This window comes from Thunnus thynnus, chromosome 2, assembly GCF_963924715.1.
Source record: "Thunnus thynnus chromosome 2, fThuThy2.1, whole genome shotgun sequence".
NCBI classification, from domain to species: domain Eukaryota; kingdom Metazoa; phylum Chordata; class Actinopteri; order Scombriformes; family Scombridae; genus Thunnus; species Thunnus thynnus.
This window is the reverse complement of record NC_089518.1, coordinates 38,765,483-38,837,571: the sequence shown is the minus strand read 5'-3', so window position 1 is coordinate 38,837,571 and position 72,089 is coordinate 38,765,483. Positions and strand designations below refer to the sequence as shown.

Below are 72,089 nucleotides of genomic sequence, written 5' to 3'. Positions count from 1 at the left end.
GATTAAACTTTGTCCTCGATTCAACCTTCATTGGATAAATATTGTGTGACTTTAATGAGATGTAGCTGCTTGATGCTTCAGGCCTCAAACTGACTAAAATGAGCAATATTTCCATTCAGTCCTCATTTCTACACCGTAAAAACAGCTAAATTATAGATTTTTTTTTAAGTAACCCAATATTTACATTAACTTCGGCTTTTTAAATATCAGTGCAGAAAATAAATCATTAAAAGCAAATGATTAAACTTTGCCAACACATTACAAACACATTCATCATTCCAGGTCAAATCCAAAGCTGACTGAGCTTTTCCATCTCTGCTCCCAAACTGTGGAACAGTTTGCCTTCACTGTCAGATCTTCTATCATCACTTTTAAATCCAAGCTAAAGACCTTCATAGAATCACTGTAAGTACCCTTAAATTTTAATAGTGTGATAAAATTGTTAACTTTGTCTGTTACAGTTCCTTATGTATCACTTTGTTTTTGTTATTTAACTGTATTTTTCATTGTTCTATAAAGCACTTTGGTCTGTTTTAAATGTGCTCTATAAATAAAATTGACTTGACTTGATGTTACCCCCAAAATGCACAAGAACCATTCTGTTCATACTGAAATCATGTTCAAACACTGAATACATTTTTCAGTAAACAGATCATGTTATTAAAAGAGACATTATCCACAGTCTAACCCTGAGTGTCTGAGGTTAATGTGGTTAAAGATAATTGGACTTATGATTCAGATTTTGTTCTGATATGATTAGTTTTTCCTATGAAAACTTTATATGGTTGTAATTCATGACATAAAATGGAGAAATGAAAATTAGCTAGTTTAATAGGTAATTCATCTACAAAATAGTTACATTTAAGACAAAATTAAATTCCACAACATTACTAAACAAATATTTGGGATATTTTTTCCACATGCTACTTTTGTTATTTAGAACATTGATAACCCAATTAATTTTAAACTATTGTTAAGTGTTTCATAATCTAAGACCTCCAGGCCTTTATTATATTTGCTGTCATACAAAATATCTCTTTTTAAGTAATGAGGTTTATTCTGTGAATTAAATATTCTATAAATTTCAGTTGGCATATCAAAAGAAAGTGATGCATACAGACCTGGAAAGACCTTCAGCCTTTGATAAACGAATTCTTCCTTGTAATGATAAATCTCTAGATAACCATGTATTAAATCTTCCTTTGGTTTGGTTAATAATTGACTCAAAATTCAATTTTGCATGTATTTTTTCATCTTCACAAGGTGTAATCCCCAAATATGAGACAATATCTTTTACCTCTATGTCATGTAAATGAGACAAATTACAAACTTTTAGAGGGAAAAGAAAACAGATTTTTTGGCATTAATCTTCAAACCAGATACAACAGAGAAATGTTCAAAACTCTGTATGTTTTGGGAATTTTATCTTTGTTCCTTAAAATAATGACTAATCATCTTACAACTTCTAAAGGACACCAGTAATTTTGTCCAGACTATTTGTCTTTGCAGAATAAGCATGAATTCACTTATTTTCACAACTTTCTTGTTTTTTCCACTGCAAACCAAACATGGACATGCATTGATAATAAAATTATTATTTTCATAAAATGCAAGTGTACCAATAATTTCGGTCACGTCAGTTTCTCTCTGACCTTTTATAACCAAACGTCCCATCAAGGTCACTCAGGTCCGCTGACCAGTTGCTGCTGGTTGTCCCAGTTGCAGCCATTTTTAATCTCTTCTTAAAATACATCTTTATTCCTGGGCTTTTAACTCAGCATGACAGTTGACTTTCTTTGTCTAAATGTGCGTCATCAATAAATTTGACTTGACTAACACGCCTGGTTATGGATCCAGGCATCATGTAATTGGTTTATGACATTTAAATACAGAATACAACAATCAGATGTTTTTTTTTTGTTTTGTTTTGTTTTTTTTTTTGTACGTATTGAATCCGCAGTAGAGCAATTAAATTACGGGTCGCTTGTGTTTATTTCGCTCACAATTGATCGCGTCACTGTGCGTAAAAGAGCTGACTGGTCAATAGAGTGAGAGACATGATGCACAAAGCTTTGTCCCTCTAACACATCAGGCCGCAACATCATCTGATCTCATTAATCTTTATTTTAAGGGTGTTTGTCCTGGAGTGAAAACATTATGATGCTGAAGTCCTTCCGCAGCCTGTTGACGGCTCTTTATTTAAAATTGTGTGGCTGTGTTTCCTTCTCTTTGTTAGGTTTGTTATAAATATATTGTTTTTGAGATGTTAGTGGCGGATATTACATTTGTTCCTGCTGCAATTAATTATACAGGAAATACATAAAGCAAACTAAAATCTAATGTACCGTCAGCGCAGCTGACTTTATCTTCTGTCAGTGATGCTGTAACAGCACATGTTCAGGGTGTTTTCATGTATCATGGTTCATGGGTTGCCTCTCTTTTATGTGATTATTGTGTGTGGATTCGGTATCATATCAACTATTCTCACCGGTCCGTGCAGTGTTGCCCACCAGAGCCTTTCTGTAACCGAAACCGACAATCCAATTCGTTCTCACCCACTCCAAGCCGTGATTGGTCAGCTGTGCTGCTTTAACTTCTCTCTCTATCTCTCTTTTTACATTCCTGACACAACCTGAGAAACAACAAACTCTCTCCAATCCAACTCAACTTTCTCAGCTGCACGGATTTACATTTACAGGTGAGTCAAATAAGAGCAAAAATATAATAAAAATTAGAACTATTCTGATTGAATATGTTTACTTATGTTCCAGTAGTATCTTTGAATCTATTTTATAACAATATTCAACTCAACTCAACTTTATTTATATTGTACTATACACACAACACAGTTGATCCAAAGTACTTTACAGCACACAGAGGAAAACAAAACAAAATAAAGACAAAAACACAATAGAGGCAAAGAGAAAAGTAAAAATGAAAGAGTGAAGAAAAAAATTAATAATAATAATAATAATAATAATAATAATAATAATAATAATAATAATAATAATAATAACAACAATAATAATTAAAGCTGCAAGCAGCGTTGAACGGGCCTTCGCACCCTTGCGCACGTCGGGGCGCGGTGCAGTCCAAGGGCTTCTGTCACGGGCATGTAGACGTCTCCAGACCTGGGCTGACAGGTCTGATTTTACAAACATGTGAAATTTGGTGCAGACTGGAGCATGTACAATAAAGTTATAGCAACTTCCTCTGTCATGGCGAAACATCAAATCTCAACGGTGTGAGGATGAGAATTTTCTGCAGGGTGAGACATGTCTGTCTTGCTCACACCTGTGTCATCAAAATCATGCAAGTTTTGTGCCCATTCACTTTCATTTCAATTAGTAAATTGAAAACTTTTGACGAGTTTGTGTGTAAAAGAAATTCACTTCCTAATTTTCATCGTCTGTTTTTAGAAAAGGAAAGACTTTTAACCCACATGACCTGGTCAAAGTTTGATTGACATGTGTACTGTCAGGTGTGTAGAGACAATAAGTAACTGCAGCTGGACACAGAAAAATACTCATATTTGAATGGAGAGTGTGAGCGAACCCACACCTTTTTAACATTTACTGCTTCCACATAGTTTTAGATACAAACTTCATTTGAACTTTAAATGAGTCACGAGACTTTGACCTACAAATCTTGAATTTACATGTGTTTTCTATCCTTTACTGTTCAGGGCATAGCACAGTCCAAGGTCCAACCTTCTGTCGCAACCATGTAGATGTTGTCAGACCTGAGCTGACAGGTCTGACTTTACAAACATGTAAAGTTTGGTGCAGATTGGAGCATGTACAATAAACTTTTTTACTTATTTACTTAAGTAAAGACTTTTGACCCACATGACCTGGTCAAAGTTTGATTGACATGTGTACTGTCAGGTGTGTAGAGACAATAAGTAACTGCAGCTGGACACAGAAAAATACTCATATATTTGAATGGAGAGTGTGAGCGAACTACTAGGTGCTTGGGCCCCAATAAAACTGCAGTACAGAGCTACAAATTTTAGTTTGATTTTATTTTTCTGCAGCATTTTATCACTTAACTGTCACTCTCACTCCATTTTTTCCCTTCCCCTCATAGGTCATCCCTACTACTGAATTATACATTCAGTAGACTCATAATTATTGTAAAATAAATGATAACACCAAACTTCATACAAAGTTTGTATATAATGTACTGTATGTATATAGACCTTTCTGCTGTATCCTTCAAAAACGAGCTACATTTAACCGTGACACCCATCCCCCCACTTTCTTCCCTCCTTCTCCCTCTCAGCTGGAGAGAAGGATTTCAGAATACTCTTCTTGTGAAATATCCTCATAAATCCCATGACTATGGCCAAATCCTACATTAAAAATCACATTTTTTGTAGGAAATTTCGTCGCAAATCAATTGATACAGGTTTGAAAGTGGTCAAACATATAGTTTAGATATCAGAACCATTTGTTTGACACAAAGTCCATGCCTAGAGATTGCCTCCCCATAGGTTTACATTGTAAGGTGTGATGTGGCACTACAAATTTCAGGGCTTACAATATCTAAACCGTTCGAGTTATAACAAAGTTTTTAATAACTTTTGTTCAGCACAGTGTCATAAGTCATGTATTCAAGTTTGAAGCCGATACCATTAACGCCCTAGGAGGAGATAGAGTTTCTTGGGGGTCCAAAATTGGTGCAAAGTCGTACTTTGATGGGCATATTGCGGACTTCCTGTTGTATTTAGGTCAGGGGTGTCTGCATATCATTTGTAGGTCTTGATGAGACGAATAATTGAGTTGGTTCGATCTCTCTACGACATTCCTATAGGCCGTGGTGGCCATTTTAGATACATAGGTGGCCCTATAGAGCACATTTTGGCACTTTGGGGTTTAATTTTTACATTTTATCAAATTTTTCACCAGACCTGATGTGTGTGCCAAATTTGGTGAGTTTTTGAACATGTTTAGGGGGTCAAATTTAGGTCTGAAGTGGCGAGATAATAAAGAAAGAAAGAAAGAAAGAAAGAAAGAAACAGAACAGATACAAGAGGGTCTTCTCCCCTTTGGGGCTCAGGCCCTAATAATGGTCACACAAAGCACACAAAGACAACACAGACATACAAAGACTTCAGCAGAAAACCCTGAGCTGGTTAAGTTAGTCACAGTTGAAGCTGTAACGAGTAACAGTGAGTTTTAAATTGTCTCTTGAAAATCTGAATCAAAGGGGAGAATTCATAGTTTTGGGGCGGCGATGGAGAAAGCCCTGTCCCCAGAACACGTAGTCCTGGATCTGTGGACAGACTGAAGATCTCAGCTCTCTGACAGTGTGTTATGGGGACAGGAGTTCTTTGATGTCAGAACGGCAGAGACCATTTAACCCTTTAGGTTTAGAATTATAGCTGACAGGGAATCAGAGCAGGGAAGCAAGGATGGAGAGATGTGGTCTCTTTTTTGACCTTGTTAAATCTCTTGCTGTAGTGTTCTGAACTATCTGGAGACGCGATAAAGAACACTGAGTGATCCAAACATATAAAGAGTTACAGTAATCAAGGCAGGAGGAATACTGAGTCTTATACACACTGACAGTTATTGGTGGCTGTAAATATTTTCTCTCTCTATCTGGTGTCCAGCAGGAAAACTTATGAAATCAACAATATTTACATATTCAGAGATTCTGGATTTTTGATGAGGGAGAAGAAGGAGATGATGTTTTAAAGATTTGATGAGTTAATTGAACTTTTTGTACAAAAAACTGATTTTGAACTGAAATTGTTATTCCAAGCAGAGTATTTTTATATATCCTAAAACATGACTGGAGGAGATTCTTCTGTCTCCACTGGTTTATTTTACTTGCTGTCTCTCAGTGGTTCAATTGTCAAACTGGTAGTGAGTGAAAAATAAAATAACAGTGATATTTATATGGTGAAAGTGTCACTGGCCTGATCGCCAATACAGTTGGGTTTAAATATAATGGTTTATTTTTTAGGAGTGTTGTTTAGTTTTAGCAGAAGTAAGAAATGTTACTGATGTAAACAGAGTTTACAGAATTTTTAATGGTGTATGTACAGTGTGTGTTGCATATTTTTTGGTTTACATCTAGATTACAGATTATGCATTTATACCCTATTTTTCTTTATTATAGTATATTATATTATATACATTATATGATTTCTTAATTGGTTAACTCTTAATTGCTTGATTAATTCCTTAATTCCCTCAGTGATGACCCTACACATTTATTGTTACTTTATGTCTGTTTTCTTTATTTTGCAGCTTGATGGCAGGACGGAGGCAGAGGTGGAGGACGATGAAGGTCCTGATCCTCTTCAGCCTCCTCAGCCTCACCGAAGAGTTTGGTAAGAGACTTTTAGTAGATGAAATGGGCAATTTTGTTCCATTGAGGGTCAGAAGTACAGACTTTTAGATCTTTCAGCCTGTAAAAAAAAACCAAAGTGTTAGTGAAAGACGGGAACATGAAATACTTCAGTCCTCAGGGAGTGTTGATCCCCCTGGTTTAAATTTGACCAAATACCTCATTCTCCCAATAATATATACAGTATGTTGTTACCTTCTTTTCCTCTAACGTCCATTACAGTAACATCTACATCTGCCTCTGATGTGCTTTCAATGTGTCTATATGCTCTGTGCTGTAGTATCACTCTCGGGGGATTTTAAAGTTTTCTAAGTCTAAGTCGTTTCGTTACGTATGTGCTCTAGTGATGTCTAATGACAATAAATTGTATTTAATTGAACGTTGCAGAGGTGAAAGAGGATGAGCTCAGCCCTGACATTGCTGCACTGCACCACCTCAAAGGACTGTCTGAGCAGATGTTTCATGAAAACCTCCAGATCCCCTCAAAACCCAGGTATCTCAATGCAACACTGGTTACTTACTTTAACTGCACAAGCACAATGACAAGCACAGAGTTGTAGGTGTTGGACACACAGACAGTGTGGGCGTCTCCATGTGCACCTGCTATTTTGGTTCATGTATGTGCAGCAGTGCAAAGTGCAGAAGGGCTGAGTGAAGGTGAATATAGATCAGTGGGTGTGGTGATTATTAAATACTCTCTCAGTCAGTCACATCACTGCTCTCATAGCTCTGAGACAGCTGAGTCAATCACAGCTAAACATGATCACCACAAATCTGCAGCCAAAGACAGATGGAGTATGATTTCCCATCACGTTAGCCCTAGCATGTTGCTGCTGTTGCTAGGTACGCTATCCTCCAAAAATGGCGGTGCTGCCCCTATTTGGGGCCTGATTGAACCTAGTCGCACATCTGATTACTGTAATGTACTTTGAAAGTAAATGTGAAAGAAATGTGTATTAAAGAGGAATGTGTTTAATCAAGGGGCACATTTGAGCATGAAGCCAGAGTTAGAAGATCCGCCAATAGGTAAGGTCCTGTTCACTTATTTACATTTTTTATTTAATTTGTGTTTACCAAATAATTAAAAATGAGAGAATGAATATTTGTGCTGATTTACTCAGTGTCTTTCAGACATTTTTAAAGCATATGGTTGCAGTCAGTGAATAAGGAAGAAATTCTGTGCCATCTTTGATATAATATGGGTTGTATTGATGCAAAATTGAAATTACCTCATTTCTAAATAATTTTGTTGTTACTTTACACCACCTGACAGTGATTTTTGTCCCTGCCTGCCTTTCTACCTGTGATTTTGTATTTTCAGCTTTTTGTGACAAATTTTACATCTGAGTGACTTAAATGTTCCGGTTCCCTTTGATAACAATCTGGAACATGACACATGGCATATTTATTATACATAGTAAACAGTATTTAGACCTGGAGCCTGTGGCCATCAAACTTTTCAGCTGCTTCCCTGGAGTGTTAGAAACTCTGAGTCAATAGACTGGCCCTTGGACTTATTTCACTTATTATTTTCTGCTTTGTAGTCTTCCTAGTTACATATTTTCACAGTCTTATACTTCAACAGTTTTATGACAAACTGCGACTTTCTTGACTTGCAAAATTATCTTTTAAATTGACAAACATCATATGTGTAATTCATCGCACAATTCAAACACGATCAAAACATTATATGTCTCTCGTCATTGACTACCGTACATGTTTTTTTCACAATAAGGTCCCAAGTTATTTTCCAGTTTGTTCTTTTTATGCTAGCACTGAGGTCAGATTACCTTTTTCATGTGATTTTATTGAATGATAGTTAGGATTGAGGATAATTACTGTGTTACCTCTGTAATATTAACATGTCAAGAATCCATTAGGTTGGACCACAACCCAATGAGCTTGCTGGATGGATTTCAGGGGTGTGACCACTTCACAACTTGTGTCATTAAAACAAAGCAGGTTGGTGCATTTGAGAGGAAATGGAAAGAACTGAGTTTGGATGAGTTGAAATCAGATTAGAGCCAAAAACATTCTCTGTTTCATCAGTCAAAACATCAAAATTCAACTTCATAAATTGAGAACTGAATATTTACTCATTTTAAAACTTGTTATGTAAAGTTGATTTTAAGGCAGCTGTGTGTGATTGTTAGATGAGCTATAATTGGCATAGTTCATCAATATTCATTGATTCATAACATATCTTAATACTGGAATAAAATATTTGCAGTTTGGGCTTGTATAGGAATTCATCACCTACTTACTTATATAAACTTACCAATGCCAATTACCAGTGTTGGGAAACTACTTTAAAACTGTAGTTTACCAAACTACTAGCTACTTCACAATGAAAAGTAGTTAAACTACATCTTAACTACTCTCAAAAAATGTAGCTTGTCAAACTAAAACTACTTTCAGAAAGTACTACATCCAAACTACATCACAGGAAATTATCACAATCTGAGTCTGGAGTCTCATATTGTTAACGGAGGTACCGCTGAACTGACAATGAGTGAAGTGCAAGTGTGTTTGATTTAGGGACTGAGGAAGGCCAATCCTGACTTAGGCAGCCTGGGAATGTGTTTTAAGGAGAGGAGAGGGAGCAGTTGTTGAGGTGGTATCAGGAAAACGCTAAATCTGTAGGGAAATTTATAGTATTCAATCACAAACCACAGGTGATTTTCATTAATGACAACCATGGCCAATGAACTTTGGCATTGTGCCAAATTTTATGGCAAAAAACATCATGAGAATACTATGAACATGTAGTTTGTAATTAACTACCTAAACTACATGACCCAAAGTAGTTCACTGCTGAAAAAGCTACTGAGATTTGAATGTAGTTAAATTACCACCCAACTACAGCAAATTGTAGTTAAACCAGTAATTGAACTATGTGTAGTTAACTACTCCCCAACACTAGATTGTATATCCAGTGAAATTTCCAGCTTTGTTTCTATGTTTCTGTTATTACAGTCATTGTCAAGGGATTGACCATTTATGGCAAATAGTTATGCTCTGCTCTTTGAGGGAGATCTTAAAGAATCCGAGCAGCAATGACAATTCTGCTGAGAGATAATCCCCCAAGTAAACATACATGAACATTAAATCACAGTTAGATCAACAGTATCAAAAAACCCTCAAGTTTGAGGGGGTTGTGGAGGGAGCAAATGTTGTTGGCATGTTGGTCAGGTTATAATGTCCACCCTGCACACCAGCATAAATATGATTGGACGTTACTATCCACACATCTGTAAAATATTAGCCAATGATTGTAAGGCTTATATGAAACAACTGATGCCAATCAGCCAACAGAAACATGGCATCTGTGCTCTGCCTGAACTAACGCTCTGCTTCTTTTTCCAGGATTTTGACACCTTCTTGGCAGACATTGATGAACAAAAGATACAAGATTGGCTGCTAAGCGCTTCGGAGATCTCACACAGTTACAGCAAAAAAATTCTGATCATGACTGACAACGAAAAGTCAACTAATGACAGAGTCCAACAGGAATACAACATGGATCCTCATTACTCAGTAATAGTCAGTAAAGAATGCCTGTACAATGTCTCATGTGTACCGGAGACAGACAGCTACACTGTAGTGAAAATATTTGGAAGTGTTTCAGAAGATGGACAGACTGTGTCTGGCCTCTCTGGCTCATCACTTGCAGAGCTGATGCTGAAATCATCACTGGAAGCAGCACCAGTTTTCTCCCTTGATGGAAACACAACCACAGACTTCCAACATAACTTCATTCGTGTTTTTACAGTCCATGAAATAAAAGCAGTCTTAGAAACAAACCAGGAGAATCACCAGATTTATCGGGCCATGAGTCAACCTGATTCAGTTTCCAGCTACCGAATACCACAAAGACCAGTTGATCATACCACACAGTATGACCATCAGCAGATCCTCATTATGAAAGATGATCCTGTGGCCAGAAAAGCTGCCACTTATCTTTATGAGAAGCACCCGTCGATTAGCTCAGTCTACGTTCTTGATGAAAACCAGAGACCAAAACTGATTCACGGAGCCTCTGTGCCTCTGTCAGAGGACAGCAGACTGGTGCTGGTAGGTCATGGCGGGAGAGACAACTCAGGAGAGATGAGACTGGCAGGATACACAGCCCAAGACGTGGCCAAAATCATTCAACAAACCTTCAGGATCGACAATAAAATCAAAACAACAAGTGTGGCGGCCTGCGATGTTGGATCAGATAAAGCTTTTGTTGAAACCCTGCTGAAGGAACTCCATAACACCGCCCACATCGAGACAGAGCTGCACCTGAGAGACGCTGTGCTCCAGGTCAGACACACTGGAGAGAAAATCACCCAAGAAATCACTCCAGACGGGCTGCAGTGGAGGCATAAAGATGACAGTAAGAAAGTCATCGCAACTCTCAACAGAAACGGAGATGTAATTATTAGAAATGAGCCTGGCAGTAAAGGGGAAGCAGTTTTTACCAATGAAAGAAACTTTATGATGAACAAAACTCCAAAGAAACGGTTTCTGACCTACAGAGACAGCTGGCCAGATCAGCCAAGGAGATTTATAAACCAGGAAGTTTTCAAAGAATCTGCCTGTGACGAACTTGAGGCATTATCTTGGGGACTGTTTCATTCAGACCAACCACCTCCCAAGAAAATCAACATCGACGATCTGAAACAAAAAAAAAGGAGAGTATTTGATAGGAAAAAGATATTGGAACAATAATAAAAAACAACCTGAAATAATGTGGACAGAGAATGAGCCGGACCTAAAGGATGTTCCTTCCAAGTGTTATGAAATTAAATCTGGAGAAGATGTTAGAAATGTCATCCGTCACTATGCAAAGACTGGAGAAACTGAGCCCACACACCTGATGGTCAATAACTGGATATATGTTGTTGATCCGCAAAGTCTGTATGTGTATCCAGTTGGAAAACAGCTTGACAACAATCAACAAGAAAATCTGGAAAAAATCAGTGAAGTTGAGAACTGCATCACTGCACAGACAGGCAAAGGAAAAGAAAAATACAAACACATGCGAGCACAAATTCTCGATAAAAATATAAACAACCCAAAAGAAAACTATGTTCAGTTTGTGAAAGATGTTTTTCTTGGAGAGCACACAACAAGCTTACCACTATCCACTGAGGCCTGGTACACCACATATTTTACTGCATCAGTTATATCTGAATCTGCTAGAAATTTCCGGACATTCCCTCTGGTTCTTATGGCCCTGCACATGTCCCAAAGCACAGACAACAATATTCGAGATAAAGGACTAAATTTTTTTTTTAAAGACCATCCAATGGCAAGAGGAGATAGTTGGATTGACCCAAGCAGGCGTGGATTTAGTGGCTCAGCAACACCTGAAGGTTCTAGCAAATTAAAAAACAAATTCAAACGTAGAAACAAGGGACAGTTAATGGATGACCTCAAAAAACTCATAGAACTGGAATCCGACATGTTCACACAGTGGCAGGAGGAGTATACTGATAAAATTGATGTGCAGTCTAAAATGGCTGACATAGCAGCACAATACAAGATATTTGACAACAATTCAGACAAAAAAAAAACCTTCTTAAAAGATTGCAATCATTTCAAAGAAAAAATTGAGCATCATCAAGATCACTTCATATCATCTGGAGACGGAGCAGCATCAGGGACATTAGGAGGCTATGATGACGGCTACGTAACATTGCGAGACGTGAATTCAGCCTCAGAGTTTGAGAATTCTTTCAAACTACAATCCTATTTCTCCAGGGTATCCGCATCATTTGCTGAACAAATCCACAGCCAACTGAAGGCAAAATATGGTGAAAGTCTGGCAGGGCTGCACCTCCAGGAGGACAGTGCCAGAATGGAGAACGGACAGTTTATATGTCAGCTTGTGTCCGAAGGTGCTGATTCTAAACCTGTTGAGTTTAGGGTTGAATTATCTCCAGAGAGTCAAAATTATAATGAAAAAATGCTGAAGAACATTGACACAGCAGTTCATGACCTGGAGAAGCACAGTTCAATGTCCTCCCATCACGTCGACAAGTATGTAGAACGCACAGGGACTGCTGTTGGGGCGCTCGGTTTAATGCTGGGGTTGAAAGGAGCTGTTCGTGCTTTTGAACAGGGAGACATTAAACATGGTGTGATTGGGTCTCTGCAAACAGCTCATGGAGTGGCAGCTATGACAACTTCTGTCGTTGCAAGACATGCTCTGTCCTCAGAGACCAGAATCACCAAAGCTGCAGCAACAGTGATGAAAATCCCTGTAATGAAGGGAACTATGCAAGTTATACCAGCTGTGGGAATTGGATTTGGGATATACAATTTTGCAGAAGATTTAAAAAGAGGTGATGCACTGGGATACATTGATGCTGCCCTAGATGTTGGTATGATTGCTTTAGATGTTGTTGAAATTGCTCAGCCTGAACTGGCACCATTTATTGTACCTATAAATCTGGCTCTATCAGTAGTCCGGATGTTCATTGATGATGTTTACATGGGTATCCAGAATGAACTAAACAGCCTCCCAAAGGATGCTGGAGTTCTTGAAAAACTGTGGGCTGTCTTTGATGGCTTTGGGAAGGGAGTTGAACATTTTACAATTCATGTGGCAAGTATATTTTACGATTGGCGTTATGATGAAATTGAGGAGGGACACAGACTTGTTGACCAGATATCAGACTATCACAGATATTACAGAGTTATTAAGGAACAGGATGGAACGACTGCCATTGATTTTAGTGGTGGTGACTCTTCTTTGAATGGAGGCGGTATTTACTTCTGCCTCGCTGATCAGGGTCAGTCTGAGTTCTGCATGGATTATTTTGTATCTAGTGATGAGAGTTTTCAGAAGAGATGTTGGAACATTGATACACAAGGAAGCAAAGATATAATTCTTGGCCTGGGAGAGTCACATAGATTACAGTATAAGACTCTACAGAAAAAAGTACTCATGTTCATACCAGCTGGCTCTGTGGATGTGGTTTCAGGTTATGAAGCTCTATCCTATTCGAGATATGGGACATACAAAGGGAACAGAGATTCTAATCATTTTTTTGCAGTACAGACAGCACAGGACCAACATATGATTGAAGTCATGTTAAGTTACTATTACAAGCTTTATGGTGAACCAGGTGATGACATATTCTTCCTCGGTCCACAGAGAAGTTATGTTGAAGGCTCTGGTGGAAAAGACACATATATTATTCCTGAAAACGAAGGGAAAACCATAATTAACAACCACGATCCCTCCAAGGCACTTGACACTCTTCATTTCAGTGTTGATTACAGTCACATTTCTGTGTCTAAATCTGAGAATGATGTTGTGTTAATGTATGAGGGCAGCCATACTGTGACCATACAAAACTGGTTTTTAGGGGAAATGTATCGTCATATGAACATGATGTCAGGAGACGGAGTCTTGTTTGAGATTTCCTCCACTGTGGTTTCTTCTGTTCAGCTGGTGGCCAGAGGAATTAACAAGATGTTTAAGACACATGGTGAAACAGTGAACACATCACAGCCACTTTTACGTACAGTTACAAACATTTTAGGGTCTCGATATGATGACGTGCTTATTGGAAATGGAGAGAAGAATCTGATAGATGGAGGAGGAGGTCAAGATTGTTTGATTGGTGGTGAAGGAGAGGACATATATGTGGTAAAACCCTTAAAACAATCTTCAGTATTGATTGAAAATTACTCCAGAGACAATACAACAGATCTGGCTATAATAGAAGCAAATCTTGACACGTTTAAAGTCAGGGTGGAAGGTAACAATATTGTTCTGAATGCTCTCCATTATGATACAGCCGTCCATGTGACTTTAGTGAACTGGTTCAGATCACCAGCAGACAGACACTTGTTTGTCATCACAAAAGATCTGGTCACTTTCACAATCTCAGATAACAAGGCTGACTGCCTGCAGAATGATCCTTTCACCAAGTGCATAAGAAGTCTCAGCATTGACTACAGCAACTCCCCATCTGCTCTGGTGGTGGACCTTCAGGAGGACGAGGCTCTCCACAGCGTGACGGAGGTCCACGGGTCAGAGTTTAATGATGTCATCAGAGGGAACAAAGAAAACAATATATTCACTCCAGGAAGAGGAAATGATTTCATTCAGGGTAGAGAAGGAGATGACTGGTATGTCATCACACCAGGCCAAGGAGTGAAAACCATCAACAATCAATCGCCAGATCAAGCTATGGATGTTCTCTTCCTGAAAGAACAATATCAGCACATAGCATGTGCTTGTGAAGGACAGAACATCAACATTTTGGTGTATGGAAGAAAAGATGTTATTTTACAGAACTGGTTTGAGTCAAAGAGTTATCAGCACCTGCAGATCAGAACCAGTGATGGAATAACAGCTGGACTGATGTCCAACCTCAGCAGCTGCAGCGAGTCTTTGATGTTTCCCTTAACTGTTGATTACAGAAACCAGAATCCTGAACCACTTCACTCACTCCAAATACATCTTCAGAAACAGTCAATTATTATAATTGAAATAGAATTTAATTTTGATGAGTGTTTCAGGTATAGAAGCAAACATCCGTCAGAGAGACTCTTCTGCGACTTCCAAGGCAAAATGATGATGATGAATAATTCTGATTCAGTGAAAGAAATGTACGGCTCCTCAGGTTTTGACATCATGGTTGGGAACAGCAAGGAAAATGTGCTTGATCCTTACACTGGGGGTGTGCTGATGTTTGGAGGTGAAGGAAAAGACACTTACATCATCAAACGTGGATATGGAAACAACATAATGATTGATAACTTTGCAGAAGATCAGAACACTGATACTGTGTTAGTTGATATAGATTTCCTCGATGGCAGCCAAGTTGCACTGGACTCATCAACAGATGATCTGAATGTGACGATTACAACAATGGGGGAACAATTAACATTCAGTCTTCTAAACTACAATAATGGCTACCAACATCAGCACATAGACTTTCAGAGTTCTGACGGAGTGCATTTTAAATTGAAATCACTAAACTCAACTGGAGATGTCCCCCTCTTTAAGATTGAAGCTTTCAAAGTGACTCTGAAACAATCACAGATTGACTGTCATTTGGATCTCAACTCTCACAGAAATTTGTCAAAGGTCCATACAGTGCAAGGCTGTCCGTCCCAGTCCAGTGACATACTAGGTAATGATCAGAGCAATGCTCTGATTGGTGGCTGGAAGGATGACACCTTGGATGGAGGTGAAGGAGATGACACACTGATTGGAGGGAATGGAGCTGACATCCTGATTGGTGGCTTGGGAGATGACACTCTTTATGGCGAGGATGGAAATGACACTATGATGGGAAACTCTGGCTGGGACGTCTTCATTCCTGGACCAGGGGCGGATCTAGTGGATGGAGGTCCTGGCAGAGACACCGTTCTGTACCAGGGTGATCATGAGAAGGGTGAAGGGGTTTATGTTAACCTGTTGACTGGACAGGGCCACTACGCTGATGCTGAGGGGGACGTGTTGAAGGACGTAGAGACTGTGATCGGCACCATCTACTCTGATATCTTGGTGTCTGGTTATGAAAGTTCCCTTCTCAAAGGTTTGGACGGCAGCGACATCTTGGTGTAGACTGGTGGAGATTACCTGGTCGGGGGTGATGGAAGTGACATTTATATGTTGGCTTTCCACCATGACACAGTCACCATTGACAACTGTGCAAAGGACAACGCCACAGATGTTTTGTATTTAGGATCAGGGTCACCTCTGGCATTTGACTGCCAAATTTCACCAGACAGAGTTCTCCTGACTTTTTTCGGACTAAACCAAACTATTGCAAAGATTGCACTGCAACACTGGATCAGTGATGAAAATGAATGTGGTCACCTGACGTTGGTTTTCAAAAAGATGGTGCTGTCAGTGGACACGCTGCTGCAAGATTGTCTGTTAAGACAGAAGGAATCAATTCGGCTGATCAGTCATCAGTTGAGGAATCTGTTTTATTCTTCTCATCAGCTTGTTCATGTTACAGAATTGTGGAACATCACAGTTTGAGTTCATTTTGAGCAGATTAAAGTCAGCATTGTATCTGTCTAACCAATAATAAACATCTCTATTTCAGTAATCAAAATCAAAATTATTTTAATTGATAATTTGTGGTTGTGATTGTACTGTGATCATGTTAATTTACTCTTGTCATGTCTTACCAATGAAGGCAAACAGTTAACACTCTGACAAAACTGTCCTCATGATAAGTTAAAATAAAATATGTAGTGCTCAGCCTATAAACTACTATCTGTTCTAGGTGTTGAAGCCTCTTGAAATCAGTTTTAAGGCAGAATTCAGTAAGACTTCCTAGTAAGAAGATCAGGCATGTTTCATCAACAGTTCACACCATGACATGAACATTGTTGCCTTCCAACTAGTGAGCAACTGCACTACTTGGCACAAAGAAACAGAACCATGTAAGATGGGAGAATGATTTGCTGAATGCTTGCTAAATGCTGTGCTTAAAGAGCGATTAGCTTTTTGATTTACAAATTACTCAAATGTGAAGGAAATTCCTGTTATAATCATGTTTTTGTATATAATTATGCTTTTGCTAGTATGAATAGATGTGTATTATATATCCACCATGATATTATAATGTTTAAATTGTTGGGAAACTGATAAATACAAGAGAACTCATTATAAAAGAGTTTAGCCTGGAGGAGGGTTAAAACCTCTTCCTGTGTACATGTTTTCAGGGAATATTAATAATCTGAACAATAACAGATATGTGTGTTTAGGAGTTTAAGGAGTAAGTGCATGTGGCAAATGTTTGAGATGTTGTGACATACAAAGGATGAGAGAAGATGTGTCTTAAGCCAAGAAAATGTCATGACCAAGTAAAGAAAGATCAAATAACACCTTGAGCGAAATCGTGCATCCTGTTGTCGGCTGCAGTTAAAGGACCTGTGTGTAAGGTTTAGTGGCATCTAGCGGTGCATATTGCAACCAACTGAATATCTCTCCCTTCACCCTCCCATTCCAAGCATTTAGGAGAATCTACGTTAGCTGCGAAAGGCTCTGTCTAGAGCCAGAGTTTGGTTTGTCCATTCTGGGCTACTGTAGAAACATGGCGGTGCAACATGGCGGGCTCTGTGTAAGAGGAACCACTCCCTCTGTAGATATAAAGGGCTCAGTGTAAGGTAACGAAATCACTACGATACTTATTTTCATGGGATTATACACTAATTAATAGATACTTATATTCCATTTCTGCCAAGTACGTTCCACTAGATGACACTAAATTCTACACACTGGTCCTTTAATGTGTGTTATCTCAAAGTACTATAAGAACTAAGGAGAGACTGCCTCTCCTCAGTCATATCTGTGTAATGCTGATGATGGCTTTTGCTTGCAAGCAATAAAGATCGACTGAGAATCTGAATATTGTGTCATCTGGTATTTGAGTATCAACTCTCATCTCCACTAGACAGGAACTGATTTTTCAGTTTCCACGACACTTGTTTCCAGGAGCAGCCATGTAGGTCTGTAAGACTGCAGATAGACCCTTCTCAAAAAATGAATGAGATTTTTACAAACAGTGAATTACGATCAAATGTCAATCAGCTGTAGGAAGTGTTGAAAATTAACTAAACACATTTACTCAAGTACTGTATTTAAGTACAATTTTGAGGTACTTGTACTTTACTTGAGTATTTCCATGTGATGCTACTTTCTACATCTCAGAGGGAAATATTGTACTTTCTACTCCACTACATTTATTTGACAGCTTTAGTTACTTTTCAGATGAAGATTTGACACAATGGATAATATAACAAGCTTTTAAAATACAACACATTGTTAAAGATGAAACCAGTGGTTTCCAACCTTTTTGTCTTTTGACGTCTTACAAAAAGCAGTGTGTAGTCGGGGTCACATTTCACATGTCTATGAGTTGTTAACAGCTCCACCAAATAGTGATTTTTCCCTCTAAACTTCTCACATGCTTTCATTTCAATAAATGTTCAAATGATATTTCAGCAAAAATCAAAGATTAGAGAAAAAGTCCAAAAACTGAAAACAGATTTGTGTATCAGAACTTTGTTTTTTCTTCTTTCCTCTCCCATTAATCATCTCACCACCCCTCAGATTTATCTGCTGACCCTTTGGAGGGGCCCGACCCCTACGTTGGGAACCACAGGACTAAACTAGCTAACTGTATATAAAGTAGTGTAAACTAGCTCCACCTCCAGCAGCTACAACAGTAACATGCTGCTCTAACACTGATGCTTCACTATTAATAATATAATGATGTCATATATAATAATATATCAGTCAGAGGGACCAAACCACTACTTTTACTGCAATACTTTAACTACATCAAGCTCATAATACTTATGTACTTTTACTGCAATACTTTAACTACATCAAGCTCATAATACTTATGTACTTTTACTGCAATACTTTAACTACACTGTAAAAAAAAAATCATAAAAAAATGGTAAAAAGTCTGGCAGCAAAACTTGCCAAACACTTACCGTCAAATAACAGTAAAAAACTTTTAGTTATTCTACAGAGATTTATTTTAAAAATTCGGATACTACATTTTTACAGTCCAACCATTATCAAATAAAAAGAAAATCTCAATATAAAACATTGCTAGAATGTTAAACAAATGTATAAATCTGCACAAAAAATGAAAAAGATTGCAGAACTACCTTAAAATTACCTAATTTAAATGAAGACTCTTGTTTTCATACAGTAATCTTGAAAACAAGATGTCCTTGTTGGCATGTTGCTTCGGGTAGCAGTGAGATGATGAAATATGATACAAGAAGTCCAGTTTGAGGGATAGATCCATGCGTTTGGAGACTATTCAGATTCCAAAACACTGCATAGCACTTTATAATACTGCAAGTCAGTATTTTACAACCCTGGCAAGTTTGTAAAGTCTGGAAACATGACCGCAAACATTTTTATATATATAATTCTCAAACACTGGCTTGGGCAACTATGGTTGTTTAAAAAAAATAGAACCATCATAATTATATTATTTTTTGGAAATTACATTAGTCCAACCGTTATACTGTTTTGTGCTTGATGTTTGTGTGATGTATAGTTATTTGTGTAATGATTATTGCTTTTTCATTTTCAGTCTAGGAACAAAATGTTGTGAACAAAAGAGTGTCAGATGGATATGTTGGATAGTTTCTTGTAATTACTGTCAAATACTATTTATATACAGTAAATCTCATACATTAATTGGAAAAGTCTGTAGATCTATTGGATAGTTGCTTGTAATTACTTTCAGATAATGTTTATATAAGGTAATGATTATTAAAATTATGTTTTTGTAAGCCATTTTTGCATGATCCTATTTTTTTGTACAATATCAAACCAATATTTTTACCAGGAACTGTAAATAGATGAGATAATCACATACAATTAAATCCTAAAGCTCTCAAGATACCATTAATGGGTATTAAAGGAGGATAATTTGAATATAATTTTACATCATTTTTTTGTGTTTTACATTCAGAAATGTATGCTTTGATGGGGCAGTGTTAAGGATAAATTGGATAATTCTTTGAATTTACAAAAGAATACTGTACAAAACAAGCCATTATTTAAATTAGGTAATTTTAAGGTATTTCTGCAATGTTTTTCATTTTTTTGTGCACATTTATACATTTATTTAGCATTTTAGCAATATTTTATATATATTTTTTTATTTTACAACAGTTGGACTGTTAAAATGCAGATAATATCTACAGTAAATATCTGTATTTTAAAAAAAAATTATTTGTAGAATAACTAAAGGTTATTTGATGGTATGTGTTTGTTTGTTTGTTTTTTTAAACTTTTTTTACTTTTTTAAAACTTTTTTTTTTACATTAAATTTAAAGTAAAAAAACAGTAAGTTGCCTTAATTTTACATTCAGTAATAGTAAAAATCCAGTTAAAAAACTATAATATTCCATTATATTAAATTACAGATTTACACTTAATGTAGAAAAAACAACAAAAACTGTAAAATGATACAGTAAATTTCTGTGAAATAACTTTTTTTTTTTTTTTTTTTTACAGTGTACATACAGCTCATAATACTTATGTACTTTTACTGTAGTAGGATTTTTCATGCAGGACTTTTACTTGTAGTGGAGTATTTTTACATTGCTGTATTGGTACTTTTACTGCCGTAAATGATCTGAATACTTCTTGTCAGTCCTTGTTTAGTTACAGTCTTTTGATAGACATGATGTCATTATGAGTTATATTTGATGCCCTAACAGGATATTATCTTAATAAATGACACTAAAAAGCTCTTTCTATTGTAGTTTTAGAAGGGAGAGGTAAATAAAACGAATAGAAATAAAGGAAGTAAAAAGATTGAGATCATTTAACAAAACAACTTGAGTGCAGACTATGCAGACTCGTCACCATCCCAGTGAACTTTATCTGAAAAAAGGTAAATAAGGATATTTGTTCAGCTTGTGTAAAGGGACCAGAAATACCATCAGAAACAATATTCACTGTTCTATTTCTTTAAAATTACTCTAGTTGTACTTTTAAATCATGTGCATCGTTTTTTTTATTGCGTATAGACTATAAATTCAAATTTACATCATACTGTAAAACACATTTCCCCCATAGTCAAACACCTGATAACTCAAGTCTCCTTACAGTGCACCGTTGCTGCTCAAACATGTAGTTTGTCTTACATGTCTGTTCTATTTCTCTTGGCGTGTTGCCTCAGGCGAGGAAATGGTTCACTGGTGACTCACCTGAATAATGCAGGTACAGGACTCGGACTGCTGAATTAGTTCACACATGAATCAACCTCTTTAGGGTTGATACTTATGATTGTGTTTCCTCAGTAAGTTTATACATATTCAAAGAATCTAGTGAAATATGTCGTCATAGTGAGCCTTAAATCTTTGAAACATTTGTGCAGGTTTAACTAAAGTTACCCTCCAGACAAGTTTTAACATGTATATAAAATACTCTACCTTGAATAATAATTTCTGTCTGAGATGGTTTTTCCACAAAAAAAAGTTGTTTAAAAAGTTCATTACCTTCTCCCTCATTAAAAAATCCAATATCTACGAATATGTGAATATATCTCATCTTCGAAGTTTTCCTGCTGGACACCAGACATCTCCTCTTTCACTGTAAAGTTCATTCTCAGTGTTTGTGAACTGGAGGCTTCAAGTTTCCACATCACACTTGTGTGAATTGAATACTGGACCACGATTGGCTCCAAACTAGTTGTGATGTCACAGATCACGCTCGTAGGCCCGCCCCTTTAAAATTGGATTTTAAATAAGCTCAGAGAAACTTTCCAATTACAGCAGATGAATGTTAAAACAGCCTTCTGGTGTCAAACTCTGCACATACATCATTCTGCGCAGTGGAGCTCAAACACTGAGCTGTAGGAACAAGAAGAAAAACACATTTTCGAGTGGAGGGAGATTTTAAACCTAAGATCCAGTGACTGCATTTGGGAGGATTTCTACAGGACACAGCAACAATTTTTTAAAAATGTTTTTCTGTGTTTTTTTTAAATTCTATAATTTTCTGCATTGTTATAATATATAAATAAATTACTAAAACATTATTTATTCATTCATTTTTTAAGCAACATTGACATTGTTAAAGGTGTCAGATTAGAAATCTTTATTATTCAGTTTTGGAGCACCCCTACATTTACAGCAATGGTTTAACCTGAGTGTTCAACAGCCAATGGTTCGGCCTGTTCAGAAAGGTAAACCAATTGTCAACATGTTGTTTGCGTGTAGTTGATGTGTGAAAAATTAGACATGTAAACTACATGCAAAGTGTAGCTTGAGATGTTAATTTTATGCATTTCTGGCAATTCTGGCTTTCCATACCACCGCAACGATGTGTTCAGACCTCCAAACAGCCAAAATACTGACGATATAGCCGTAAGCTAGCTAGCAACGGACGCACCAAAGATGTATATTAAGAGCTGGATACGACGCTGCTGCTCAACCTTGCTTCCAATTTTGCCTAGTGGTCAAAAAAGCCAGAAAAGCATTTTCCATGGATGTATAATAAGAGCTGGATCAGGCGCCGCCACTCAGCCTTGCAGCCAATCTTTCCCAGTGGCCACTCATGGTATTGCAGCGAAAAATTCCCCCTGCGGCCCAAAAAAGCAATTTCCCCATAGACCACTGTTGTAAAAGAAACACCTGTAAAACTGTTGACAGGACACCTCGAACTGCAAACACCGTCAATTATGACTCTTTCTGTTATGAATTGTTAATCAAAAGGAGGTTTTATATTTGTAAAACTTTCCTCAAGCTGAGAAAAGCGATTTTAAAATCTGTGATGTCTTCACAATGTAAAGTCTAAGGGCCAAGCAGGAAGTTGTAGGGTGGGGGGAGACATTACTGAGTATATTCAGTAGGCTGCAAACCCCCAAAACTAGAAACTTAAACTGAACAGGCGTCACTTTCCAGCTCTTATAATACATCTGTGAGATGCACCGACCGTGTCTGCTGGAGTGTTTCTGTGTTTGTGTTCAGTTCTTTCTGTTATTTCCCTCCATTCTCTCATGTTTTCACATCTACTCGCGTATGTCCATTGACTTTGTATGTAATCACCTCGCAATGCTTTATATTCTATCTGAAGACGCAGTAACACTCACCAGGACAATTTTCTTCTTAAGTTTTACATTATACATTTGAAGGGAGTTAAAATACCAAATCCAAATGAATAAAACTTCAAAATAAACTACATTTTACTGAAATATACCACAACAGGCTCCAGATGACAAATGTATTTGACTGCGTCTGAGGACGATTGATTTGCTTGAATTAAACCAACAAAAAGGTGAGAAAATGAGCATTTTATTCGTCTTTTCCTCCAAACAGACAGTGAAGTTGACAAAATGTGAAACATAAAGACGTTCACCTTCCTCCATCACTTCACACGTTTTCCCCCCTTCCAACTCTGAATTGAACTGTTTCTGGGTTTAAACCTTGAGACTTTGAAATGAAACAGCGATGAGTTCCTTTCTCTTTAGTAAACTACATGATGAGTGTCCGAGGTCACCTTAAATCTTCAACAATAAACCCTTTAAAAAAAACAACAACACAAAACTAGCTTGAGTGTCAGTTCAGGGTTTGATCTAAACAATCAATCCACCCAAAACAAGAAGCTTTAAAAAAAAAAAAAAAGACATGAAAATAAAAACAGGTCATCTCTTCGTCCTCGTCTATTTCTTCTTCTTCTTGCTCTTCTTGCCTCCCTCTCCCTGCTGAGAGCTGGTGTCTCCTCCTCCGCTCTTCTGGGTCCGAGTCTTTAGTTTCGGGATCATCTCTGCGACGTAAAACATCACGTCTTTACCTGCAGGAACAAAAACAGATTCATGTTTAGTTCATGCATTTACATGAACTTCAGTAACCTCGTTACAGTCGGCGGTCCGGTGAGATGATTTATTAAAACGTTGAACATGTAAACGTGTAACTGAGTTTCTGATTTTTACAATCAATTAAAACATCAGCAGGACAAAAGATTTCAGACTAATCAGTAACCATAGAAACCGTACTGGTACTGATGATGTAAAGAAGAACATTTTGTGTTGAGTCGAAGAGAAGAGATGTGATTTTTTTTCCCCACATCTTACTGGAGCTGAAACAATCAGTCGATCAAACTGTTTTTATAAATCAATGAATTGTTCTTTTTTCAGGCAAAAATGCCAAAAACAACAGTTTCTGCAGCTTCACTGAGTTAAATTGAAGACATTTTAACACCACATAGACGGAAATTTAACACTTGTTTCATAGTCACAGTATGAAAGATATCAATAAAAACCATTAAAATCATTTGATAAGTAACATTTCTGCCTCTGGCATCAAAGAAAACTACATTTAAGACCTTTGTGAATCAAACTGAAGTCTTTTAAATACTTTCTTTTCCAGACCTGCAGCTTCCTGGTTTGAGTCTCCGGTTTTATTAACGTCTGAACAGGAGATATTATTGGCTGCTGGAGGAGACTGTTTGACCAATCGGGAGCTAGATGCTGCCGCTCCTTTGACCTCGTTAAATCCTCCGAGACGCCGACGTTCAATCAGACCTCGTTAACATAAATAGCCTCCAAATGTCCTTTTTTGGAAATCCGCCTGAAACTTCTTTGTTTTTTTTTCTACAATATTTTTAGGCAGACTGCGTTTTGAAATCTTTACTGTCTGCTCTTCTCTGTCTATCTGGAACTTTATGCAGATAATCACGGAGGTTCAGGAGCTGCAGACGTTTTCATTTCAGTTTAAATAAAGTGAGGATGAGACGAAAAGGTTCAGCAGACGTTCACATCATCTCTTCATAGTTCTTGTTTTCAAAAAGGTGACTTTTTATTGAGTTTTAGTCAAAATGTTCACACACACACACACACACACACACACGCACACACACACACACACATGCACACACACACCCACGCACGCACGCACACACAAACACACACACACACACCCACACGCACGCACACACGCGCACACACATGCGCACACACACAAACACACACACACGCACATACACGCACACACACAAACATGCGCACACACGCGCACACACACACACGCACATACACGCACACACACAAACACAAACACACACACACGCAAAGGCGTACACACAAACACACACACACACACACACACACACACACACACACACACACACACACACACACACACACAGAGAGCAGAGTGTGTGTAGGACTTACGGGAGCTGAATTTCTCCAGACAGAAGCTGCCGTCAGCTTCCTTTATCTGAACTCTGACCCGACCTCTGAACTCCCTGTTCCACTCCCTGGGATGCATTTTGTTCTGTAAAAAAAAACAAACAAACAAACAAACAAACAAACACACAGTATGATGTCATTATATGATGATATGAAGAGAGTGTGTGTGATATTTGCTGTGTCGTTCTGATCCTGCAGGAAGTTTTGTCCGACTTTATCCAGAGTTTGATCAAACTCGTCATCATGTGATCAAGCTCAGCTCATTTTAGGCACAAGTATCAAACTCTCTCCTACATGTGTAACGAGGTCACACACCCAGAATAAAGAACTATGATGACAATGTCTGTACTACAAGAAATATAACTTTAAGTATAAGGCTTTAGGCTGTGATCTATATTTTTCTTCTTGTAAACAAATCTCATGTTTGGATCCAAACCCAGAGAGAAGTTCTGTGTAAGTCGGACGCTACTGAGCATGTGCAGGAACACGCTTCTGTTGTGGTTGTTGTTTTTTTTTTTATTATTGTTATTTTATTCTACTTTTTTGTGTGTGTTTTAACAGATGTGAGTGTGTCTGTGTGTAATATAATAATAATAATAATAATAATAATAATAATAATAATAACAATAATAATAATAATAATAACAATAATAATAATAACAATAACAATAATAATAATAATAATAGATTTTGAATCAAGGTGCTGCAGGTTTAACCTCCACGTAGACGTTCATCCCTGCAGCCGTCAGGACGTCTCTCATCTCAGCGCAGGACGGATTCTCCACAGCCTGCAGAGACACACCGACACCGTTAACTCACAACATTTCTATTAAAAAAAACACATTTTAAAAAAAATCCACCTGCGGAGAGATAATCCATAAAGTTTTAATATTAAACAGTTTCCTCCTGCAGCTCGTCAGAACGGCTGTGAGATAAAAAAAAAACTATTTCAGAAAACCTTTCAAAAGACTGAATCATCAAACGTCGACAGCTTTCAAACTATTCAGGAGGAAAACTGTCAGCTGTGTGTCATTCTGTACAAACTACAGTGATTTAAGAGATTCACTTTCAATGAAATGACTCAATAACAGCCTCAAATATTCTGGCGAACAGATGACTGACGGTTGGAAAACTTTGTCTGAAGAAGGCAACATGTAGCATTTATTATATAGTGAAACGTCTTCATGGTGTCTTGTACGCTGCTGCAGCTGGAGGACGGTTGTATGTCGGGCTGCAACTGACCGTTATCGTCGTTATCGATTATTTTCTTGACTCGTCGATTAAACGTTGCGTCTAGAAAAATGTCAGAAAATAGAATAAAAATACTTGTTGTCGTTTCTTAAAGCTCGCGGCGACGTTTTCAAACGTCTCAAAGTGTTTGATCAACAGCTGAAAATCCAAAAGATTCAGTTTACTGTTAAATTCTCACATTTGAGAAGTTGCAACGACTGAATATTTGCTACTTTTGCTTCAAAAAAAAAAAAAAAGACTAAAACGATTACTCGACTATCAAAAAGTTGCCGATTCATTTTCTATCCATCTATTAATCGACTCATCGTTGCAGCTCTGTTCGTGTGCATCAGACAATAATAAAAACTTCATTTTCGCAGAGCTGTGACAGTTCATCGATTATTTGATTGACAGAAAAGTCATCGGCGACTATTTTGATCGTCGTTTAAATCAAACATGGCTGCAGGTTCCTTCTCTTGAATATCTCTTTGATTGTTGGTCACAGAAAACAAAACATGTGATGTCAGGAGCTTTATTTCATCAGACATTACTGCTGCTGCTCTAGAGATCATATTTAGCTTTATTATTTTCATTATTGGCTAATCTGTCGTATAAAACAACAGAAAAGTGACTCTGATTCATCTTAAATGATGATTCTTTTAACTTAAAGTGTCTTTGAGTGTCTTGAAAAGCACTCTAGGAATAAAATGTATTATTATTAAATGTATTATTTGTCAGATTCATCATGATGGAGCATCAGTCAACAACAGGAAGCTGCTATGAAGGTAGAAAATAAATGCAGGTGGAATAAAGCGTCACCTTCTCTGAAGGGATCCTTCGTCCTTCAGCCAGCGTCTTCTTACTGTTGATGTAAACCGGATAGAGGCAGATGAACCTGAAACACATCACGGAGAGATGATCAGCGACCAGCAGCTCATAAACACACTTCACTATTCTGTGTGTGTAAAGCTGGAGTTTGATTTATTTATTTATTAGACCCCAAAGTCCTGCTCGTGCACACAAGACAGACAGACGATCTCACAGGAAGTCGGCGGCTCAGAACGACGACTTTCTTGATCGATCGATCGATCGTTTAGTCTAATAAACTTCCGTCAGTTTCCTTCGCAAACATCTGATTGAAAGAACGTTCAGGATTTGATCTGAAACGTTCAAAAACGGTTAAGATATGAAACTTTTGTTCAGCGGTGACGACGACTGAAACGTGTCATCGTATCAAAAATAATGATTCTCAGCAGGTTAAAGAGAAAGAGGAGATTCTTCTTCTTCTGTTATTTGATTTATTTTACCATCAGAATCATTCTGCTGCATGATTGCAGACTGTTTTAAAGTCTTCATGCTGGTTAACTGTTAGTTTTCATATTGATTTTAAAATGATTTTCTCCTCAAAGCAGAAAAAAAAACCTTCAGTGATGCTGCTGAAAATATGAATATGTAATGTTTTACAATCTTATGGTTTTATTCTTATTATTTACCTCATTTATTTATTTTATACTATTTTTAATAACATTTAACTCTTTTATTATATACATTTACTTTGTGTAGTACTTTATAATCTGTTTTGATTGTTATTTTATCTTTTCTCATTGTCTTATTCAATGAACTCTTTTAAAGCTCTTTGCTGTATTTATCATCCTGTATTTGTAAAGCACTTTGACTCATATGAAAGCTGCTGTATAAATAAAGTTTGATTAATTTATTATGATCAGTGAACCTGCGACACAACATATGAAGAGACGAGTCCGTTAATCCACAAACGTTTCTTTTAAAAGTATTTGTGTCTCGTATGAAGCGACAGGAAACAGAATTAAGACACTGAACTGAAAGAATTAAGAGATGGAAGGAAACGACCGATCCATCAGTTATATAATGATGATGATGATGATGAAATATGTTCTTGCATCACAGCAGCTCCATTTACAACATCACAGAAAAGACAAGAGAGAAACAAACATTTAAAAGTCTGTAAATCAGATTTCTTTTGAAACACATTATACATGTTAGAAAATGTGGCGTTTGAGCTTTTTAAACTGTTTTCTGTGTTCAGGATGTTTTGGGGCGGAGCCTGAGATGACGTAGAGAGCTGTCAGTGGACACGCCCCCAGCGTCTCAGAGCAGAATAATGAGTAGTTTTCTACGACTTTGAAACTTCATTTTAATCATTAATCATTCAAATTTAACTGAGTGCTTAATAACACATTTGTGTGTGGTTTGACAAACTAAGAAAAAAAATATTTTTTGTAGCTTTACACAGACTTTAACATGACATTACAATCACAGAAGATAATATTCAAGGCCCTACAGCGTAGATTTGATCTGGCATTAAGCTCCATATTTCATTTTAGGATTAATTAGTGAACAGAAGAGCGTTTCAGTCTGACTTTATTGATCCGTGGAACCATGTATCTCCAGTTTGAAGGTAAAAATTCTCTGTATTCACTGTTCAGGACATGTTTGAGGGTCAGAGACAAGGTTGTTATGATTATGTTTCCTTTATATTCATCTCATTCTCCTCTATTTAATATCTAAAATTGAATCTGTAGTGTTTTATATGTAAGATTTCTTTATTTCTGCTACGCACCACAACACCAAGACAAATTCCTTGTATGTGATCCGATTATCTACCTAGCAATAAATCTGATTCTGACATATATACCATAAATATATAAATATATAAAGATTGAGAAGTTACTCTAACATTTATACTTTAGCTAATCTATGTTCATAACACCGTGATTTTCAGTAGATTTAGTCTCTCGTCGCCTGTACCCTTAAAATACTAGATAACCCTTGACTGTATATAAATACCTATAAATATAACATAAATATTGATATGCAGTGAATCTGTGTAACTCAGAGGAGACTTTTACACGTCATGCTACAGAGCTAATCTGCTGCTGCTGTCATACGGAGACACCATCGGGCCAAACTTCATGTAAAAACTCCGCCATTTAAAAAATTGCTTTGGTTACAGCAAAAATATTTCGTAAAATGTGACTTTATATATGACTGACACTGTACGTTACTTTTAAAGTGGGAAACTGATGAGCAGGTTTAACAGTTTTACTCGTTTCACCGATCAGGTCGCTTCTCCCACAGTCAGACTTCACTGCACCGTCAACGGCTGTCGGAGCCATGAACACACAGAAATAGATTTTCTGTTTAATTGAGAGCTGAGAACCGAATAACACACCCGCTGAACTGAAGATTGGCCCTGAGAGATCAATACAATTGTTTTTGGATCCGTTAATAAGCATGTTGTGTTTGCTAATACTCAAGTTATCCTTAAATTTACATTTATTCTAACGGAGTACGTGAACGGCTCGTTAGCTTTAGCTTCCTCATGCTAGCCTTTACGGGAACTCACCTCTCTTTATCGGCGGGGTTTTGACTTAGATGCGCCATTGTCGGCTGGTCGTGTTGTGTTGTTCGTCTGACTCCAGCGGACCGAGTCCCGGCTGGATGTACCGAACTAACGACACGGTTTGATTTGTACCGTAAAACGCGCAGCCAATATGGCCGCTACATGCACGTTCACTGACTGTTGACAACCAGCCGGGGCGCTTGATTCTAGACACCGAGTGCGCCGGTGAGGACAAAACAAGGTTAGACGGAGGCGCACCGCCCAGCCGGGGCGATTGAAAATAATTATCAAACCAATCTTCTTCTTCTTCTTTGGGGTTTCACGGCAGTTAGCATCCTTTCAGTTGCTTTACTGCCTCCCTCTGGATTTAATCATCCAATGTTGTCCGATTCTATACTTGAAGATAGTCCAGTTGCTCCAAAAAATCTAAAATATCACTTTTTTCCTTTCAAAGATCTTTAACTCTCCTTATATCTCCTGCATGAAACCAAACCGTCCTCCACTGTTTCCTGACACTGATAACAATGGCCAGCTGGGTGTTTTCCTGTGATAAAAACTGTATTATTCAGGTTACTGTGACCAATTTTTAAATCTACTTATAATTACTTGCTCTTTCCTGTTGATTCCATGATTCCTTACCGCTCCTACTTTATTTTGTATTTCATGTAAGTGTCTTCCTTTTGTTGCACTATCCCAACATTGTTGCCGTTGTTTGATCATTTCAAACTATGCTTTTCCCCCCTCTGATTTTGAAAGTTTAATATTAATATCCACATATTCTCTCCTGACCACTTCCTTTGCTAACTTGTCTGCTTTCTCGTTTCCCAGGATTCCTGAGTGTGTTGGTGCCCACATGACCTTTATGGTTTCCCCCCTGAATTAGTAAACAACAGCTCATGTACTACATCTTACTGCCTGATGCTGTTTTAATGCTTGACAGTGCTGACAGAGAGTCACTACAGATGAGTATTTTACTTGACGTCACTTCTTCTTCCTACTTTAATGCTGACAGAACTGCAAATCAAACCAACCACTGAAGAGTTTCATACTTATACATTTTTAAAATCGCGACACACAGACTGCACTTTTACCAAGTACTGTACTTAAGTGCAATTTTGAGGAACTTGTACTTTACGCAACTACATTTCAGAGGGAAATATTGTACTTTCTACCCCATTACATTTATTTGACAGTTTTAGTTACTTTTCAGATGAAGATTTTCCATAAAATAACATAACTGATGAGATTATAAATTACCCTGCATCGTTAAATATTAAACCAGTGGTTCACAAACTGTTTGGCTTGTGACCCTTTATAAAAAAATATCAGTGTGTATTTGTGTTTCTTTGTCACGTTTCAGATGTCTATGAGTTGTTAGCAGTTCCACTAAAGAGACATTTCCCCTCACATGGTTTCAAATAAATAACTGTTTCAGGCCCAAAGAGGGAAAAACTCTCCAATATTTCACAAAAATGCAAAGATGAAAGAAAAGTTCCTGAATTAACCCATATTTATGTAGCAGAACTTTGTTTTTTCTTCTGTCCTACCTGATCTATCTCATGACCCCTCAGATTTATCTTGTGAGCCTCATAAAGCAGTTACAACATGCTGCTTATACATCAGTATTAATAATATACTTTGTTAAATGTATTCAATAGTCACAGCCCTATTTTCTGCAAAAGAATACTGTTACTTTAGTACTTTAATTTAGCTGGTAATACTTGTTTGGAGCCAGGCCAGTCTTGGTCCAGTATGCAACTTGCACAAGTGTGTTGTGGAAACTTGAAGCCTCTGGTGCACAAACACTGAGAATGGACTTTAGTAATTAAATATATTTCACATATACACAAACACACACACACACACACACACACACACACACACACATATATATATATATATATATATATATATATATATATATATACATATAAACTAAAAACTCATGTAACAGTTCTTGTTGCTCATCTTGCGACCTCGCAGATTTATTTTGCGTCCCGTTAGTGGGCCCGGGACCTTATGTTGGCAGCCGCTTTAACAGGCTGCAGCTCACATTCTGTCCACGCGGTGTCGCTGCTGCGCAGTCGCGGCGCTGCTGAAATGCCCGGATGTTATTGTGGCTAACTCTTTTAGCATATCGGCTAGCCCCTGCGACGCCGCTGCTTTCTGCCGCTACGGTCTGTCGCATCGGGGACTTTCGACCCTTCTGACTCCCCCGGGCGATATACACTGATTTTTAACATCTGTAACTTAACATCGGTGATTTATCATGATAGAAGTTGACTGAGAGGCTCGTTAATTTTAGGTGTTATCATTGATTTTGCAGCCGGTTTGGCGGGACCGGAGCGGGTTAACAATACTTAGAGCTAAAGGCTAACTCAGCTAGCGTTGAAACAGGCCAGTTTTTTTTTTCAGGTAGCTAACACAGCTAGCACAGCGAGCTACCGCAGCTGTCATGGAAGACAAATCTTTCACTAAAGAATTAGACCAATGGATCGAACAGCTAAACGAGTGTAAGCAGCTATCGGAAAACCAAGTCAGGACACTCTGCGAGAAGGTAAGCGGGTTTTATTCTGACTCCATTGGCCTCGCTTTCAATGTGGCCTAGATTGCGAAAGCGGCTCCGACTAATTCCTGGAATTTAGTAACGGCTAGGTGGCTATTTTCACCCCGACTTAGACCAGTCATCCCGGGGCTGCTGACGCCCCACAGCTCTATAGAAATTAAATTTTTTATGAAAGAACCCGATATTTTCGACAGGGGGGTTCATCTAAGCAGTACTCGACCAATTAAAAAGGATCAGAAACGGGCGGTTCTCCGACAGTCGTCGTCTCAGGACGCTCGGGCCTTAGAATCGCATCTTTTACATCATGTCCAGCAAGTAGTCGGAGCCTATTTTACTGATTGTTCGCTTATTATCAGCCACATTTAGCGTACAGACCTGGACTCAGACGATATTTAATACTGGAGATTTTATTATTATATTAGCGTTGAAACATGAACATTCGTCAATGATTGATTGCTCATGTTATGATTTGCACCGCGCCCTGTCTTTATCGATCAACCTGCATAAACCCATGAAGCCTCCCGTTCAGACGTCACTTCAGGTCTGTTGCACCAGTTAAGAATAACTGGTTTGGTAGCTTTTCTGCATCATCGACCTTTTTCATGTTGTCAAAACACGTTTTATAGCCATAGCCTCAAATTATATTTCCGAGCAGCAGCCGAATGCATGCCCTCTCCTGAATGTGAGGATGAATTATTTTAGCTCTTAGTGACTCTAATGAATCAAAGACACTCAAAACCTCAATTAAACCACTGAAAGTGCTCAGTTGAGCAGCGATGCATCAACTAACAATTGGTACCAGCTACGGATGTACCGGGATCAAATCTTCATGCTACGGTTATACTAGGTTTAATAGCACGGCAAACAGTATTATCACGATAATCAATTAAGTTTCCCCTTAAATCCCTCTGTTTGTGCTAACATGTAGTTCAATGACTCGATGATCACCTGTGATTCTGTCCACTGGACAGCTGTCTGTATGTTTCAGCTTTGTTGGACTCTTTCACCACATCAACACCAGTTTAAATACTGTAAAACAAAAGCTGTTGTTTGAAGTTTCAGACTTAAGTGAAAGATTTTAAATGCAGCTCAGTGTCTGTGTCTCTCAGCTTCTACGTATCCGTTCACAATTTTTTAAAAGCTAGTAGTTAAAGCTCCACACACTGTTTGACTGGTAGAAAGCTTCTTTCCTGTGGCTGAACAATGTAAAGAGAGCTGCTCTGTGTTCAGGATGTCCTCTTAAAATAACGATAATCACAGTAATGACGGTCATGGAAATGGTTGGTGGTATTGATGCCGGCAGCATGTTTCAGTGTGGTGTGTAGTTTAAAACGGTACACTGGCACATCTCTAGTACCGGATTATATAAGCATTTCAAGAGCACTAGACGTGTAAAAAAATGGTAAGTTTTATTGTAGAAATACTTTAATTTATGAAACGTTTAATAATAATAATAGTAGTAATAATAAGTGGTCATCACTACTCAGCAGAGGCCTAAGTGATGCCTTAAAATTGCTAATTATGTCTGACCACCTGTTTAAAACAACTTGTGCTAATACAGAGTTGAAGTGCTGCCCGTTTTCCAGAAGAGCCTGTTGTGGTCGGACAGTTGTGGGCAGCGGTCGGCAACATGGATAAAACAGTCTATTGTGGTTTATGTTATTGAAATCGCAATATGAGTATATGTTGTTATTTAGTGTATTATCTGATAAATCATCTTAGACACTGTTGATGGATAAAACAACCAGGTTTGAAAGTCTGTGTGAGTGTTTTTTTAATCCAGAGACTGAAATACATCAACAATGAAGTTACATCATCACATTAATCCCCAAAAACTCCCCCCAAAAAAATCATATAAAAATCCAATGTTGCCATGAAACGATCACATTCATTCATCACTGAATGAGTTTTATTGCTTTTCTATCATTAGAAACTGAATATCTTTTGGATTTTGGACTGTTGATAAAAGTATCGAAGGCGTCGTCTTAAGTTCTGGGAAATTGTGATGGACGTTTTTTCTATTTTCAGACGTTTTATAGACAAAGCAATTATAAAAATTTAATCTATTTTGGGGGGAAAAACATTAGTTGCAGCTCTACAGTGAAAGCTAGAAGAACAGGTCGGTTGAATTAGCGCTGAACTGTTTTTCACGGAGGGAACTTTTAGTAGATTAAAAAACACCAGAAAGCTTTAGCCGGCAAATAAAATGAGTTTGTGACGCTGATACAGGAAGACTCGTTGTCATTTTCAACCCAGAGAGGAGTTGGTTCCCATCAGCCCCGGAGCTCAACAGCGAGCATAAGATCAGGAAATCAAAAGAAATGTGTAAGAAGCTCACAATGGTCACAAGCAGCATCAGAAACACTTTTTTTTTTTAATCAGCGAACAGAAAGACACAATGAAGTGATTCTTGTCATTTTCATGAGCGACTCATTTCAAACACTACGGTGTCCTGCGAGGTCACGCGGGCTCAAAATAACCCACCCGGTCCGTCACGGAGGCTAAATGCGGACGCGTATGACACAAGTTACTGTTTGTGTGTGTGCCCCCCCCCCCCCCCCCCCACGTCTGAAGAGTTTTTATTTAACCTTCCGTCTGCTCACATGATCACTTGGAGAGACGTGGTTTTTATAGATATAAGCCTCTTTAAAAAAAGATCACTAATGAAATGAAAACTTCTCTCTCCTCTTCTGCAGGCCAAGGAGATCCTGACCAAGGAGTCCAACGTCCAGGAGGTGAGAGTTCCCACAATGCTTCAGTCTGTGCTCAACATCAACCCCAATTGATTTCCAGCACATAGTCAGATCCCGAGCGACAGATTATCCCAATACAGAGCAGGAAAGAACGGAATGAAAATCAGGAAAGCGGGACCTAAAACTGCAAAACATTAGGTGTATTTAGTGGATTATTTGATTGTCAGAAAATGGATCAGTAATTAAGATAATCAATTAGCGTTGAAGGTTATTTATCATGTAAGTTTCCTGATTCATGTTGTAAACAAAACCACATGCTCTAGTAACATGTGGAGGCTCATTTCACACATTTAAAATGGATTAATAACAATGAATTGATCATAAATGTTTGTCGGAGCTCTGCAGTGTTTTTATAGTCACAGCACAGAAAGCAAAACAGTGAAAATGAACTTTTTAAATACGAGGAAACGACAAATAAGCGCGTCTGTGATCCGCTCGGCTGAGATCATTTAGCGTTGTCGTCTCCAAACAAATAAACAGTCAACAAGTAGAGAAGCAGAAGACGACGACAACAACAGTTCAGACTGAAGGTGGTGAAACGTAGAAGATGAAGATTGTTTCTGAAACTAACCAGGATGATAACTGGTTAGCAGTGAACTCAAGCTGCTGCTTTTGAATCAAAGTTTCTTCTATTTCTAAACAACGTGTGTGTTTTAATATTCAAAGAACAAAAAGCAAATGTTACGCTGATTCTCGGTGTCTTTGCCTTCGGCGTGTTTGCAGTCTGAACAGTATCGCACCTTGTTTACAGAACAAACGGAGTCTCAGCTGAGCCGCGGGGTCACACTCGTCCTCTCTTAAACACATTCACAACACAGACGTTTACAGCTCTCGTGTCTTTTAGCGCCATCGTGTCGGTTTTCACACGTTGAACTAACGAATCAGTGTTTTAGTCGTGTTTAAGGACGTCGTCTCTAATGAGGAAATGATAAATCATTTGAGGAAGCTGCCTTGTGTTTATCTGTCGGCTTGTTTCGTGTCACTCAGACTTCTGTTAAATCGTTGATTCTGATCTATTGTTGGACATCATCAGCAGGTTTTACTTTAGAATAGATGACAGTTCATGTTTAGATGTCATGTTAAGTGTTTTAAGTGCTGACTTTCATAAGTCTCCTCGCGCCTCCTCTTCATCATTTGAACACAAACGATTGTAACCAGGTTAATCGTCCCGACGTAAGACGTAAAAATGATTCAATAATTTGTAGTAAAATCAGTTAAGTTTAGAAGGAAGTCTGATTTAAACACAACTTTGCGTAGCATAAATGTTTCTGCTGCTTTGCTTTTCTGTAAATCATCTTTCAAAGGGTTAAATAATTCATTCTTATTGTAGATAATGACTTTACTGTGGAAACAGATCAACTAAACGTCCAACCAGCAGCTTCTTCAGGACTTTTAATGACGATCAGAACTGAACTAATATAAGAATACACGTTTGTAAAGTCGTTCATTTTCAGGCTTTAAACATGAAGGAGAAGCAGCAAAAAGCCAGTGAGAGAACTTTTAGTTTAGATCGTTACCGGACGTCTTTGATCAATTAAAGCTTCATTTCAAAAGCAGGAAAATTCAGGAAAGTCTTCATAGAAATGTTTGTGTGTGTGATGACGAGCGTGTGTGTGGTTTTGTGTGTGTCTTCTTCAGGTGCGATGCCCGGTGACGGTGTGCGGCGACGTTCACGGTCAGTTCCACGACCTGATGGAGCTGTTTAAGATCGGAGGCAAGTCTCCCGACACCAACTACCTGTTCATGGGAGACTACGTCGACAGAGGCTACTACTCCGTGGAGACGGTCACGCTGCTCGTCACGCTAAAGGTAACCGCCGCCGCCGTCGTCACAACAGATGGTAGTGTGTCATAGAGGAGGAGGAGGAGGAGGAGGAGGAGACACATCTGGTGTCCAGCAGGGGAAAACTTTATGAAATGAACAATATTTACAGATGCAGAGATTGTGGATTTGACCCGAGGGACGAAGAGGAAATGTTGTTCTTTTTTTTTTTAGTGGAAAAACCACATCAGATGTAGTTTATCACCCCAAGCAGAGTATTTTTATCTCTCTTCAAACACATCTGGAGGAGATCTTTAACTCATTAAGTCAACAAAAATTCATCCATAAGTCGACCAGCTGTAACGTTTGAATCAAACACATGACGGACGGCAGGTTAACTCCACGTATCTCTGTCCAGCTGCTGCGAGAACAAACAGAGGACTCAGTGTGGACTCGTTATTTACATCCTGCAGGGGTTTTTCTCTCTCTAAAGTCATGTGAGATACTTCCCGGTGGCTACCGAGCAGCAGCCGAGGCCGTGCCGGTTGAAGCCGGTTTGGTTTCCGCTCTGTTTCACTTCAGCACACATATAAAGACGCACGTTGCTTACGAGTGTCAGATAAAAGCAGCGAGGACTACAGGCCAGGTTATTCTCTGCTTCTAGATTTAACTCTATGAATCGATGTTAAACAGCCGCCGACGACACTTCCTGATGTTTCCTGACATTCAAATCTCACCTGTAAAGAAAGAAAAGAAAACGTACATCATGCTGTCTCTGTTTGAGAATGAACAACAACACCGACGTGACCAAAACACTCCGTCACTCGACATCCAGTTGTTGTTGATGTCGATGATGAACCAGCTGTTATCTATATTTAGATATATCTGATACATTTACTCATCTATAACAGTTTCATCACTTTTCAAAAAGAAGGAGTCCCGTTATCATCTAACCAGTCTCCATTAACGAGCCGATCGTTGACATCTGATCACGTCGGATGGATTGTCGGTAAAGCTGAAGGTGTAAACTGAGCGGCAGGGACGCGGCGGCGAGTCTGTGAGGCCACGAGCCGGCTGACATTTTATTGTCCATCATGACAAATCTGATAAGCAGGACACTAAAACCTGTTTATCTGCCTGAGTGATGCTAAAAATAAACCCTCCAGTTACCGCGGACCCGAATCGCAAGAACAAGAGGAAACCAACACGAAAGGTCTGCGATGTCGTTTTTCTCGGGTTCCTGCGATTTAGACGTCAGGATGTTGCTGTTTTCAGTCTCTGTGTTGAGAGTTTTACAACCGTTTCACAGCTGAAACCAGCTGACGGCGAGTAAAACACCGACATCAGGTTCAGGAAACGACTGCACACACACACTGTACTATAATAATGATAATTAATCCTTTTAGTAATTAAAATTGAAACCAATGAATGAAGAAGAAGCAGAACTAACAGAACAAATAGAGGAAGTTACCAGTTAAGTAATAAAAATAAACTGCAAAGACAAAAATAAAAGAGGCTCAATGAATATCACATAAATGATGTAACACGTTTTCATTACATACATTGTAGGAAATTACGTATTTTTTAGGTTTATTCCTTCTTATATACAATAAAAAATTAGACCAAATGATAAAACGTCTCTTGGTAATTATTGATTTGTTGTTGGAGATGAAATTAAAGAGAACAAACCAGTAAAAGTTGCTGGTTTGGATGTTCTCACTGTCTCCCAATGAACACACCCAGCAATCATTCATTTTATTGATCAAAAGAAGCCAAAAGTTGTTGAACTTTGTCTAAATAAACTTATGATTTAAATAAAGAAACATGTGATTAAATAATAAATTCATACTCAGTGTTGAGGTTCACAGATCAGATTATTGATCAATATGTTGATCAGGTATAAATGATCATTGGACTCTTACAGCTGTTAAATCACTACGATAATGATTCTGTAGTTTTATACTTTAAACTTCTGCATCAGCAGATTTTTATCAGTAACATGCAGCCGATCAGCTGATCGGCTTCATGTTGACTGTTGTGTTGGATGTCGTTGATCAGCTGATTCTGCGTCGTCATGATCACAGGAAGTGAAGACTCATGTTAATGTTATTAATCTGTCGTTTAGATATTTTATTGTGTCAGCGCTGTTAGTTCAGCTCAGATTATGTCAAATTTAGACAAATATATTGTTGTTACACATTTTCTCAGGACAATTCAAAGTGTTGCACAGAAAATAAAATTCAAAAAAAAATAAGAACAATAAAGTTATCAAGTAAAAACTGGTTCCAGCTTCTCAAATATGAACTTTTTCTGGTTTTCTTTATTTTCTGTGACGGTAAACTTTGTGTTTTATAGACCAAAAGATGAATTCATTCATCAGGAAAACCATCAGCAGATTAATCGGTAATAAATAGTTGTTAATGTCAGATCTATAATAGTTTATTTATTGTGGTGTTTCTGTCGTTCAGGTTCGTTTCCAGGAGCGAATCACCATCCTGCGAGGAAACCACGAGTCGCGGCAGATCACGCAGGTCTACGGCTTCTACGACGAGTGCCTGAGGAAGTACGGCAACGCCAACGTCTGGAAGTACTTCACAGACCTGTTCGACTACCTGCCGCTCACCGCGCTGGTCGACGGACAGGTGGGAGACCCGATCCTCATGTAGCGCCGGAACCGCTCTTTCTATTTTTTACCCTGCCTGTATTTCCTCTTTTTATTATGGGATGTTACAGGATGTTGTGGCGACATTGTTCCATCATTGTGTGTTTTTTTTTTGTTTGTTTGTTTGTTTCAGATCTTCTGTCTCCACGGAGGGTTGTCTCCCTCCATAGACACTCTGGATCACATACGAGCTCTGGACCGCCTGCAAGAAGTCCCACATGAGGTACACACACACACACACACACACACACACACACACACACACACACACACACACACACAGGCTGTCAACACAGGACGTCAGTACAAAGAAGTGTGTGTGATTGTCTGTTGGTTGTACTGGGAAGCTTCCTCTCAATAAAGATACATTTAAACAGTGTCTAATACAGGTAGAAGAAGTAAACTCCTCCTCTTCCTCCCTCTCAGGGCCCCATGTGTGACCTGCTGTGGTCTGACCCCGATGACCGCGGTGGGTGGGGTATTTCCCCCCGAGGTGCCGGCTACACCTTCGGACAGGACATCTCTGAAACCTTCAACCACGCCAACGGCCTCACTCTGGTGTCCCGCGCCCATCAGCTCGTCATGGAGGTAAATAAATCCACCGCCGAGTCTGTGTTCAAACTACTGATTAACTGAATCAGATAAAAACTGGAGGAATGTCTCGGCTTGTTAAGACTTTGGTGATGTTTGAATTGGTTGCTAGGGAACATCTGAGGCTCCACCCAGTTAAAAGCAATCAACTATGTAAACAGGAAGTAGCTGTAGCATCACACGCTGCAGAATAACTCCCAAAAACAACAGTTTAGGATCCAAAAGACACAAACGTTTCTGTTTACTCAATATAACTGTTTGTTTTAAGTGCGTATAAGGAGAGTAAAAATGAAACCACTACTCGTGTTTTTAGAGGCGTATCAGTGAGTTTTAGAGGCGTATCAGTGTGTTTTAGAGGCGTATCAGTGTGTTTTAGAGGCGTATCAGTGAGTTTTAGAGGCGTATCAGTGAGTTTTAGAGGCGTATCAGTGAGTTTTAGAGGTGTATCAGTGAGTTTTAGAGGCGTATCAGTGTGTTTTAGAGGCGTATCAGTGTGTTTTAGAGGCGTATCAGTGAGTTTTAGAGGCGTATCAGTGAGTTTTAGAGGTGTGTCAGTGAGTTTTAGAGGTGCTGATATGCAGGTTTAGTTTCCCTCAGGCAGCACCAGGCTAGCTGTTTCCATTGGTTTCCAGTCTTTATGCTAAGCTAAGCTAACCGGCTGCCGGCTGAAAGTGAATAAACTGCTTAGAGCTGCAACGATTAGTCGATTAATTGATTAGTTGCCAACTGTTTTGATGATTGATCGATTGTTTTACATCATTTTGGACGTTGGACAAAAACGTCCAAATTGTCTGATTTCAGCTTCTCTAATGTGAATATTTTCTAGTTTCTTTGTTGTGGACAAAACAAGACATTTGATGACGTCGTCTCGGGCTTCAGGAAACACTGATCAACATTTTTCACCAAACGACTGATCTGTTTATCGAGAAAAGAAACGACAGATTCATCGATAATGAAAAATAATCGTTACTTTCTGCCCTAAAACTGTCAAACTGTTCCTTTAATACTCCGTCCTGAGCTGGAGGATGTTTCAGTGCGTTCACGTCTGCCCAGGTGATTCAGATTTCCCATAATGCTTTGTGTAGAAATGCATTAAAGGAACCTGAGGTGTCGACGGAGTACAGATGAAAAACTATCACAGAAATGTGAGCTGCTAAACTTTGGTCTTTTTTGAGTTTATTTCCATCAAGTCGGCACATAAACACCCACACGGACACGAGTGGACGGACCGCTTCCCCAAAAAACCTGAGAGTGGCGTCTCCATGGCAACGTGATATAAAGTTACACGGCTGCAGTGCTCCTTCATCCCAGTTTGTGCACCAGTTTCACTCCCACTGTTGATCCGTGTGACCCGACACACTTTTATGTTCAGATGAGATTCAGTCACACGTTTTTATTTTATTTTTTATTTCATAACAGAAGAAAATATTTAATAAAAGCAGAATCAGTTTGTTGTAAACTTTAACTGATCGAAAAGTTGATCAGATTGTTTCAGATGTTTGTCGATAAACAGTCACTGAACTGTTTAATTATTAACAATATGACTGTTTTCCACTTTAAACTATGGCTTTATCCCTCCAATAAAAAAATAAACTACAAAAAAAACCCACTTAGATCAAGACACTAATGACCTCGTGTTTAAACCAGAAGCGGCAACTGTTTGGTTATTTTTATAATTAATGGTTTTGTCTATAAAATAGAAGAAATAAAGATTCTGTTTATTCCTCGTTGACTCTGATGAGAAAAACAAACAGAAGGACTTTTAATTTGAAAAACTTCAAAAGAAAGAAAATCAATTCATTTGCTGCTTCTGAGTTACTCGGATTCACTGTTTTGTTTTTATTAAATATGATAGTAAATGAAATATTTTTGGGATTTAATCTGATCAGTTTAAAGTCGTCACTTTGTGCTCTGGGAAGTTGTTTAAAGAAAATCATTGACAGATTAATCAATAATGGCATTAATCACAACAATCGATTATTGAAATTTTGATACAGAGTCTCAGTCCTCTTATTGATTAATCAGCTGTTAGTTTCACAGCTGATTTCGGAGCAAAGTCGGTCACACGCTGGTGATGTTCAGCCACTAACGTGTTCGATGTCATCAGACCTCTGCGTCATGTGACTCCGGCTCCTCACAGGAAGTGAGAACCAGGAAGTCCCTTCAGATTTAAAACCTGTTTTTTTTTTTTTTTTTGGAGGGGAAACCTGGCCGACGTGTCACAGCAGGATATCTGGTGTGTAATAACGTGTGTTGTGGTTTCCTTCAGGGCTACAACTGGGGCCATGACAAGAACGTGGTGACCATCTTTAGTGCTCCAAACTACTGCTACCGCTGTGGAAACCAGGCAGCCATCATGGAACTGGACGACACCCTCAAATACTCTTTGTAAGTACACAAAGCTTAAAAAAAAGGTTTCAGGAAGGGCTGGACGACACATTTATTTGATTAATTATAAGTTTTGTTCTTACATGGTGTGTAAAATATTTATATTGTGGGTCTTAACGTTTTATTATCAGTCAAAAATAAAGTAGCTGGAGTCTCATAAACCGCTGTAATTACATCTGTGAGTCGGACTATTTACACAGTGAGTCGGCCTGAAACCTGCACATGGAAATGGAAACATGATTCATGTTATTAATGTGCACTTCCTGCTATGACCAGTCTAAATGTCTCCAACTGTAGCCTCAGATCACAGCTGTTTGTCATGGACTTCTGAACTAGTTAGAACAGGTTTACTTTACTGGAGATTTACACATCTGTTAAAACTGTTTGCATCACACAGACAACGAACTCTGAAACACTCATTTCTCCATTTATATAAATATAAATAAGACGCAGTGATGAAATTTGTACTTTTTTTTGCCCCCAAAACTCATTTTTAGAAGTTTATAGCATGTTGATGGATTTTGATTGGACAGATGTTTACTTGCTAAGACAAGTTTTAATGGTGCAGCCTCGTTTAAAGCAGCTATAATCAATAACTTAATAATAACACTGATCTGTCAGTGTGTAATGTGTCGGTCGTGGCTCATAGTGATGAACCTACAGAGACTTTTATAGTGAGTTTCAGCTCATTGTTTATCTGTCCGGCTGCAACTTTACTGTTCTGGTTCGCTCTCAGGGCTCTCATAGCGTCGTTTTCAGAATAAAAGCTCTAAAAAGCTGCTGTACACTTCCTGCTCAGCAGCTAACAGACAGTTAGCTGTAGACTAGACTAGTGAATATTGGATTTACATTCACCAGGTGGACAGAAATCATCACTAACGAACCTTTTCTGCTTTCCTTTTTTTCAGCCTTCAGTTTGACCCCGCCCCCCGCCGCGGCGAGCCCCACGTGACCAGACGCACTCCTGACTACTTCCTGTGAATGTTCAAAAGCCATCCCCCCCTTGTCAATCATCCACGAAGCTCCACTCCCCTGCCCCCCCACCCCTCCACCTCCCACACCCTGCCCCCCCCCCCCACTTCATTTTGGATGGAAAGAAGATATTAATAATAATAATACTGTACCAGGGAGAATAGAAACAAACAATTGGCTGATAAGTTCAAGATTTTAAAAGAAAAGAGAAACTTAAAGAGCGGCCCCCTCTACAGTCGTGTTTTCAATATGCTGTCATTAATGCTGTGCTTCTGGGGAAAAAAACAACACGTACAACTATGATCTGTTTTCTTTCTTTTTTTTTTTTTTTGTTTATTACATGTTTGAAAACGAGATAATAAAACTACCAACGTGGACCAAATGTGCCATATTCTGATCCTTTTACAACATGTACAACGCGCAAGGTTTTTTTCCTTCATTTTGTTTTTTTGTTTTTGTTTGTTTTTCTTTTTTTTTTTTTTTTTAGACCAGCACTATAACCCTACCTACCTGACGTCACCACCACCAACACCACCACACATCTCATGGCATATGTGCTTTTTTCTGTTGCAAGATAATTTTAAAAAAGAAGACAAAAAAAAAGAAAAAAAAAAAAAGTTTGCTTCAAGTAGTACAGCTGTCAGTTTTAGCTGTCCAGGCTGCAGCCGGTGGTCATCTCAGCAAGTATATTACTGTAATTTGAATAAAGACAACAGACGTATAAAATAAAATGTCCTATTGACAAACTACGGGGCTGCGTCAGTGTGGTTTCTTTAGTTTTTAGTTCTAATGTTAATGTGTTTTCTGTGATTAAAGAGTGAAAGATGGATGATGGACGGTGGTGAATCTGAAGTGTTAATATTTATAGTTTAAATGTTTCAAACTTTGTTCTTTACTGAACAAAACAGTTGATGTTTAAATTTAATTGTTTTGGTTGTTTTTTTTTTAGCTCATTTGTGATCATTGCTCAGACATGACATCATTTTATCAAACAACTTTATGACTTGGTGAAAATGCCTCCAAAAAATACTTTTATTTTGAAAAGCCAAACTAAAGCGTAAGTAACAGCTGACCTAATAATAATAATAATAATAATAATAATAATTGTAGTTGATTAGCACTTTTCATGCACAGATGCAGCCCAAAGTGCCTTTCAAAACAAGATCAACTGAAAATAAGTTTAAAAAAAAAAAAAAGTTTGATTACAAAAATAAACAGAAAAATGAAAACAAACAAAACAGTTTGGTCACAATACAATATAATATTAACAATGATACCAGTAAAGTTAATTAAAAAGGTTGGTCTTTAATTTCTTTTTATAACTATCAAGGCTGCTGTTGTGAGATCTGAGTGGAGGCTGCTCCACAGTTCAGAACGGAAGAAACAGGAAGCAGCTTCACACCTGAGGAACCTCTAACAGGAATGTTCTGTAATCAATAATCCAATATTTTGTTGGTTGCAGGAAACTTTTATTTGTAGCCAAAGTCAACAAAACTGTGAGAACAGAGCTGCAGAAGCTCGGCTGACGTTTGATGTCTTACAGCTGATAGTTTGAACAAAGCAGCACAAAAAAAAAATGAATTGAAAAAGATGGAAGAGCAAAGGAAAATAAATAAATTAATATGTAAACAAATAAGATGCAAATAAAAGAAATAAACATATAAAGCAGGTAAAATTTAAAAGACCAAACCTTGAATATAAAACAGATAAATGTGCAAAATATATGGAAATGCATATAAAATACTAGAATGATGACACTAAATGAAAGCACAATTAAAATGATAATGACAATAAAATTAAATAAAACACCATAAAATAATAATAATAATAATAATAAAGGAAATATAAAAGTGATGTTCCCAACATTTATTTTCTTGTAACATTTATTGTGAAAATCTATCACGTGTCAATTTTAAATATACATTTTTAATTTTATTCTAATTTTGCTTTTAATAAAATTCAATTTATATAAATTCAGTTATATATTAGTTAAATGTTAAAACTAATTTAATAGCACCTAGCAGGGAGATTATATGATTAGGGATGAAATTCCGATTTTATCAGGGATTTAAAAGATTTTTTTCTATATTCAGTGAATCTTAAAACAAAGAATAAAACCTTTAAACTGAAGCTGCCGTTTGTTTCAACTCTCGCGAGAGTTCACGGGACGCGCACAGTTAACGTCTCCATGTTAACTCATTGATGGCGGACACAGACGACCACAGTCAGCTAATGAAAAGGTTTGTTTTCTATTATTAACACTGTTCCGCATCAGAGGAGTTTCTGTGATGACCGATGTCTGTCTGCAGAAATTAAAAACAAATGTCGGTTGTGTTCGTCTGTTGGTTTCTGTCGTCAGTTAGTGAATCTAGCCGCCGTTAGCTAACAGTTAGCATAATAAGCTAAAAACAACTAGTTAGCGTTAGCTACCTGACAGGGCTGTCGACCAGGAACCGGCTCCTACTTTAATCGTTATTTTGAGTCTGTATTTCTAGACTGTAACAATCAATTAAATTATAAAAAAATACAAACGACAAACAATACGAAATATTACCGACCATTAATATTTAAATCAGGATTTAGAGTTAAAGTTATTGTACGAAATACTGCGGTTGATTTCTGTATCTGTCAATAGCCACAATGTATGTTATATTAACTGTAAATATAATGTAAATGTAATATAAATATAATATATTTGCAGCTCATTCATACAGATGAATTAATTGTTGTTTTTTTAATGCTGTATCATATTACTTTGTGCTTCCTGTATATCAGCAGTTTTCCCTCCAAACTTTATTTAACAAACCACAAATTACAAAACAACATATTAATTTAAACCAGAGCACACAGACATGGCATGAATAACAGATCAATAATACACACATAAGAAAATATAACGAGCAAAGGGAGCAGCATAAATTAATAAATAGTAAAGAAGAAAAAAAAAGATTTTAAATAAATATAAATCAACACAGATCTTTTAGAAGCACTGTTAATGTAAATAAAAGCACATTTTTCATAGCTTTAACATTTGTGGAAGACTTAAGAGAAGCAAAGTACAGGCTGGAGGGGCCTCCACTTATTGAACTTACAGTTATGTTTGTGAAATTTGGCAAAACAGATAATAGATTATAGAAAATACATTTGAATAAAGTTGAGAACGTCAGACTAGAGCAGATGTCCAGGTGTGTCGGTGCTGGTTTCACCAAATGAACAACAGGTATCGATGTCTGTTTTTTGTATTTAAGAGGAAACGATTTAGCCGAGTAGAATTTATGGAGCAGTCTGAACGTGACTTCTCTCACTTTATTAGTAAGAAAGATAAAGTCAGTTTCCTGTAAATCTCCTGACAACCACAGAAAGAAAAGGAAGTCATCAGTCAAGTCAGTTTTTATTTGTAAAGCCCGAAATCACAAATCTGCCTCAGGAGGCTTTACAGTCAGTACAGCAGAACAACATCCTCATCCGTCCTTAGACCCTCGATTCAAATGAAGAAAAACTCCCTTAAAAACCCTCAAATGGGGAAAAAGTGAAGAAACCTCATGACAAGAAACAGACACACTTCAGGGAAGACGTCATGCCAACGACTTAAAGGACGAGTTCACAATTTTTCAAGTCTGTCTTAAACCCAAAACAGTTGCAGATTAATTTACTGTCGTTGCAGCTCCAGAACAAACGTTAATAAATGAACTTCTGCTTGAATTTTCACAGGTTTTATTTGGACTAAACTGCGTTGCCTCCCACCGTCTTCCCATCATCCCCTGCATGTCTGACTGAAGTGATATCATCATAAGGATGAAGATGAAGATGAGGAGGAGGAGGAGGAGGGGGATGCAGTCAGTCCTCTGATCTTCGTCCGTCTGTATGGAGGATGTGGTTCTGCACTATCAGCCTGGATCAGCTGACGGTCTCGGCTCTCTGTTAGAGAAGACACAGAAGCTTCTGGAGCCTTTTCCCTGTCGGCCTCCTCCGGTCTTCACCCCCTGGTTCCCCGCCGCCGCCGCCGCAGGAAGCAACCTGCCCATCAGACCCGCCAAACCGCCTCCTATCATCACCGCCTCGGATCAGATCCTCGCCTCTGACAGCCGGCCGCACGCTCACACAGCGGAGGCCGTGACCGAACCCCTCGCAGAAATCAAACTACAAAAACCCAAAGTCGACAACTGTCTCGCCGAAAGACGTCATGGTCGTCCACACGCAGAGGCCACCAGAGCGCCCGGAGACGGCGTCTGCGTGTCAGAAAACGTTCCTCCGGCTTCGCTCTTTAACAGACCAGACGGAGAGACGGTCACCAGAGCGTCTCCTGACAAACACGGAGACGGCGTCTCCGTCACAGACTCGCCGGTCAAACGGTCCTGGAGCGTCTCTGCACAGAAAAGCGTCCCGCTGCAGAGCTCGCAGTCGCTGTCCAAACGGTACCGTCACATGGTTTCCGTCCACAGTCTCCACCTCCGCCAGAGGGTCAGATGGGTAATCGGTGAGCACAACTGCGGGGAGGCGAAGGACATCGAACAGGTCGGTAGATTCAGCAGCTGACACGTCTGTTTTATCCTGTGTAGAACTGAAACCATCAGCTGATTAATCCATTTAATTTATCATCGTCTCTCTCCGAGTGTTCCAGCTTCTTAAATGTGAATATTTTCTGGTTTCTTTAGTCTTTATGACAGTAAACTGAAGATCTTTGAGTTGTGGACAAAACAAAACATTTCACCATTTTCTGACATTTTATGGAACAAATGTTGATTTCAAGCTAAATCACAAAACTTTCTCTGCTTTCAGCTTCTTAAATGTGAGTTTTGCTCTTTTTCTTTGACATATATGACAGTCAGTCGTATATCTTTAAGCTCTTGACTGTTGGTCGAACAAAACAAGCCCATTGAAGTAGACAATTAGTCTATTAATCGATTAGTTAGATTACTATTACATTAATCGCTAACTATTCTGATAATCAATTTAAGTCATTTTTCGAGAAGAAAATGTCCAAATTCTCTGATTTCAGCTTCTTAAATGTGAATATTTTCAGGTTTCTTTAGTCTCTGTGACAGTAAACTGAAGATCTTTGAGTTGTGGACAAAACAAAACATTTGAAGACGTCATCTTGAGACATTTTATGGCCCAAACAACAAATCGATTGATCAATAATGGAAATAATAATCAGTTGCAGCCCCTAAATTGATCACCATGGACATTTTTTCCCCCTATATTTTTTCAACATTTCATGGATTAAATAAACGTGGACCTGTAGATGTAACGGTTAAACGTGTGATTAATAGATCAGTTACAACATATGAACATCTGCCGGCTCCTGGACGGACTTGAGAACATCTGTATCAGACACGGTGATGTTGACAGATTAGTGGGATTGTTGTTTCCTGTAAACGCCGGCGTCACTGTGTGTGTTTATGTTTCAGTCTGGTGGATCTGCGGATCTTTATCTGTCCTTGACGTAGTTTTCCGCTGTTCTCAGAACCTCCCAGTATCAAGTGACAACATGTACACTTGTGAAAAACGTTGATCGGTGTTTCCCAAAGTCTAAGACAACGTCCTCAAACATCTTGTTTTGTCCACAAGATCTTCAGTTTACTGTCTGACTAAAGAAACCAGCAAATATTCACATTTAAGAAGCTGCAACCAGAAACATTTAGCATTTTTTCTTAAAATCTGACTGTTATAACTGAATTTAATAGTTGTCAACTAGTCGATCAATTGACTCATTGTTGCAGCGGAGTTTTAAATTATGTCTGGAACCGTTGGTTGTATATAAACATGGACGCCATGACGGCTCCTCAAAAGTGAAGCCAAAACATCTGGATCTCCACCCGGTAGATACGACTTTCCCAAACATGGTTTCTGTCATTATAGTTTGTTCTTATCACGCTGATGTTTGGGTGTGACATCACGATTGACAGACTTTGGCCCCAAAATGTGACACAAGCAAGATGGCGGCTCCCGGAGAGGAGATATTTTGGCTTCACTATTGCACAGCGGCAGGAAGTTGAGACGCGTCGTCCATATTTATGTACAGTCAGTGGTTGTTTAATTAATTAACCAGCTGTATCTGAGGGTGTTTGGTAGTTTTACTTTGAAAGGGACTCAAACAATCAGTTATCAAAATAAATGCAGATTATTATTAATAATGTTTCTTCCTCTCCTTCTTGACCTTTATGTCTCATTTTTTTCACGCTTCATCGTTTTGTTATGTCATCTTTCCCTCCTCCTTCCTCACCTGTTCTCGCCCCGCTCCCTCCAGGTGTGGCGAGCTCTGAACCGGTTCGTCCGGAGCTCCAGACTGCCGACGTGCAACGCCAACATCCAGAGGGAGCGGGCGGAGATCTGGGTGTTCTGCGACGTCCTCTGCTCCGAGCAGGTGGGACGTTTCCTGAAGGACGAGCTGCGGCTGTCGGGGAGGATCAGCCTGGCGGTTCACAGACTGGGAGACGTCTTCAGCATGTAGAGGAGAAACACTGACTCACGTTATCTCAGATTAACATGTTTACTGGTCCAGATGTTGTGATCACACTCAGCATTTGAGGAAAAAAACATTATGTACCGACAATCTCTTCATTATAACAATGTGAATACACACTTAACACACCATTGACGTCACTATAAATATGATTTCAGTGATGAGTTTTTTCTCTTCTGCTTGAGAAGTTTAACATCCTCAATAAACACGCAGACGATACAGTCGGGGGGGAAAGTTAGATAATCCAAAACCCTTTTATCAATACTTTGTTGGGACCTGATCAGGTGGTAAAACTCACACCAGGAGCTGCTGCTCTGAGAGTCCGACATCAAACATTTTCAACACACAAAAACAGACAAACAATAAGAGGCGACACATAAAAGTTGAGCTGCAACGATCAGCTGACTAGTCGTTTGACAGAAAATCGTTTAGGTACATTTTTTTGGAGCAAAAATGACAAACATTCAGTGGCTCCAGCTTCCAAAATGTGAATATTTTCTGTTTTTCTTACTCTTCTATGATAATAAACCGTTATCTTATCATTATCTTTAGGTTTCAGACATTCTGAAGAGTAACGTGGGATTGACAGTCGTCTCAATTCGCTGACATTTAACGGACTACACGAATAATTAATTAATTAAAGAGAAAACATTTACATTGTGGCTGTGATGAACAGTGTAGCCTGTAGGGGGCGCTAACAGCATAATATCAATATTATTTTCACATTTTAACAACAACAATGTGAAAGTTAATGTGTGCAGACCTTTTTTTAAACATAATCAGAAATTCAGCCTACATACAATATTTATTAAGCTAGTGAATAGAAAACCTCTAAAGTGCTGTTTAATTTTGATCTTTTTTTTTTTTTTTTTTCATGAAAACATACGGTAGATTAGGGCCACGTGTGAAAAATTGATTGGAGTTCTGATATTATTCTCAGAATCACTTTTTCTCGTGTCTCTAATCTTCAATCCTCAGGTGCAAAACTTCATTAAGATTTTATGAAAATGTACAGAATGAACTGAACTGAACCCTCAAACATATTTTCTCAGTGTTGTTTATTTATGAACTTGAGGACATGTAATGATTTGTGTCTGTCGCGCCTCTCTGGTGTAAATAAAGATTTTAATATTTTAAAGAAGTGTCTGTGATGATGCACGAACGTCCAGCTGTGCGTCTGATGGTGCAGTTTGTTCTGGAAACGCTGCGGCAGGAGTCACATGATACAGGAGTCACCCTGCTTTTCACTGACAGAAAGAAAACCTGCTACACACACACACACACAGTGGTGCTTGTATAAGAGCTGAATGAATGAGGACAGCATGAATACAGTACACCCCCCTCCAACACACACACACACACACACTCTTTTGTTGCTATGCAGCCTTGTCTTGACAGTCCTGCACACTGCATTAAAATCTAGGTTACCGGATGTGACGTCAGTGCCCTGCCTCCAGCTGTAATCGGCTGTAATCTCTTAAATCCGTGTATTTATGACTCCTGCAGGTTTTTGACGCTGTGAATAAACGTCACAGATGAAAGATTGCTGGAAACAATATTTTATTTATTTCATATTTCATATATTAACCAGCAGAAGTCCTCGTTATTTGCTCGCTGCTGGTCTGTAGTTTCACTAATGTTGAAGCACATGTTCGTCTGTGCGCTTTAATCTGAAAGCCAACAGGAACTTGTCAATTCTTTTCGCTTTACGCTGTTATATAACACATCTCAACTAAGAAGATGTAAGGTGTAAGAGTATTAAGGAAGCGACTGTAAATGTATTGTATGAATATTTAACAAAAATTGCGATTTCCGCTGAAAACTGAAGCATGATATGACGTTTTTTGGTGTTTTGATATTATAAAACTCTTATTTTGACGGGCCATACCGGAAACGCTTTGCTCCAATTGGAGCATTACTTTTCTCCAATGTTAACTTGACTCCAGTCTCGCTGCTAAAAAAAAAATCAGACGACTGACACGAGCGTATTCATCTCGGAAATAATCGATAAAATAACTGAATCTTTCAGTTTTAAAGAACATCTGGACGTCGTGTGACATCGCTGCTCCGTAATGGCGTCCGCTGTTTGCTCCGCTGGAGGTGTTTGTTGGTGAAAAATTAAAAAAAAAGGTGAGGCGTCGGAGCGACTGGCATAAGCTAACAAGGCTAAAGCTAAAGCTAGCACTGGCATGCATTGTCGTTTCCCGTTTCCTGGAGGGATCCGAGCTCTGATCTGTGGTTTTATTACATTTTTTTTTACAACGTTTGGGAGTTTTAGCTTAAAGGTTAATTGTCGGAGTGTATCTGAGAAAAGAAACTGTAACTTTAACTTGGGTTTTTTTTTTAAAACGCTGCGACCGGGAAAGTACCTTAAAATCTCTTCTGTTTTGCGTGTATGACAGCGGATAATTGTAAAATAATTATTAAACAATTATTAATTATACATTGTCGTGGAAAAAGTATTCAGATCATTTACTTAAGTAAAAGTACCAGTACAGTAATTTAATAATAAGCCATTACAAGTAAAAGTCATGCATGAAAAATCCTACTTAAGTAAATGCACATAAGTATTATCAGCAAGTACAATATAGTATAGATAGATACATATATGAATATAAGATACATATATAGATAATATACATATAATCGTAGTGTTCAATATTTCCCTCTGAAATGTAGTGGGAGTATAAAGTAGCATCAAATGGAAATACTCAAGTAAAATACAAGTACCACAAAATTGTACTTAAATACAGTACTTAAGTTAATGTACTGCACAGTTTTTCTTCTCTTCAGCTGTATTATTTACTATGTTGATAATCTGGTTGTTATTTGATACAGTTTGACAATTTAAATCTGACATGTTGTGTTTTTTTTTTCCTAATTTCTAATGCTCATATTATTGTAGGGCTGCAACTAAAGATGATTTACATGATCGATATCGGTTTGGTCACAACTTCTTAAAGGTTAAAGTGACGTCAGATGATGTCTAAAATATTCAGTTTATAATCACATGAGACAAAGAAAAGGAGGAAATTCTCACAATAGAAAGGTCGGACAGTTTTAGAGCTGCAACTATTATTTTCATTATCGATTTAATCTGTCAATTATTTTCGATTGAGGTTTTTTTCCTCAACTCAAAGATCTTCAGTTTACTGTCAGAGAGACTAAAGAAACCAGGAAATATTCACATTTAAGAAGCTGCAACCAGAGAAGTTTAAAAAAAAAAAAAAGACTCAAAACAATTTGTGATCGAAATAGTTGATTAATTAAATATTTGGCAACTAACTGATTCGTTGACTGATCGTTGCAGCTCCAGAGAAAAAATTAAAATGATTATTTTACTATTAAAAAAAGTTCCTGAGTAATTGTCTTGTTGGTTGATTAATAGATTAACTGTGATTGACTTTTCTTACATTATAGAGTCATTTATAAATTAGGAGGGAAAAACAGATCGATTGATAATGAAAATAATCGATAGTTTCTTCCAAAAATTCAGATTCCAACTTCTCAAATATTTGTCGGGACTAAACAAGAAACTGAAGGCCGTCGTCTTGAGAAACTGATCAACATTTCCTGACATTTTATAGACGGAACAACAAATCAGAAGATAACTGTTAGTCGCAGCTTTACTGATACTAAAGTGTTATTAGCTGCATCAGTCAGACCACAACTTCTATCCAGATCAAACTATTATTTGATGGATAACTATGATATTTTGTTCAGATGTTCCTCAGACAGAGTAGAGTCTCTGCCGTATGTTTCAGAAGTGTGATTTATTGTTCGAGCCGTCGTCTATAAACTGAATCGATCACAAGACGCTTCAGGTTCGGCTGAACGACATCCGGAGGGGAAAACCCTGTCAGAAGTACAGATTTCAAGTCACACGTCTGTCAAACAGACAGACAGGAAGTCGTTACGTCTGTATTTCAGAAGTTGACATGTAACAGTGTGTGAGTCCGACCGAGGTGTTATATCTGTGACATCTTCTTCTTCTTGAGTTCATTTTAATGCAGCGTTTGGTAGATAGACGTATCCTTTGATGATCTGCTGCAGCATCACTCTCCTCTCACGCTAATTGTTAACCTCCTCCTCCTCCTCCTCCTCCTCTCACAGGTGATCTGTCGCAGCCCCAGATGTGGCCGCCACCTCTGCTGAGACTCCTGTTCATGAACGACGAGGACGCTTTGATTGAGCGGCTGTGGCTGGGTCTGGAGGGATGACAGGACATTAGCAGACATGGAGACAGGGGAGACTCACAGACAGCTGCAAACGCCATATTTACTCAGTCTAGATTCTCCTCATTAGATCTTCTCAGGCAAAGACTTAAATCCTATTTTTTTATATTTTTTTATTATCCAGAGCTCTTGTTTTTTTGTGTTAGTCATTGTGAAGCCATACACCGCCGTAAGCCGTCGTCATGAGTTCTGAGGCCTTTCAGTACAGAGCGCTGTACGAGTACAAGAAGGAGAGGGAGGAGGACATCGACCTGCATGTGGGAGACATGCTGCTGGTCAGCAAAGGAGCGCTGCTGGCGCTCGGCTGCGGCAGCGGAGCCGAAGAACGGCCGTCTGAGATCGGCTGGCTGCCGGGCTTCAACGAGACCACGCAGGTATGACGTCGTCGCCGTGATCGAGAATGATAACGATCCTCCTGTTTTTATGCACGTTTTCAGTTTCTGCTGTTGTGTGGATAAACAAATGTAAACAAATAAATTAGGGATGCACGATATTATCGGCACGTCATCGGTATCGGCTGATAAAAGCTCTAAAATGCACGGACTGTTTCACCCCGACGGTCCCGGTGTTTCCTCCACTTCACTCAGCCGTCTGTCAGATCAGCTGCTTCTTCCCGCTTTAACTTGAATAACAAACCGGGGCTAACGTTAGCTGGCAGGCTAGCAGAGGCTAACACAGTCCGTCGAGGAGCCGCTAAGTTCGGCTGCACAGATAGGAAACACCTCGGCCGACAGGATGTATCACTCTGTTTGGAAAAACAATCTTTTTGGTTTATAACGGCGGTTGGCGACCAGCGTATTAGGTGCATTACCGCCACCTTCTGCTCCGGAGTGTCGACCAGAGATTAAATCCTGCACATTAATCCTGTCTGTCTGATAAACTCAATGAAAACTCTGCTGCTGCTCCCACTCGGCAGGTTCATTCAAGTTTTAAGGCTTCCTAAGATCTTCCTTCATATGTTGTCTTTCTTGATGATCATTAGTATAATCTATTCTTGTATAATAGTCTCCTCATCCAGCTGGAAAAAAATATGTGCACACATCGGCCACAGTGAGATGGAAATATCAGCAAAAAATCATGCATCCCCTAGAATAAATACATGAATCATGTGACTGATGTGATGAGGAGACTGTAACCTTCCTCACATCAACACATGAAACTAACAGAACTGAATCAAAAACTGAAGACACTCATCAGACAGACAGACAGGTCAGGTTAGTCTGACGCTCACTTGCAGCGTTTATTAACTGACACGCTGTAGTTTTTCCTGCCAGACCGACGACTTACTGCGAAGCTTTTCCTCTGCTCGCATTCACCGTCACAAGAGGGAGGATGACTCAAAACATTTCCACTCCAGTATCGCAGGGCGTCATCGTGCCCGAGCAGTAAACCAGTGAAAATCATCAGTTGATATTAACGATCGTTGCTGAATGAATGTCGGGGAAACACTGTGATTGGCTGCAGCTGATGTTCAACATGTTTTTTCATGTCTTTTTAAACAAAGAAGCTTTTCTAGTCTTTGAAAGATTCAATAACAGATTTTTTAACAGTAGATCTGTGTATTTTCTAACCAGTGTGTGTTAAAGCATCAGTCAGGGTTTAATCATTCCTCCTGTTCATGCTGACCATTAGCAGATTCCTTCATAATGACCTTACAGTGGAAGTGATGGAGGACAAATTAAATGTTTCTCATGAGTATCGACACCTCTGAACATCAGTCTAATGTCGTGGTGTTAATACGTCTCCGGCCGACAGGAAAAAGGCGACTTCCCGGGGACGTACGTGGAGTTCGTCGGCAGAAAGAGGATGTCCCCGCCTACGCCGAAGCCCCGCCCACCCAGACCGCCGTCCGCCGCGTCGGCGAGGACCGACTCCGAGTCCGAGGGTGAGTCCAGAAAAACATCAGTCAGACTTAATGACCGAACAGACGATCAGATAGAAACGAGGACGGACAGAAGATTAGAGTGTGTAGAAGAGCGTTCCTGCACATGCTCAGTAGCGTCTTACACAGAACTGCTCTCCAGAGACTGAAAACACGACGCTGTTCTAAACATAATGAAGACACATGTGAGCCAGTGCAGCGCTGTGACTCACTGATGTGTTTTTAATAAGATATATCAGCTTTGATACAAACATAATACTTAGTTAATAGATGAGGTCATCGCTGGTTTGGATCCAAACATGAAGGTTTGTAGTCAGGAAGTAAAACAGAGAGAATCATCTGCTTCCTTGTAGCGTTACATTTCTGTGATTGACGTCAACGATGATGAACATTCAGCTCCTCGTGAACAGGCGACAATAATCAGGCATCAATATAACTACATGATGCTTTCATTTAGTCTTTCACACTTATTCACTTCCTTATTTAAATCTGTTTCTCTGTGAGACTCATTTGTTATTTTTAAATGTGTCCTGTCAGTAGATGAACATGACATCCATCTATTGATAAAAGATGCAACACGTATGTTGTGTGTTTATATGCAGAAATGTTTTTTTTAATTATAAATCAGCTTCATCACTTTGCTGAACAGTTTTCATCCTGGAATCTGCTCACAGTGACTCACACACACACACACACACACACACACACACACACACACACACGCGCACACACACACGTCAGTTTCCTTCAGCTGCTTCCTCAGGAGCTTTATGTACAATCACACACACACACACAAGCAGCAACTAATGTCAATAAGTGGCATTTATTTGTACTTCATGGAACTAAACTTTAACCTCAAGAAGGAAAAAAACATTATAGAAAACCTCAACCAGCATGTTTACAGTAAAAGCTTCAAGTATAAGCACACATACACACACACACACACGCACACACAGCTGGTGTTTAGTCAGGGTTGTGGTTGCTGACTGAACAGATCTCAGCTCTGTTCTGCTGCCACCAGCGAACACAGGAAATACGTGTGTGTGTGTGTGTGTGCGTGTGTGTGCGTGTGTGTGTGTGTTGTGGTTAAGGTTTGCAGCAGTTACCTGTTTTGTTTCATGGAACTCAGTCTGCTTCCTGCAGTTCTCATCCAGTCATATTAGAGGTCGTCGCTGAAGTGTTTCCTCTTCACAGTAAATTCTCTGTAGCTGCGTCTCAAATCACTTCTGTTGGTTCACTGTCTACACTAATATATTACTGGTGTAGTGAGTGAATTTCAACAGAGTGGTGTCGTCTCAAATCAAACACAGCCGTTGTGCACTTACTGGAAATGACGATCGCTAATCAGCATTAGCTAGCGTTAGCATGCGCGCTATCAAATCATTACAGACTGCTACATTAACCCCAAAACATACTGACGGCTTATATCCAGCAACAGTATAATGGTGCTTAGTGTGAAAAAACACATGTATAACTTACATTTGTATAATGTGGTGATGTTCACCGTAGTTACAACGTAACCAGCTGCCATTACCAGTTTGAAAAGTCCCTCCCCTTCCACTACGTAGCCAATGACTTGACTTGTTTGACTTTAAGCGGAGACCCGACTTGCTTTATTCTCACCACAGTAACTGGAGACCAGCTGTTGAACATGAAGATTAATTGATAATTAAAATGCTGTTTAGTTGCAGCCGTGATACAAACTGCAGAAACAGTCTGCCTGTCAATCACCAACATCTTCTGAGAGAAAATAGACCAAACTGTCACTACAGGAAGTGAAATGTTTCCTCACACTCTGCTCTGTTTTATACTAACATGGAATTTTTTTGGCTCGCAGCTACAGAAACTGTGTTTATGTTGTGATGTTGTTTTTTTTTAGGCTTCGTGTTGCCAGAACTCTCAGATCAGTTCGGACCCCCGGACACGGCCCCCCCCCTCCTCAACAGACTGATGGAGGCCATCGAGACCAAAGGTACCGAACACACACAAACGTTCACAATAACACGCGTCTGTGTGTTTCTATCGTCGGTTCTGCTGATGTGCGACGTCTCACTCGCTCATCGAAATCAGCACCAAAAAAAAAAGGAAAATCTTCTTGTATTTACGTTTCTCGTCACGCTGCAGCCGGAAACATGAACGTTTAAGGAAACCTGTGTGATTCGTCCGGGTCCGTGTTCGACCACATGTTTGTGATGCAAACTGTTTTCAGTCGCTGTCACTTGAAATTCAGCTTCAGATACCGTCAACAAAACAAGTGTGATCTGTGGAGAATAACTGACAATCAGTTAACGGTTCATAATCGTTTTCTTTTTCTACAGAAGGTGAGCGGTTCCTTCTTATACGCTGACAGTCTAAGATGCTCATCAAAACACCCGAGCATGTTGGTTTTTTTATGTACTTGCCCGTTAACTCTCTGGAAAAGCAGCATTTTTATTACATTTGCTGACCGTGACTACTACTTCTGTCTGTATTACGCGTCCGATTTGTCCTACAGACGGCGATAAATGACACGATGTGGAGCAAAGAGACCAAGAGAAAGCTGAAAAAAGCTGAAAAAATAAACACTTGAAATCTACTTTTAATTCTACCTACTTGAGTTTGCAGCAGTAAATTTAAGAATATATTTTATTTGGGGAAAGTTCTTTATTTGACACTGATGCATTCAGCAGTTTGCTTTATTAAAACGGGGAGATAAAGGCTTAAACATCATCATATTCCTCAAACTGAGGTATCGTTTGGTACCAGAAATGGAGCATTATTACTGGCTGGAGGTGCAACAGTACGTGTACTCGTCCTGAACCGTCCGCTACAGGATGTTCAGGTGTATAAAGCGTCTTTCCTCAATGGTTCGATGCTTCGTGATCCAAACAATTAAAGTAGTTTAATAATCCACTGACTCCAATGTGCGTAAGTTACCCTGGTTACCTCGGTTACCCTGGTTACTCCATCCTCATGTAGTGTTGCTGGTGTCAGAATGACAAACCATAGACTCATCACACCGACAGGATGCAGCACTATTATTAAAATATGCTCCGTTATTCCCCTACAGTGCACTGAACCGTGACCCCAAACCGAACTGTGATTGCACTGTTACACTACTGATACTGGCACCAGTATCGGACACGTTGACATGCTGCTTAGCGCTGCGTATCGGCTGTGAGGTCATGAGGTTTGTGTCTCGCTCTGTGACGGAGGACAGAACCTGTAAACAGTTGGATTCCCACAGAGACGCAGAGTCACAGCAGGAAAACTTTCGGGAACAGTTTGATGATTTTCCGTGAAGTCTGATTCACTTCTTCTGTGGTTTTCGTTTTTTTTTTATCAATCACATCTTCACTAGAATATAAACACACAGCTGCATGTTTCCAGTAAGCTTTAACTGTTTGTTCGTGTGTTGCGTTGTTGACGTCTGGTGTCCTTGCCGCTGCAGGTCTGGACAGTCCCAGCGTGTATCGCAGTATGAGCGGAGGCGGCGTGGACACCCGGCAGCTGGCCGACACCGGTGAGGATCCGTCTTCAAACATCCTCACACACACGTTTGACTCGTTTTATTTGTGAATCGGTGAACAGAGGATGCAGAGCAGAGATCCTTTTTTTTTTTTTTTTTTTAAACTGAGGTGTGTTTGTTTTCAGACCTGGAGCAGCTGGATGTGGCGTCCCTGTGTGACGGGGTAGTCCGGTTCCTGCAGGACCTCCCCGGCCCCGTCCTCCCCTCCTCGCTGCAGACCGACATGATCCACGCCGTGCAAGGTAAGACGACACCACCGCACCGCGTCCCGATCAGTCCTGATGCGTAGAGACGACGTCTGTTCACATTTTTTTTTGTCCTCATCCGTCCGCAGAGGTCCGAGACCCGGAGGACTGCGCCCAGGTGCTGCTGGGCGTGGCCAGCTCGCCCACCTGCCCCGCCCAGTACGGGCTGACCCTGCTCAGCGTGGTCCGACACCTGGCCCGCCTCTGTCTGCACGGAACCAGAGTCCAGCTGAGCCCCCGAAACCTGGCTGAGAGCTTCAGTCCACTACTGTTCAGACAGACTGCAGGGTCAGTGACACACACTCACACACACACTCACACTCACACTCATACACACTCACACTCACACACACTCACTCACTCACACTCACACACTCACACACACACACTCACTCACACACTCACACTCACACACACACACTCACACACACACACTCACTCACACACTCACACTCACACACACACACTCACACACACTCACTCACACACACTCACTCACACACTCACACTCACACACTCACACTCACACACTCACACACACTCTCACACTCACACTCACACACACTCACTCACACACTCACACTCACACACTCACACACACGCTCACACTCACTCACACTCACACACACGCTCACACTCACTCACACTCACACACACTCATACTCTCACACACACACTCATACTCTCACACACACACTCACACACACACTCATACTCACACACTCACACACACACTCTCACACTCACTCACTGCTTACAGTAGCAGCAGTTGTGCATCCTGCATGAAAAATTGTGAAGCAATAGTGATTTTTTTCTTCTCACCAGTGTTTAAGTGGTTCCAGTTAAAGTAGAGATGATCTTCAGCTGTTTTAATATGTTTTAAGCTGCAGCTGCAACGATTCATCGATTAGTTTACAGTTATTATTAAATTAATCACCAAATATTTTGATGATCGATTAATTGTTTTTATTTTTTTAAGAAAAGATGATTCCAGCTTCTTAAATGTGAATATTTTCTCGTTTTTTTAGTCTCTTTGACAGTAAACTGAATATTTTTGAGTTGTGGACAAAACAAAACATTTGATGACGTCGTCTTTGACTTTGAGAAACTGTGATCGACAGTTTTCACCATTTTCTGACATTTTATGGACCAAACAAACAATCAAGAAAATTACTGACAGATTAATGAAAGATCTGTACAGTTCAGTGTGTGATATGAAGCTCAGGACTAAAGTAATTATACACAATGATAATAATAATAATAATAAGATAAACTACTGCAGATCAGGAATTAACAGGTGAAAGAACCAGAAAATAAATAAATGGCATTAAAGTTGTATATAAATGTTCACATTTACATTTCAAATGTTTCTATTATAACTCTAATGACATCCTGGTTCATCTACATAAACACTGTTGAATCTTTGTGAGACTGAGAGTCTTTTGTTTCTGTTCAGGTCTGAGTCCAGTCTGGATCCTCTGGTTCAGGTCCTGGAGGTTCTGATAACCAGCGAGCTCAACATGAACCAGGCTGCACCAGGTAACACACACACCTGCCTCTGAATGTGTGTGTGTGTGTTGTTTCGTGGTCGATGAGGGAGAACGTGTAGTTTTCTGATTCGTATCACGTGACGCGTCTGACCGGAGAAAACGACCTTCATCAGTGACGTCGGAGCTGCTTTCTGTCCAAACCTCCTCGATTTCACGTTTTCACTTCCTCTAATGGTGACGCGGCGTCACGGTGGATCTGTGTCACAGTCACAAGTCACAGCTGTTGCTCAACGTGACGTTGACGTCGCTGCTGTTTATCACGTCGTCGTCCTTCCTCCTCCAGCTGTTTATAGAGAACAGATCTAGACATCAGACCGTAATCTAGATTAGAGAGTACTGTGTTGTGTTTGTGGTACAGAAAGTTTACTTCAAACGTCTGATCAGACTGAGTTACTATTTGATCAGAGCGTTCCTGATGTAACAGACATGTTAATATTTCTCAACATAAACACAGAAACACACAGCGGTGATCCAGAGCGGAGCCTCTTCCCTCACAGATGATCTTCGGTCGAGTTACAGACACACAAACCGACAACAGACCAGTTTCATTTTGTCATCACAGTCAACGGCGGACTGGAGGTTAATTACAGGGTCGTTATACTGCGTCAGACGTGCTCATCAGAAAACCTCCTGCTGCAGCTTCCCGATAATGTTTCTGTTAATGAGACATCCACCGTTCACACCCACTTCCATTTGTAACTTATTTTTTTTTACTCGTTAGCTCTCTCGTTACATTCCTGAGAACCATTTCAGTCACTTTAAATGTCAACAACTACGAACGTCTTCCAAACTCTATGATGCTTATCACTCTGCCTTCAAGTGTCACTGTTTGGATCAACTATAAACACTTTTAAACAGGATATATCATGCACATTTCCAGCCTCTATATTTATATTCTGAGGCTTTACTGGAATATCTTTGCATCATTTCCAGTTAAAACCTCTTTATTTATCTTCTACTGGTCCTTTATGCAGCCCCTCAGTTCAGCCTCTGTCTGAAACAGGCTGTTTTAGCTCCTGTCTCTTTAAGATGAGCCCACTCTGTTCTGATTGGTCAGCTTTCAGGAAGCTTCCTCCGGCTCCGGAGGCTACGTAAACAAACTATAGTAGCAGGATTTCACTTCTTTTTCTCCTTCTTTACTCCAAATGTCAACTTCTCAAATCCATCCGTACATGTCGGAGCTGAACAACACATGGAAACACCTTAGCAACCACCTTAGCAACCACCTTAGCAACCAAGGCTTCAGAATGGATGGAGCATGTGCGACATCCGACGTCAGCTTAGACGGCGAGGTAGAAGAAAACGTCGTCGACGAAGCGTTAAGAGCAGGTTTGAAGCCCCGAGTTTTGACTTGCAGGCAGCATTTCTACATAAGTTCACCTCAGGATTTGGAACTTTGACCACGTTTAACGTCCGACATCAGAACAAGACATATTTTGTCATCTTCACCGCTGAAAGTCACGCTCAGTGCTGCTAAACATGAGAAGCCGAAGCTTTTCTGCTCTCAGCTTTGATCATAAGAAAGAGACAGTTAGAGTCAGAATTCAGTGAATCAGTTTATTTTAATGTTTAGATGCATATATGCAGAAGAAGAAATGCTGCTCAGCAACACTGGCAGGATGATGAGGACAAAACACAGGAGAGGAGAGTAAAGATCCACATATGATTGGGTTTATTTCAGCCGATACAGATCTGACTAATCAAACATTGATAATAGATAATTTTCTCCTTTCGTTCAGGCAGTAATGCCGACCGTCAGCCTGTCAGCTGTAATTTATCCTGTCGTTTAGCGGCTCTTCAGTCGTTAATTCATCCATTTACTCGGTCGAGTCTCTGAGTCAGACCGAGCAGCAGCTGAAACGATGACATCATCCATCCACGGAGTGAAAGATGCAGCAGAGGAGACGAGGGGAGGAGGAGGAGGAGGAGGAGGAGGAGGAGGAGGAAGGGGGGGTGTTGCCTCGGTGATATCACTACCATTGCAGGATTGGCTGGGGGCAACGGTGATGTCACACATCTCCAAGCTGCTCTCCTGAGCTTTGAACTAGAGGCTGGTGTTCAGAGAGAGAGAGAGAGAGAGAGAGAGAAAAGAGAGACACACACACGGAGAGAAAGTTGCGTCGTTTTTTTGTTGTTTTTTTTTTTGAAACGTCGGAGAGACGGCTGCTGATGTCGGATAGATGCAGAGAAACATGTTCCTGCAGGCTGTTAGATGAGTCTCCAGAGGTGAAAATGTAAAAAAGGTGCAGCAGAAGAAGAGATCCTGCAGGTTTAATCCATCAGAACAGAGAGAAGAAGAAGAAGAAGAAGAGCTGAGTGAGGAGGATGAAGCCCGGACCTGTTTCCTTCCAGATGACGTCAGTTTTTTTTTTTTGTCCGGGCGCTCGGCTGTAGGAGGGAGACCACGAGAAACGATGAGCTGAGCTGAGCCGCGTTCCGTCTCACCTCTGAAGCTTCGCGGAGGCGGGTGAAGGTTCCCGAGGCCGACATGGAGCGAGAGGAAGGCGGCAGGGCCGAGGCCGAGCCGCCGAGAGGACGAGACAACAAGATCCTCTGCTACATTAACATGCAGAGTCCAGGTAGGACCTCGGACCTGAACCCCGGAGCTGTTAGGCTGCGTTCACATGTAAATCCGGCAATGCGGCACTGCCCGCAAGAGGGGGGGGGGGGTTGTGTGGAGGCATTTCCCTACGTGGTTTGTGTGACGTCATGTTGTGAACTTTAACCCCTGACCCGGGCTTTTTTTTTCCCTCCGTTTCCTGTCTGCGGAGCCAAACGACGGACACAAGCTGAAGGAAGCAGCTGTTGTTATTTTTGCAGCGCAGACGTTCTTCTTCCCGTCTTCAGTCTGATCGCTGGCTCACGTGATTGGTCAGCGTGACTCTGTGTTGCGTTCTGGCAAAAGTTGATCCCGGTTCAAGTTTTTGCCTCCGTTCAAACCAACATTTGGATTTGGTGTGAATGCAACATGGCCGCTGCAGGTTTCCTCTAGAAGCTTTCAAACCTAAATTTGATCATTTCAAGTGTTTTTTTTTATAAAATCTTATCAGGTGGAAATCGTTGAATCTTGAGTCGATGCACCGAAACGTCTCTGAGAAGCTGCTCAGAGGACGACGGTCTGGTTACCTGCACGTCTCAACGACGCTGCGCATCGAACGAGCTGATTGGTCGGTCCAACATCCTGTCTGGAAGCTTCCTCTGTTTCTGGGCGTTGTTACATTTTAGCATCGTAACGTCACAAGTGATGTTTAGTCGAGCAGAAGCTTTTTGCTCAGTTCTCAGTCTCTTTATGGAGCAGAGTCTGAGCCTTATTATTATTATTATTATTATTATTATTATTATTCTCAGGATAAGCCATCAGTTTGCATGTGTGTTTTTATTAAAGCCTGCTTTAACAGATCGATATCAGCCAAGATGAAGCCGATGACGAGCTGATCCTCTCATTACTCTACTGCGTCTACAACGTGATTTTCACACTTATACACCAGTAAAAAGATAATTGACTCACGTTATTAAAGAGCATCAGTGTAGAACAGCTTCAGTCAGCAGCACTGAGCGTCATCTGTGGTTAGAACGATGACGAACATATCAGCCTCCACTGATCAACTTTCATTCTGAGTAACTCGATGACAGAATGGAAGTTCGGTTTGCACGTCTTGTAAAGATCATCTGTGAGGGAAGACGCTCCGCTCTGCTGTGTACGATGGTGAACGCCGAGTCTCCCAACAAGACGCCTGTTTGTGTTTGTTGGGATTCGAAATCTCGTCCGTCAGGTGCAAACGGTTCATTTTCTCATCTGTTAAAGTTCTGTCTCCTGTTTAACAGCCGTTTGTTTACAGACTGAAATAGATTTCTGTTTCTTGCTTCCTCCTACGTTTTCTTTACATTGTGGTTTTGCTAGACGTGACTCTGCTTCTAGTCATGTACAAGCACACACACACACACACACACACACACACACACACACACACTCATCTACAACGACTGTATTTCATTAAGACTACATGTGAGTGAGTTTCCTGGTCTAGAAGGATCCAGTCTTCACATCACATCATATCTCTGGTCTTATTGTGAAGGTTTAAACGTTTGTCCTGCAGAAACAAAAAGAGGGAATAATTCACTAAAACAAGTGTAACTGAGGAAGATGAAGATGAAGCCTCAAATTATCTGAAGCAGTTATTTGTACTCAGGAATCTTTGTTTATATCTGTGTTTTTCTCCCCACATGAACTTTATCATAATAACAACAAAAAATTTTTGATTAGGATCCCTGAAATAAGTGTTATAATAACAATAAAGTAATGAAAGAGTTGAGACATTTTACAGCAAATCCAACAGTAAACACTGTTAAATGTAACAGAATTACAGCTGTAAACAGCAAAATACAACAAATTAAATTAAAGTCAATATAAGAAATTTAAGAGTCAAATATATTGATCTTAAATGTATCAATCAAATATATTGATAAGCATCCTTCACATTTTAAAAACAGACACTGATCTATAATAAAGTTCATTAAATGAAAAGTCTTTCAGGTTTCTGAGTGGAACTTTTTACAGTGTAAATCAGCCCGTCGGCGCCATCTGGTGGATAAAAGTCTCTTTTTTTTTAAAATGAGCTCAAACACACATGAACTGTTATTGATATCAGTCACTCCTCTTCCTCTTCATCATTTATCTCTCAAGTTAAAATCAACTTCCAGAATCATTGTGTCAAGAATTAAAAAAAAAAACTATTGTTTTTTAATATGACTGATTTGTTCAATAAAATGATCTTGTTAAAACCTTTAAAACAACATTTCCTGCTTTATATAAATAACTGAAAGTTTTATTCCAACAACAAACAATAAAACTGAACAAAACAAACAAGTTCTAACTTATTTCATATCTGTGGATCAAATCCTAAATTCATTCAAACCATAATTCAGTTTCCTTGTCAAAACTTTTTATTAATTTACATAAAACAGGTTCAAACAGCTGATGAGCTGGTTGGTTTTAGCTCTTAATGTGGACGAACAGCGTTTGTTTGTTTGTTTGTTTGTTTGTTTTTAGCTGCTTCATGTAGACGTGGTCCGAGTGACGGAGGACTTTAAATGAGTCTTTTCTCTCTTCCAGCTTTACCTCCTAAACCGGTGAAGCCGGCGACTCCGGCACCTTCCAGTAGTTTCAACAACAGTATGGCTCTGCAGGACGCCGAGTGGTACTGGGGAGACATTTCCAGGTAACACACACACACACACACACACACACACACACACACAGATATATCCAAACTAAAACTAAACAACGAAGGAAATGAACAGAAACATGTAAAAACTACGAACTTATTGTAGTCAACACATTTTTGTGTTTTTGTAGAGAGGAGGTGAACGAGAAGCTGAGAGACACAGCTGACGGTACGTTTCTGGTCCGAGACGCCTCCACGAAGATGCACGGAGATTACACTCTGACTCTGAGGTAAAACATCACATCACACCTTTTACTGAATAACAACCAGACTCCTTCACAACCAGACTCCTTGACAACCAGACTCCTTGACAACCAGACTCCTTCACAACCAGACTCCTTCACAACCAGACTCCTTCACCTGGAGGACGTGTTCATAAAAGACGTCCTCTCCCTGAGGAGTAGTTCATTTGTCAGGGATGATGTAACATGAACCAGACATGTTGTATAAAGGGCTACTGAAAAATAGTCATAACATATTGTTATAAATACATTAATTAAATAAAGCTCATAATAAAAAAAACAACAGTATTTACATCACATAACAATCAATTAACATGTGTTGCACATGTGTATGTTCCCTGATTGATGGCAACGATGTATTTATGTGTGGAGTCATGAAATATTGACTTATTTTCTATTTCAAACCTATTTAGTCTCAGTTCATATGATCAGTTTTGGAAATCTGCCGTTCGCTGTGTGTTCATGTTGGTGCCTGATGTTGTTTTAGTCCTTTGACAGGAAGGTTTGTAGTTTTATCTTAGTGTTTGTTTGTGTTTGTTTTTTTAGGACAAACCAGACTAAATGCTTCAGATGACTTTATTTACAGGAAAATCTTTAGTTTTTCATTTTTAATCTTTAATCTCGTTCTTTGCTTCGTTCTGCAGGAAAGGAGGCAACAACAAACTGATCAAGATTTTCCACCGGGAGGGGAAGTACGGCTTCTCCGACCCTTTGACCTTCAGCTCGGTGGTGGAGCTGATCAACCATTACCGCCACGAGTCTCTGGCCCAGTACAACCCCAAACTGGACGTCAAGCTGCTCTACCCGGTGTCCAAACACCAGCAGGTCTGTTAGACTGTGTGTGAGACGGTCAGCTGGTTCCCAGCGCTGAATTCAGTGATCTGATTGGACGTGTTGTTGTTGTTGTTGTTGTTGTTCAGGACCAGGTGGTGAAGGAGGACAGTATTGAAGCTGTGGGGAAGAAGCTGCACGAGTATCACCTGCAGTACCAGGAGAAGAACCGAGAGTACGACAGACTGTATGAAGAGTACACCAGAACCTCACAGGTACTGTGATGTCTGTGTTCTCAGGGTTTATTTTTACTGCAACACGTCGACCAATCAGACGCTCCAGCACTGAACCCTGATTAATATCTGATTAACCTGCAAACCTATTTATTACTCTAATGGACTTCCTGGATTGCAAAAATAATAATTATAATAACAAAAATTGATTCGCTTAAAAAATAAATAAATAAAAATGAATATTAGGGAAATGAAACATGTTGAAAAATCTACTAAAATCTGTCAGAAAATCTTATTTTTACAGGTATTTTGTATAAAATTTTTTATCTTGCATACATATATTATACATTTTTAATATATATATATATATTAAATTTAGTTTTTGATGTATTTAATAAACATTAAACATTATAATATATATAATGATAAAATAGTATTCAAAGATCATTTTGGCCTAAATAAGCGTATAATAAGATTTTCTGACAGCAAATTTCTCTGCTGTTTATTATCTCATCACGTTCACCTGTTTCCTTTCCTTCCCCTCTTGTGCCTTCTATCTTTCCTCTCTTCCTCCTCCTCCTCCTCCTCCTCTTCGTCCCTCAGGAGATCCAGATGAAGCGGACGGCCATCGAGGCGTTCAACGAGACCATAAAGATCTTCGAGGAGCAGTGTCAGACTCAGGAGCGCTTCAGCAAAGAGTACATCGAGAAGTTCCGCCGAGAGGGCAACGACAAGGAGATCCAGAGGTAGGCTGTCACCGTGGCAACCACAACACTGACCTTTATTTAAAAAAAAAAAAAAAAAAATGCAGAAAGGAGCCCTGGTTGCCATGACTACGGGAGCTTTCAGGAAGAAACCACCTGCTGGTAAATTTAGTCTGAAGCTTCAAGAAAGTGCAAACCTCCGAATGAATCACGTTTAAACCAAAAACAGGTGTTTCTACTTTCTCTAGACAAAAGAAATCAATCAATAAACAGGAGTTTAAAGACTTCACTGCATCTGATCAGTACTGACACCGACAAACTGGCTTTAAAGGACGAATGAATTTGGTCCAAATTGCTTCAGAATCAGAAAGAAAACCAGAAATATCGAGTTGATGTAAGACAACCAGCAACCTGAACACAAACAGAAGACAAATAAAACAGGCAGAGGTTTGTTTCTGTCTGAACAGAATATAAATCATAGTTTTCTCTCTTTTTTAAAGGATCATGGAGAACTACGACAAGCTGAAGTCTCGGATCAGCGAGATCGTGGACAGTAAATGTCACCTGGAGGTCGACCTGAAGAAACAAGCCGCCGACTACCGAGAGATCGACAAGAAGATGAACAGCATCAAACCAGACCTGATCCAGCTCCGCAAGACCAGGGACCAGTACCTGATGTACGACGACACACTCGGAGACACACACACACACACACACACACATCCAATCAGAGCTGTGTGGTGCAACATGAACTAACGACACCTGTGTGTGTGTTTGTGTTTCAGGTGGTTGACCCAGAAGGGAGTCCGTCAGAGGAAGCTGAACGAGTGGCTCGGTCTGAAGAACGAAACCACAGAGGAGTAAGTCACAGTTAGAAATACTCTGCAGTATAAACATCGACTTATACTTAAAAGTACCAAAAGTACTCATTACACAGAATGAACAATAGACTGATACACAGTTTATTATATCACTACTAACATCATACTGCTGGAGGGCTTAATTAATACAAATCAATTAGTTGTTTGGTCTATAAAATGGTGAAACGGCCGCTAACGTGTCGTCACCTGCGTCTCCCGTCCTCAGCGAGTACAGCATGGTGGACGACGAGGAGGACCTTCCTCATCACGACGAGCGTCTGTGGCGTCTGGGAAACATCAACCGCCTTCAGGCCGAGTCGCTGCTGCGCGGGAAGAGAGACGGGACCTTCCTGGTCCGAGACAGCAGCAAGCCGGGCTGCTACGCCTGCTCCGTGGTGTAAGACTCACCTGTTTACCTGTTTACCTGTTTACCTGTCTGTCAGCTGAGCTATCCTGCAGTTATGTTATGTTGCATTCACTGACATGGGGAAAATGTTGTAAATATGAGTCTTTCTTAATTCTTAGAACATTTTCACAGAACTCAGGAGCTCATGAAAAGTTAATTTAAAGGATTCGGCTGCGATTTTCTGTATTTTAAAGACTAATAACAGTGATAAGATAGTAACTCACCACTGAGCATGTGCAGGAACACGGTTCTGTTAACAGCAGAACTTCTTGACTTTGTGCTTCAGTCTGTCTGTAATCTCGTCTGACCTCCGTCTCTCCTCTCTGTCTCTCTCAGGGTGGACGGCGAGGTGAAGCACTGCGTCATCAACAAGACGAACTCCGGCTTCGGTTTCGCCGAGCCCTACAACCTGTACGGCTCTCTGAAGGAGCTGGTGCTGCACTACCAGCACACCTCGCTGGTCCAACACAACGACTCGCTCAACGTCACGCTGGCGTTCCCCGTCTACAGCCAGCAGAGACGGTGACCCGCCCGGTTCACCCCCGCTTCACGCCGCCCCCCACCGTAGACCAGCAGCAGACCTCGTTTACCCCCCCAAAAAAAAAACACAAACCAGACGGTCTGACTGACCGCCAGATGACGGAGGGGGGGGGGGCGGGGAGACATTCAGCTCTCCTCACAGACCAGTACCTGACCACATGACGCGTTTCACTTCCTGTTTGGAGCTCCGTGTGATGTCATTCTTCACAAAAGATCAGGAGTCGCAGCTGCAGTTTAACTCTGGACGACGATAAACAAACCTGTTGCTTCATGAGATTCAATTAGTGTCGTCATAACTGAACAAAATCTCCCAAAAATCAAACAAAACAAACTTTAAGTGAATAAAAATCAATAGAAACCAAAAAAATATAAATATAATATAAATCTATACAAGAGTGAAACATTTGATTACAATATTTTTGCTGCTTTGCTGCTTAATCTTTGTTTCAACGAGTTGATAACCACTTGTTAAATGTACCTGTCCCATCAAAAGTAACTGGCCAATGGGGACGCAGCCCTGTCAGTCAGACACGCCCACACGAGAGCTTTGTGTCAGAAACTGAAAAAAGTGAAAAATGAAACCGATCAGTTCAAAAAGTGAAAATATTGTCATCAAATGTTTCACTCTTTTGCTGCAGGTTTTCTTTTCTTGGGAGATTCTGTTCAATTAATTTGACACAAATTTAATCCCATAGTGCTTCAGATCACAGTGTTTAAACGTATCACTTCTGCTCATCATAACCATGTGAAGTACAACAGTTTCATACAACAGTATTATCCGGTACACTGCAAAGGACTACATGTTGTTACATTCTGTAGGAAAAAAGACTTCAACACTCGCAAAAATTCATTTGGTTTTCATTCATTTCCTGTGAGGAGAAACAGCAGCAGCAGCTTAGATGGACTGGAGACGAGGAGCAGTATATAAACCAGTTCACACCGGTTCACTCCCTGCAGACATGCAGGTAAAACATAGTCGAGTTACGGAGCGGATATGCTGCTCCAGCTTAACCGTCATCAGGAACCAGGATGTCACACTTCAGGTCGGGATCACATGAGAAACCTCGTCTTCTTTTTCAGGCAGCTGTGAGCGTCGACGATTTAAAACGTTTAACGATGTCCTGCTCCGTTACCTTTTACGTCTGCAACTAACTTTCATTATTAATCTGCTCGTTATTTTCTCAATTTATCATTTTGTCTATAAAAATGTCAGAAAACAGTGAAAATGCCTCAAAGATTACGTTTTTAAAAGTCTTATTTTGTCCGACGATAACGATCACAGCATCACAGCTGTGAGAAGCTAAATCCAGCAAATATTTGATCTTTTTTGCTTAAATTTTTGCTGTTTGTCAACAGATGAATCAATAGATTAATTATTACTGCAGATATGATGCCTGCGTTTCAGTAACGACACCAAAACTGACCTCTTTTTCATACTCGATGAGGAATATTGACTTTTTTCTACAAAAACTTTTTGTTTTCTTTGAACAAATGGAGCAAAATGATGATTTAAAACAGGAACTATTTGATAGAGAGCTCTCACACTGTCTTTGAGTTATGAGACTTTTGCTTCCTTTAAATGGTTTTCTGTTATATTTCCAACTTGTACACTAATTTCTTTCATTACTATTATGTAACGTTCGTGTGTCGGTGCAGAGTTTAGACGTTTCAGGCTCGTTCAGAGATGTGTCCCATGTGATCACGACCTCGGTGTGAGTCAGACACGGCAGTCAGTTGGGGTGTAACGGTACACAAAATCAACGGTTCGGTACATCAGCAGAGAAGAAGAAGAAAAAAGAAAGATAGAATTGAACAGTTTAGTTGTGCTGCAGTGGGAGAAGAAAACAACCTTT

The 72,089-nt window shown here is 39.4% G+C and overlaps 4 protein-coding genes across 5 annotated transcripts; 3 read left to right on the top strand and 1 right to left on the bottom strand.

Annotated features, from left to right (window-relative positions):
* Positions 1-23,153: 23,153 nt before the first annotated feature.
* On the bottom strand, positions 23,154-29,856 carry srp19 (signal recognition particle 19). Its single transcript, XM_067573656.1, has 5 exons — positions 29,680-29,856; positions 27,114-27,189; positions 25,781-25,852; positions 25,047-25,149; positions 23,154-23,668 (listed from the first exon to the last, which is right to left on the bottom strand). The coding sequence occupies exons 1-5, from the start codon at positions 29,715-29,717 to the stop codon at positions 23,538-23,540; spliced, it is 420 nt and encodes a 139-aa protein (XP_067429757.1). The 5' UTR covers positions 29,718-29,856; the 3' UTR covers positions 23,154-23,537.
* Positions 29,857-31,799: 1,943 nt separating this feature from the next.
* Positions 31,800-44,118, top strand: LOC137170343 (serine/threonine-protein phosphatase 2A catalytic subunit beta isoform). The gene is made up of 8 exons (XM_067573644.1): positions 31,800-32,233; positions 34,939-34,977; positions 36,634-36,804; positions 39,225-39,398; positions 39,552-39,641; positions 39,845-40,006; positions 42,279-42,397; positions 43,306-44,118. The coding sequence occupies exons 1-8, from the start codon at positions 32,132-32,134 to the stop codon at positions 43,376-43,378; spliced, it is 930 nt and encodes a 309-aa protein (XP_067429745.1). The 5' UTR covers positions 31,800-32,131; the 3' UTR covers positions 43,379-44,118.
* Positions 44,119-45,514: 1,396 nt separating this feature from the next.
* Positions 45,515-50,976, top strand: zgc:101664 (uncharacterized protein LOC450064 homolog). Of its 2 annotated transcripts, XR_010924602.1 has the most exons (4): positions 45,515-45,609; positions 47,081-47,884; positions 49,620-50,267; positions 50,406-50,976. XR_010924602.1 is itself a non-coding variant. In XM_067573627.1 (3 exons), exons 2-3 carry the CDS (start codon positions 47,234-47,236, stop codon positions 49,821-49,823), a joined length of 855 nt encoding a protein of 284 aa, XP_067429728.1. In that variant the 5' UTR covers positions 45,515-45,609; positions 47,081-47,233; the 3' UTR covers positions 49,824-50,976. The 2 variants fall into 2 exon arrangements, 1 of the variants encoding a protein (XP_067429728.1); XM_067573627.1 differs by having other exon boundaries at positions 49,620-50,976.
* A 785-nt stretch (positions 50,977-51,761) lies between these two features.
* On the top strand, positions 51,762-70,340 carry LOC137170326 (phosphatidylinositol 3-kinase regulatory subunit alpha-like). Its single transcript, XM_067573615.1, has 17 exons — positions 51,762-51,965; positions 53,949-54,444; positions 55,826-55,955; positions 57,832-57,924; positions 59,383-59,454; positions 59,586-59,702; positions 59,795-59,993; positions 61,162-61,244; positions 66,369-66,474; positions 66,612-66,710; positions 67,367-67,547; positions 67,643-67,768; positions 68,330-68,472; positions 68,931-69,107; positions 69,216-69,290; positions 69,517-69,687; positions 70,033-70,340. The coding sequence occupies exons 2-17, from the start codon at positions 54,253-54,255 to the stop codon at positions 70,220-70,222; spliced, it is 2,154 nt and encodes a 717-aa protein (XP_067429716.1). The 5' UTR covers positions 51,762-51,965; positions 53,949-54,252; the 3' UTR covers positions 70,223-70,340.
* Positions 70,341-72,089: the final 1,749 nt, after the last annotated feature.

Bases quoted from the DNA above. Each gene is read 5' to 3' on its own strand.
- LOC137170326 (XM_067573615.1), top strand. From the start codon at position 54,253: ATGAGTTCTGAGGCCTTTCAGTACAGAGCGCTGTACGAGTACAAGAAG. The intron at 66,475-66,611 runs GTAACACACACA...GTGTTTTTGTAG, and splicing joins TACTGGGGAGACATTTCCAG to AGAGGAGGTGAACGAGAAGC. The intron at 68,473-68,930 runs GTAGGCTGTCAC...TCTTTTTTAAAG, and splicing joins AACGACAAGGAGATCCAGAG to GATCATGGAGAACTACGACA.
- LOC137170343 (XM_067573644.1), top strand. From the start codon at position 32,132: ATGGAAGACAAATCTTTCACTAAAGAATTAGACCAATGGATCGAACAG. The intron at 36,805-39,224 runs GTAACCGCCGCC...TCTGTCGTTCAG, and splicing joins CGCTGCTCGTCACGCTAAAG to GTTCGTTTCCAGGAGCGAAT. The intron at 42,398-43,305 runs GTAAGTACACAA...CCTTTTTTTCAG, and splicing joins GACACCCTCAAATACTCTTT to CCTTCAGTTTGACCCCGCCC.
- srp19 (XM_067573656.1), bottom strand. From the start codon at position 29,717: ATGGCGCATCTAAGTCAAAACCCCGCCGATAAAGAGAG. The intron at 25,150-25,780 runs GTTAAACCTGCA...TTTTTTTTACAG, and splicing joins GGATGAACGTCTACGTGGAG to AACAAAATGCATCCCAGGGA. The intron at 23,669-25,046 runs GTAAGTCCTACA...TTGTTCCTGCAG, and splicing joins TCTGGAGAAATTCAGCTCCC to GTAAAGACGTGATGTTTTAC.
- zgc:101664 (XM_067573627.1), top strand. From the start codon at position 47,234: ATGGAGGATGTGGTTCTGCACTATCAGCCTGGATCAGCTGACGGTCTC. The intron at 47,885-49,619 runs GTCGGTAGATTC...CGCTCCCTCCAG, and splicing joins AGGCGAAGGACATCGAACAG to GTGTGGCGAGCTCTGAACCG.